Source organism: Mytilus edulis, chromosome 2, assembly GCF_963676685.1.
Source record: "Mytilus edulis chromosome 2, xbMytEdul2.2, whole genome shotgun sequence".
In the NCBI taxonomy this organism is placed as follows: Eukaryota; Metazoa; Mollusca; class Bivalvia; order Mytilida; family Mytilidae; genus Mytilus; species Mytilus edulis.
Genome location: NC_092345.1, coordinates 65,532,955 through 65,593,902, shown reverse-complemented (window position 1 = coordinate 65,593,902; position 60,948 = coordinate 65,532,955). Strand labels below are relative to the sequence as shown.

The following is a 60,948-nucleotide window of genomic DNA, read 5'->3' as shown; positions in this document are numbered from 1 at the left end:
TTAGAATCGGCATATCAAAGAACCCCAATTATTCAATTTTTGATGAAATCAAACAAAGTTTAATTTTGGACCCTTTGGACCCCTTATTCCTAAACTATTAGGACCAAAACTCCCCAAATCAATCCTAACCTTCCTTTTATGGTCATAAACCTTGTGTTTAAATTTCATAGATTTCTGTTTACTTATACCATGGAAGTAATATTGGAAGGAATAACATCGTCGTCACTTCAAAGGTTTCATCTGCGTTACCGCCCATCTTTCAATAACTCGTTAATTGGTTCAATATCTGGCATGGAAGTTTATTCTCCGCATGTGATCGATCAAATCACTGACACTTATCGGTCATTTTCGTGTTCACGGAGAACTACGAACAGACAAGTTTTTGTCGAATATACATGTGAAGTAACCCGAATAGTCCATTCGTTAAATTCCGTTGATGTACGCTGCCGAAAAGAGTCATTCGTTCAATCTTTATTTTAGTCCAATTTTTCCCTATTTTTGGTTAGTTTGAACTTAATAGTTAAAACCGACAGCTATCACATACGAAATTGGAGAACAAAGTTGTGTCATTTCAATTTTAAAATTTACAGACAATTAAAAAACCATTTCCGTATAAAGTTAAGAAGATGACTGTACAAAAAAATACGTTTGGACACCCTTTATTAAATACGAAAAATCTAAATCACTCGTGTATTTATAGTCAATTAAATTATTAACAATTCTAAACGGTTCTATCCTTCAATTTAAGTTCTTGATACATAAACTAATTTGTGTAAAAATGAATTTACCGTAAGACAGATAGATGCAAGCCCATTTCGTCGGTTTGTTATATTTTTTGCTGTATAGCTTATTATATTAATACAAGCATTCCACAATAAACACTTTTTAAATATATATTTACGAAAATATTATCCCCGTTTTAGTTGTCCAGTTTCAATAATGCAATCAATGACATTTATGACATATACATAAATTTAGAATACTTGAAAGTAAATATTATTTCATTCAATCTCGATAAACTTTGCACATTTCAACAGTAAAAAAATCTATGCCTACATTTGCCTACATTATTTTGTTAAACATCATGTGAAACCTGATCGATTCATCGGTATTTAACTGTTTAACTCGGGATCCGCTTTTAACCGGAAAATACTTTTAGAACAGTTTAAAACAAACGGTAAAAAGCAAAAATATGCTAAATTAAATACAATTTTCCATGTTAAACTGCTGTAGTTTGAACAATTCTCGTCCGTTTTTCAAGTTTTTTTCACCATTCGATTTCTTTCTAAAGGTAGATATTCTATGTGATACAGCGCTACCTTGTTATTAATAAACTAGGGATTTCCCACAGGTGCGCTATAATTACCGGACTCGATAAAACCACGTGACTGATAAGAAATTCCAGATGCCTTTTACAACCGCGGTAACGCAGATAGTAACCAAAGGCGTCTTACCGCTGAGACTATAATTGGATGAAATCGTATGACTTTAGTACAGAGCTCAGCATGCTATAAATACATGCTAATTAGTCGTTGTTATTCCTTCTAAATATTACTTCCATCCTTACACTAAAGGTATGGTGTGAAAACCAAGAAAAATGCTTATTTGGGCCCCTTTTTGGCCCCTAATTTCTTAACTGTTGGAACCAAAACTTCCAAAATCAATCCCAACCTTCCTTTTGTTGTCATAAACCTTGTCTCAAAATTTCATAGATTTCTATTCACTTAAAGGCGCACTAGCTGTCAAATTCATGGTCACCGATTTGACTCAAGTTCTCATATTTGATTTATAACAATGTAAAACATTTATCCAAACTATCAAAAGTGTAAAATAAACAGTTTACAGAGCATGGGGTAGATAATGTATAGGTTCGTTTCGTGTGTATTTTAGTCCAGACGCCATCTAATTACCTACCGATTTGACCTCAGATGACCATATAAGCGATGTAAACATAAATAAAGATATGAATAGATTAAACCAACACGTGCAATTGGATTTTTATAGGTCTGTTTGATTTTATTTTAAAGATTAGAAATAGATGTTTCTCATTGTTTTTAACCGTATACGAATGATTTTATGTGTATCGAATTAGTAATCGAATGATTTATCGTAGTTTCACTTTCATTGTTGACATTCTTTTTCTTTAAATAACCAGTACACGTACAATGCGTGCGTTGTCAAACTCAAGTTAGGGGTTAAATTGAAGTTCACATGAATACGAATTTAAAGAGGTCGACTCATTCACTTGCAAGTGAATTACTAATTATCAATGTTTCTTAGCGTAAATTGACAAAATTGAACCTTTTTAGCTGCAAAAAGCGAATTGTTATTTCACTATTTCACTTTCATTATTGATTGAACAGAAAAAAAATCAAACTTTATATTTTTGATATATCTCGTAGCTAGTGCCCCTTTAAACTAAAGTTATAGTGGGAAAACCAAGAAAATGCTTATTTGGGCCCTTTTCGGCCCCTAATTCCTAAAATGTTGGGACCAAAACTCCCAAAATCAATCCCAACCTTCCTTTTGTGGTCATAAACCTTGATTTAAAATTTCAAAGGTTTCTATTTACTTTTACTGAAGTTAGAGTGCGAAAACTAAAAGTATTCGGACGACGACGCCAATGTGATACCAATATACGACCAAAAAATTTTCAATTTGCGGTCGTATAAAAAAGGTACACAGAAACCTTGTCAGTAAATAATAGCTGCTATGGCACTGACTTTATTAGGGTCATCCAAACCACATGGGACAGTCACAAAAAGCATGGTAAAATTTTGACATTTATGATTCAAAAGATAACATCAAGAAACAAAACTTTGCCCAAATTTCAGTCTCATCTATATAGTTACTACGGCCTTGACCTTCAACCCTAAAATAGATGGGGCATTGTCAAGCTTATTCCTTATGGGTTAAGGTTTTGTCAGGAAATTGATGAAAAGTTGCTGTTTGTACCAGGACAACAATTCATCAAATGATCATATCTATAATAAATAAACTTCAAGGTAACATAAACAACACCTGCATACAGAGTATATATCTCCTAGTTGATGCAACATTCAAGGGCTTGTATTTCCTTGATAGAGGGTTGCTGCTCACATGGTGAAGTTGAAATCATTCTTGATAAATTTTACTGATGCCATCACAAGTTCATTGACCCATTGTTTCACAGATGATGACTCAAATGTTCTAATAGTTGTTTCTACAATATCATCCTTTTCCAGAATATGACCTTCTGAATTAAACTAATCACCAGGTTTGTACTGGCATGAGCAACACAATGGTGCTATATCATGTATATGTGCAGCATGATCGGGTTACCCTTTTGGAGCATCTGAGATCAATCCCAAAAATGTTGTTGGGGTATGTGTTGCTCATTCTTTAGTTTTCTATGTTGTGTTTTGTATACTGTTGTTTGTCTGGTTTTTTTCTTTTTAGCCAACACTTTGTAGGTTATTTTTTACTTTGTCTCGTAGGTATCTTTTACGTATCTTTTTAAATGAATATAACAAAATATCTGTCCACATGCAGATCTTCAGTACATGTATTTGTCAATTAGATTGCATTCCCTTGACCATATCAAAGCTAAACAGACTATTTGCAAGAAAATTGTTTAAATAGTGAGGTGTATGATAAAAGTAAAAAACATATATTGAAAAGAAAACATATCAATATCAAAATATAGTTTTAAATGAAATGAATTGTATTTTTATTCATCACAATATAAATGTTCAATTCCTAAGATGATAACAGCACTTTTAAATAATAAACTGACAGAAATGTTATTATGTTTCCATTGGTTCAGCTCGTACAGTTGTTCTAACAACATCAAAATCCAGTTTCTTCTGTGTTGTTTTCAATACGGCAGTTGTACCTTTCTTGTATCTATATACTCCTTGTCTGAAAAAAAAAGGAAAAACAATGAGATACATGTACTGGTACTTGTAGAATCAAAATATAGTGCTTGTAAAAGATATATATAAAGATGTCATGAAAATATATGGAAAAAATCTAAATAAAAAATTAGAATCATTCACAATGCAAGGTCTATTGAAGCATTTCTATCGAATTTCAATTTGAGTGGAGTACAAATAAAATTGAAGTTAAAAACAACAAAATATCTGGAACCCTGTATTCTTTATTGATGCCAAAATAAAACTCTATATTATCAATACCACAAACAAGGAGAAAAACAGTCAATGCAATTTGACTGCACAAAAAGCACAGTTTTTCTCTCTTATAGTTCTTTTTCTCTTATGTGTAAATCCAAATCATTTAAGGATGTTTCATGGTCATATCAGCTATATTGTATTTACCTCTTGCTTTTTTTAAGAATCTTATTATTTCTTAATAATTAGTGACAAGCATTTGATAACTGAAAGCAGTCTTTCATGTGGTATTTTTTTGTCTAGTTTTTCTTGAATCTATCTTTCCATATTGCTATCACAGTTTTAAAGGTGCTTTTTTTTCAGAACTGATGTGCAGGGTATATTATTGTCTTTACCTTTTTTTGTTATTCCAGTGATGGAGAATTAAAAGAAAACTACTGGGAGCTTAAAAAAATACATTATATGTTTATTTGCCTGCTAAAAAAGTGTCAAACTGGCATATTAATGATTTCTTGTGTAATGTTAAAAGTTGAATCCATATAGTTTTAATATGTATAAGGTAGGTATAGGTGTAAGCTTTAATTACCTCTTTCCTTTGAGATTAGCTTCGTCATAAGGTCGTAAGTATTCTACTTTGTCTTTAGTGATCACACATAAGTCAATATTGCTACCAGATCCTAAATCATTAAAGATACCCCCAGCAATAGCATTTCTTACTAACTTCATGGCATCTTCTTTCTGTAAAATATAAAATTTCAAAATGTAGATAAATCATGTGTTATTAAAGTATGAAAGACGACAGTTTTAATCAAACAATTGATTTAATGTATTGCCAAAATTTGTATGGTTAAATTATCATTTGTAAAAATATGGATAAAGCCTTGTAAATTAAAATGTATCTAATTGAGTAAATACTCATATCTGAATATTGTTTCTTTTCAAACAAATCTTGTATATTGGTACTTCTACATTTTTATTGCACATATTCTCAGTACATGTACTTATAATTGTAATATTTATTCAGTATTTGATTAAAATCACTTTATTTTCAAAATTAAATCTAAATACCTGTCCAATGTATATATAGTTATAATATTAATTGAGTATTAGATAAAACTGCTTGATTTAAATTTACATAATGTGGATTCATTAATTTTTATTAGTACCACTGTACATTAAGTAAAACTTGCATGTTTGTGAATTTCAATTTCATGTTTCAAAGTCTACGTACAAGTCTATAAACATTTTGTCATTCATATGTCATATGAAATCAACGGAAAATTAGTCTCCAACCAATAATAATGAATCCACAGTATAAAAGGTTATACAAATACTAATATTCATCAGGCAGATGAGATCTAGGGTGTTATATTTTTTACTTTTAACCTAATTAATTCTATCCACTGGAGTAAAATAACAAGAGGCTCTTCATGAGTCTGATATAGTTTACATTTTTTATTTGGCTATACTTTTTGGACCTTTTGGATTATTGCTCTTCATCTTTTATATAAGCTTTGGATTCAAATATTTTGGCCATGAGCATCACTGAAGAGACATGTATTGTTGAAATGCGCATCTGGTGCAGGAAAATTGGTACTGTTAATGTTATTACATGCAATTTCAGTTTCAGGCATTTGACTTATTTGTTGAACAATTTTGTCATTTACACTTAAGTGTTTCTATAATAAAATTAAAGACCAGATGCTCCGAAGGGCGCAGCTTTATATGACTGCAGAGTGCAGAGGTCGAATCCTGAACACTTGGGGCAAGTATAGACACAACATTCAAGCTTGATACAGCTCTGAATTTGGATTGTGATTAAATAGTTGACACAACATAGGTTTCTTACACAGAATAAATGTGGTCTAAGAACTTAAACTTAAAAACTTAAAAAATTTATAAATTGGACATTTACCTATTATGGTCCAATATATCCAAAATCTAAATACATGGTTAGATTCAGCATATCATAGAACCCCAAGAATGCAAATTTTGATGAAATCAAATAATGTTCAATTCTAGACCCTTTAGACCTCAATGTGGACCAATTTGATAACTGGGCCCAAATATTAACAAGAGGCTGTCACAACGACAGCAAACCGGATTTATTAATATTTATTTGTGTCCTGGCAATATCACAAGAACCATTACTGAGGAATGGTGAAAGTGAAAATTGTCAATATCAAATTTGACCTCCATTTTGTCTTCAGTATCAACATATTAAAATTTGAAAAGCTTAGATTGAATGGTTCATGAGTTAATGCAACAACGTGAATGGAAACGCCATTTTACAATCTTTCAAGAACCATAACGCCTGAACGGTAAAAGTCAAAATCGTCATTATTGAACTTGACCTCTAGTATGTCATCAGTAACAACATATAAAAATTTCAAAAGCTTTGGTTGAATGGTTCATGAAAAAATGCACATACACGACTGGAAACACCATTTTTCAATCTTTCAAGAACCATAACTCCTGAACGGTGAAAGTCAAAATCGTCAATATTTAACTTGACCTCTATTTTGTCATCAGTCACAACATATTAAAATTTGGGAAGCTTTGGTAGAACAGTAAATGCGTAAATGCACGGACACAACTGGAAACTCCATTTTTCAATCTTTCAAGAACCATAACTCCTGAACGGTAAAGGTCAAAATCGTCATTATTGAACTTGACCTCCATTTTGTCATCAGTAACAACATATTAAAATTTGGGAAGCTTTGGTAGAACAGTTCATGCGTGAATGCACGGACACGACTGAAAACTCCATTTTTCAATCTTTCAAGAACCATAACTCCTGAACGGTAAAAGTCAAAAATCGTCATTATTGAACTTGACCTTCATTTAGTTATCAGTAACAACATATTAAAATTTTAAAAGGTTTGGCTGAACGGTTCATGAATTAATGCACGGACAACATTTGATTGCCGCCCGCCCGGCCGCCCGCCGTACATCCCCAAATCAATAACCGACATTTTTGTCACAAAAATCCGGTTAAAAATCTAAATACATGGTTAAATTCAGCATATTGAAGAACCCCATATATATATATATTCAATTTTTGTTGAAATCAAACAAAGTTTAATTTTAGACCCCGATTGGGACCAACTTGAAAACTGGGCACATAATCAACAAGAGGCTGTCACAACGACAGCAAACCGGATTTATTAATATTTATTTGTGTCCTGGCAATATCACAAGAACCATTGCTGATGAATGGTGAAAGTGAAAATCGTCAATATCAAATTTGACCTCCATTTTGTCATCAGTATCAACATATTAAAATTTGAAAAGCTTAGATTGAATGGTTCATGAGTAAATGCAACAACTTGAATGGAAATGCCATTTTACAATCTTTCAAGAACCATAACTCCTGAACGGTAAAAGTCAAAATCGTCATTATTGAACTTGACCTCTATTTTGCCATCAGTAACAACATATAAAAATTTCAAAAGCTTTGGTTGAATGGTTCATGAGAAAATGCACGGACACGACTGGAAACACCATTTTTCAATCTTTCAAGAACCATAACTCCTGAACGGTAAAAGTCAAAATCGTCTTTATTGAAGTTGACCTCTATTTTGTCATCAGTAACAACATATTAAAATTTGGGAAGCTTTGGTAGAACAGTTCATGCGTAAATGCACGGGCACGACTGGAAACTCCATTTTTCAATCTTTCAAGAACCATAACTCCTGAACGGTAAAAGTCAAAATCGTCATTATTAAACTTGACCTCCATTTTGTCATCAGTAACAACATATTAAAATTTGGGAAGCTTTGGTAGAACAGTTCATGCGTAAATGCACGGACACGACTGGAAACTTCATTTTTCAATCTTTCAAGAACCATAACTCCTGAACGGTTAAAGTCAAAATCGCCATTATTGAACTTGACCTTCATTTAGTTGTCAGTAACAACATATTAAAATTTTAAAAGCTTTGGTTGAACGGTTCATGAGTTAATGCACGGACAACATTTGATTGCCGCCTGCCCGCCCGCCCGACTGCCCGACCGCCCACCGTACATCCCCAAATCACTAACCGACATTTTTGTCACAAAAATCCGGTTAAAAATCTAAGTATATGTTTAGATTCAGCATATCAAAGAACCCCAAGAATTAATTTTTGTTAAAATCAAACTATGTTTAATTTTGGACCCTTTGGACCTTAATGTAGACCAATTTAAAAACAGGACCAAAAATTAAGAATCTAAATACACGGTTAGATTTGGCATATCAAAAAACCTCAATAATTAATTTTTTGATGAAATCAAACAAAGTTTAATTTTGGACCCTTTTGGTTCCCAATTCCTAAACTGTTGGGACCAAAACTCCCAATCCCAACCTTCCTTTTGTGGTCATAAACTTTGTGTTAAAATTTCATAGATTTCTATTTACTTATACTAAAATTATTGTGCAAAAACCAAGAAAAATGCTTATTTGGGACCTTTTTCTGGCCCCTAATTCCTAAACTGTTGGGTCCAAAACTCCCAAAATCAATCCCAACCTTATGGTCATAAACCTTGTGTTTAAATTTCTAAGATTTCTATTTACTTTTACTAAAGTTATAGTGCAAAAACCAAATGTCCTTGGATGACGACGATGACGACGCCAACGTCATACCAATATACGACTAAAAAATTTTCAATTTTTGCGGTCTTATAATAATACATAACCCAAAAAGTAAAATTTCCTAAAAAATTAACTATGTCTTGACAGTTACCCAAGTTGTCTGAAGAAACCTATTTAACACTTTCAACTATGTCAGTTTTGCACTTACTGCTTTAGTTTTTGAGATGAACGCCAAAATTTTTGTCTGACCTCAATGTTCTATTTTTAGAAACTGCCCAAATGTTTTTAAATGGATCAAATCCAAGAATACAATCTTTACACAAGATACCTTATTGAACATTCATAAAAGTTGTTAAGTATTTGGCCAAGTAGTTTCAGAGGAGAAAATTCTTGAAATAGTTTATGACGACAACAGACGACGATGGAGACAAGCGATTATGGAAGCCAAATGGTGGCATAAGATCACATAGGACCTTTTTGGTCAGTGAGCAAAAAAATAACAAAGATTTTAACTCTACAAAGAAATAAATTGCTACCTCCATATTTGGTTTGAAACCATCTTCAAATACAGCCATAGCAGCAAGGGATCCAGAACCTAGAAAAAGATAATAAAATACAGATGGTGTATTAATTAAAATATTGTAATTAAACTATAAATTATATGTTTCTATGTTAACATTGTTTTGTAGTAACTATAAATATGATTATGTATTTGCCAATAGTTACACATGTAAAGGAGTAAGTTCGGTAAGTGCCATATTTGGCCCCAATTATAAAGTTCATGGTTACAAGACAATAATTGTTTTAAGTTGCCTTAAAGACATGTGAAAAAGTTAAACAGAGCTGTTTTTGTCAAAGTTTAATTCTAAAACAACGATTTTTACATTCCAAAACGGTCAAGATAAGGGATTTTGGTGAAATATGACAAAATCAGCGGGATTTGAACCAAATAAAGGACCAGGAAACATAGAGTGCAGGCGTCGACAAGCTTAATATTCAAATAAGACATGTTAAATGTCTTCACAAACATTATTTTAAAAGATCTTTGTTGTCGACGTATGCGCTCTATGTTTCCTGTCAAATAATCCTTGGAAATTTACCCATTTTCATTGATTTTTTCGTGAAAAATCAATATGAGTACAACTTGTGACGTCATAATGAAACGCAGAAACGTAAAATTTTAAACAAAATGGCTTATATCCTATCTAGTCAATGTATTAGCTATAATTTATCGTGATATTGGTCAATAAATCCGAATTTGAAATTTACACTAAAAAAGTGGGCCATTTTAGGACCTTATCGAACATACTCCTTTGTCTGAGTGTTACAAATCTCAAGGTAATTAGTTTAAGCCAATATTTAACAGTATCATCAAGTCTTTTTATACAGCTGAAGTGAAGTGAATTTTAAAACTGGACACTAAACTACTGTACTTTGTATTAAGGTTAATACATTAAAATGTAGGAGGATAGTTTTTTTTTATTTTTGGACATGGGTTGTGGGTGATTTATGGTCATACCACATCTTCTTATATCTATATATGTCCATTTAATGTATATAAAACTAAACATAGTATGCTGGTTATGAGTGATTTTGGCTGTCCCGTCCTTCCCAATATCATCAATTTAAATGGATTAGCCATAGTGGTGGACATTTTCAAATTATTGAGATTGTGTAAAATAGCAAGAAGACAAACATTTTAATAGATATTCCAAACACAACGGAAAAAATATATTTCATTTGTAACCACAACATTTTTTCAAAATAAACTGGTAATTACACCTACCCATTGTAACATAGGGTAACTTGTCTGTAGATCCATGCGGGTATACACTGTATAAGTGTGGTCCAGTACTGTCAACCCCTCCCAGTACAAGGGCAGCACTGATGTGACCATGGTACCTGCACATAGAAAACATTAAAGTTGTACATGTAATATCTGTATATCAATCTTCAGCAACATGTACATTGTGTAGTTAATATTTTGCTATCATCAAAATTATAATAAAGTAATAGGTCACATAGCTTGTATTTTCTAGCCACACTGATTTTACCATAGTGCTTGATTTGTAAAGAGTATTTTGTTTATAATGTATTTTTTGACATATGAGGGTAAAATAATCGCACTTTTTTCAATGACATTTACATGTAAAATTGCCCTTTTTCTGACTAGCACCCTGCCTTTTAAAATTTTGACTAGAACACTGCACAGGTTGAGAAAAAATGGCACATTTTATAGGATTTTACAGGGGAAAAGGCTGTATTTTAGAAAATAAAACAAAATTTAATAAATTTAAACATGAGAAGGTCACTCTGAAAAATCATTTTAGAAAAAAAGATATTTCTAATGGGAGTAACTGTTATCTCCCCTTAAAGGCGAATTTTTAAAAATTAAATCATTAATTTGGTGGTTTGTTTCAATCAAATCTTTGTATATATAGTATAAAAACTGTTACTCTTCCTTCCCACTGATGGTGTCAATCTTAATTACAATGTTTCAGCAAACAACCATCTCTTGTGGAGAGTTGTCTCATTGAAAATCATGTATATACCACAGCTTTTTTATAACCAACTTTTGTTCAACGTTGCTCCAAAATCGTGGATATTTCTGTACATCAAATTTTGTTACTATTACCTAAACAGCATCTGTTTGAGGAGACGATTTGCTGTACATACACGAGGCATTCTGTTAGTATTAAGACGATGAAGTTCAAGCTGAGAGGAAATCATATTAGTGGTCATTTCTGTATCAGCTGCAGTTCCAGCTCCACAACAACTGTAAAATACATAAACAAATGTATACTGAGGATTCATTTATATTAGTGAGTGACCATTTCGTGGATTAAGGAAAACATATTCGTGGATATTTAATTTTGTGGTTTTGCCAGTCTGTGTACAACAATCCTAAGCGAAACTTGTCATTTGTTGAACATTCAATTTCGTGGTTTACCTATAAATACCCACAAATCCACGAAAATTGGTATCCAACTAATACATGTAATAATCATGAATCGACAGTATGGTATATTCTGTGGATTAACCCACTCCTCCATAATGACGCCTTTTGACGCCACCTCCTTTACTGCATAATGACGCCTTTTGACGCCTGTGTAGTACCTCAGTTGAAATGCTTTGACTACAAAACGTTTGCATCAGACTTAAAAAAAATTGTATCCAATATGAAAAGGATATTCATGATAATTATCTGACTTGAATTTCATTGATGAAATATTGGTTTTCATAATGCATTAACACTTTAAAACTGATGTTTTTTAACTGAAAAAAATCCTATATGCAAATCAGGTATATATGAAAGAAAAAAAAATCCATGGAGGAAAGGGTTAACCACTAGATATTTTTTTTTGTAGGCATTGTAATTTAATAGGTATACAGATCTACTCATAGTTAAACCACCTGCTTCTCCAATCTGTTTACACATTATTGCAAAGGCTGTTCCAAAATAGGTTGTAATGGTGACCAAATTAATTGTGGTGGTTGCATTTTCATTCTAATTTTTGGACAATTATATAACTAAATTGAAAATTTTATACTGTGGGTAGTTAGTGTCTAACAAAGTGGCTCCCCCATATTATTTTTATTCATAACAAATACATATTTACATTAAATTTCATTATATTAAATTTTTTTAATAATTTGGCATAAAAACTAATCTGAGGTAGGAAAATATTTTCAAAACACAAAATGGCAAGTTTGCAAAATCTGTGATATATTGCAATTTTTTGTATATTTTCATTAAAACAAAGACATCACTAAAATATTAATCTTTTAAAAAAACACTATTCTTTCATCATACTTCGTGTACTTGAAAATAAAGGAAATGAACCTACTATATATTTGGTGATATGTAATGGATTTTACTGCAGTTTTTGTCAGCTACAATAGTATCTTCTGTGGCTCTGGTATCAGCTCCTAGTACTACACCATCCTACAATTATACAGTAAGGAAATATCTAATGGATCAAAATATCAAATCTACAGAAAAATATGTTTTTGTTATCAGCATCATAAATCCCATTTTATGACCATATTCTTTTGCATTTTAGCTTATTATCTCAACTCTTACAACTTTTCATCTTGCTCACAAATCTGGGGAATTTTCTGTCCAAAATAGGAAAATATCAACCCTTTTCAATTTTTCCAAGTGCAGATAGAATAAAAATCTACTATAACTATCAGTCAGGGGTACATTTTTTATGCCTCATTAATGGGAATTATGTTTTCTGGTCTGTGCATCCATCCATTCGTCAGTCCATCTGTCTGTCCGGCTTCAGTTTAAAGTTTTTGGTCTAGGTAGTTTTTGATAAAGTTGAAGTCCAATCAACTTGAAACTTAGTACATGTACACATGTTCCCTATGATATAATCTTTCTAATTTTAATGCCAAATTAGAGATTTACCCCCAATTTCACGGTCCACTGAACATAAAAAATGATAGTGCGGATGGGGCATCTGTGTACTGGGGACACATTCTTGTTGTACCTGCACAAGTTATATTTTTTTTTAATTGAAGAAGTTAATAATAATATACTTGAATCAGTAAATTGTTTGACATTTTTATATTTTGTATCATATTCATATTTTCTTGTAAGGTTTTGAATAATCTCCCCTTAATATTCTCAAAAAATTTACTTGTACAATTTTTTGTTTGTTTTATAAACCCTTAAAATTTTCCAATTTTGAGATGTAAATATGCCATAAATTTTATTTCTCTGGTTAGCTCATACTTAAACATATTGTAAGTAGTGTTTATATTTGACGAATTATTGTTAGCTGTATGTCTGTTGGCAATTTTAGACTGCGAATTATATACATAATTATACAAAAGTGAAGTTATAGCAAACATGGTGAGTTTAACACCTTGATAGACCATGTGTTTTGCAGCTCTATCATGGCTATGAACATGAACCCTTAAATTCTTACCTTGTAAATAACACCGCAGATTGTTGTTCCTGTCTTATAAGCAGTTGGTTGTTTAAGACCTTTTTGTTCAAGTAACAAATTTCTGAAAAAGCCAGAAGAAATCAATTAAGTTCAACAGTTATCATACACATATATTATTCATGGCCATTTTTATGGCTTTCAATACATATACAAGCATATTACTTAATTCTAATTTTGGAATAAAAGACAATAAAGAATCAAAGAGCTGATAGCTCTGAAGTGGAAGAAGGTGAATAAAAGGTAACTTGAATTACCATAAAAGCAGCCCCACTTACCCAGGCTGCTTTGTTCCATTATCGTTAAAATGTATTTTTTTCTTCAAACAAGAAAAGGTCATAAGTACATGGATTTCCCATCCGTACAATCATTTTCTATGTTCAGTTGACTATGAAAATTAGGTAAAATCTTTAATTTGGCAGTAATTAAGAAGATCATATCAAGAGGAACACATGTGTACTAAGTTTCAAGTTGATTGGATTTCAACTTCATCAAAAACTACCTCGACCATAAACTTTATAACCAGAAGCAGGACGGACGGACAGACTAGAAAACATATTGCCCATAAATGGAGCATAAAAATAGTAAGACTTGTTACATACCTGCCAACTTTTGAAAGTTCCCATATGGGTTTTTACTGCACAACAATTTTAAAGGTTACAATTTTTAGCGACGTATTTTGCAAGATCTGGATTGTCTAGAAAAAGTGTCATATTTGTATGATAAACTTACATGCCTTTTCCTTAAGTCTGTTTGCATGATTCTAGTCATATATTAAATCGGTAGAAAAAATATACATGAAGCTAGCAGACCAGGGTTTATTTTCCAGATTAAGAATATTAGATGCTTGTTGAAATTTCCAATTTTGAATTATGCACAAAGATGGACCTTTAACAGGTTGGGAACAACACTCCAAATGAGGGTAACCTAACTGGAAGATCATCACAACCCACTGTAAAAAATGAACACAAAATAGAATTTTTCAATAAAATGCTGAAAATAGGCTTTAAAGTATTAAAATGCATTGCAAAAAACAAATATTTCATTAAATAAATTTAAGTAGAATATTCCTATGATATTCCTTTTCATATTGGATACAAATTTTATTGAGTCTACTGCAGACACTTTGTAGTCAAAGTGTTTCAACTGAGGTACTACACAGGCGTCATTATGGAGTAAAGGGGGTGGCGTCAAAAAGCGTCATTATGGAGGAAAGGGTTAAGTACTGAATGGTCAAAACATCATGTTTTTTTATCGACATAAATTTTGTCATAAATGTAACCAAATGATGTAGAAATTGTGTTTTTTCTTCAAATTTCCATCAAATTGTAATGTTTATAGTTCCATTATTGCCTCTCTATTTGAATAAAATAAAATAATAAGAAGAATCTGTTTCTTGTTTTGTTTTGTTTTGGACAAATGATTGTTCACTGCTAGCAAATGAATCATTATATTTATATATCTTATCTGTATATATTTTTGTTCATGTCTTCATCTCCTTATCATTTGTAAATGTATAGACAAATAAGAAAGAAATAAGCTCCACATGTATATTTGCAACATCGTAAATTAATTAAAAACAACATTCTGTTGTAAACAAAATTATGATATAAACTTCAATTTAATCCTTGAAAGGAGGTCTAGATTGCTAAAATAATTTATAAATTTTAATTTTTTTATTTGTCCAAAATCATTTAAATTCATTTAATCAACATCCTTTTATGATTATTTGATTAAAATATTAATCATTTATAGTCTTTTTACAATTTACATTTTTAAAAGCAAAATAACTGAAAACAGGATAAAACAAAGGGAAGTAACAAAAAAGTATTTCAATATTCCCAATACACATCGTTTTGATAACACAACGGCAGTTAGCCGGAGGTAAACATCGTTGATTACCAGTATGTTTGACACCCAAGCTGTCAATTGAAGCCATATAATTATACATCTTCTTTGATGTTCAGGTAAAATTTAACACAGGTGTCAATTACACCCGTACAGTAGTAAGAAATGATCAAATATGGCGTCTGAAAAATTTCATACACGGGAGTTTTTTCTCCTAAACGGGAGGTTCACATGTATGTTACGAAGGGCATCTAATTCACATGACAAAGGAAAACCATGAATAAAGACAACACTTTATATATCCTTTTTATTTATATAAAAACAAAATCTTCTTGTCTGCAGGATTGCAAATTCGTAACTTCAAGGGCGAACTTGTAAACAGGGCGAGTTGTCCCGATACCAAATTCACGCATGCGTAATACAAATATCTACAGTTAAAACATCCTGTTACAAGTAAACAAATAACGTTCATGTGGATGAGATGAAATCTAATAATTTACATAAATAAAAGGGTCATATTTACGATAGTGATTGTTTTACAATCATAATTTACAAATTAAATGATTCAGATGCCTAATCATGTGTAAAAATCGGTGTCAGGAATCTAAGTTGTTTTGAAATTGTAATACACGAAATGAATGCGGCATACGGAGACTCAATGTCAATGGTCAGCCCCTTAAGTCTTCAGAAGACTTGACGTCTTCTTCCACTAAAAATTATCATTAATGAGTACCACTTGCAATGACTTGTACAGGTTATTTTTATTTACTTGAAGAAGTGAATATTTACATTGTATATACTTATACATTGTACAAGTAAATTTGTAAGATACTTACATGTATACATATGATACAAATGTAATCTATTTACTTGCATATGTATATTATCTTAATGGCTTATCTATGTCCCTTAATATTATACACATTCAGTTTTTTCTTCTAAAGTAAAATAGTTCTACTGTCCTTGGCTATATAAATAGCAAAACAGTCACTATAAATATATGATCACGATGAACGGATGGTTATTTAATGTCCAGTTATTGCTTTCTCCATGAGGGAATAAATAATAATCAGTCAGAGCTCAGACATAAACAAGTCTATTTCTGTTTTTGACTTAAAGAAGTTAAAACATGTATTCTTTATAAAAATGTGTTTTCAATTTTAGACTTATCTAAGTCACAAAATGACAGACTTGTTTAGGTCTATTTATGTTGATGAAAAAACTTAACTTGACTTGGTGGCCAAACTACACCACCTTTGACAGTAAAAACCTGTCTGAGAGTTCACAAGGACTTGATCTATCTATATTTAATTATCTAATTGAACATCCTTACTAAACACAGATGTTTTACCTCATTAAGTGTGGATCCAGGTGGTTGCATTGTAAGGTTAATTAACATGATCCCCGATTTTTCAGACTCTCATTCATATTTTTCTTTAGAAGATCTAGACAAGGCATTGGCTTTCAATGTTGTCATTATTTGATTTAGATGCATGACCTTTTTATAAGTATGCTTGGGTCTTGAAGTTGACCAATTTTGGTAACTTATCGACTTGTAGGAGTTGATATTTGCAACTGTTTGATTCTGGTCAATCATTTCTTGCTTAACAATATTTGACTTATTTAAGTCGTATTTTGTCTTGCATTAAAGGGAGACAAATCCTAAAACTTACAAATTTAGACATCTATAAGTCAAAAGCAGATTCAGACTTATTTATGTCTGAGCTCTGACTGATAATGGGTGACATTTCTCTATTAGTTAGAATGTGTCAGTTTTCAGATAATTTAATAAACTAAGTCTGAGGTGCTTTTTCTACCTCTTCTTTTTAGGCCAGAATTTTTTAATTTGTTGGTTTACGGATTCGCCGACTCGATTTTGCCGATTTCCAGAATAAAAATAAAATTCACTTTTCATGCTTTTTTATTCCCGCCAACCCTAACAAATGCATTATCCCTGAAAAATAATTAAAATATTCTTTTATTTATGAAATGAAATGCATTTATCACTATCAAAATTGATAACACTTTCTGTAGTGTAAAAAATAAAACTTCCAGTTTACGTTTCTAAAAATAGACAAATCAATTATAACATGTATAACTGACCTTGAAAAATCAGAAATGTCGTTTGCGCAAATAAGTTTGCGAAACGTAACCTTTAAAACCAATTACAAAATAAGTTGTTTCCCGTATTTGTCATCAGTCCGTAAGATGCATCATCTGATAGAAATAGACTTGTCCAAATGTGGACAGGTGGAAGACGTCAAGTTAAAGAACTGAATATTAAATAATCATTTGGAATTATCTTGTTTCATAAATCTATAATAAAAAATATCGTTCATTTGGATAAAAACCACAGTGTAGATACTATTCTGTACGCTATCCGGAAGTCGCGATTTTCGAAGCGATGATTTCCAACTGGCTAACAGGACGGTTTTGCCTATGGTAACTTTTCTCATCATTTGTTTACTCCTATATCTACAAAGTGCTTTGAACATCTACAAGGTGTATATAGCATCATAAATTTGAGTAACTGTAACAAAAACATACATTAGAATATAAAATATACGTGTGCATCACATCAACTTGGTAGAAAAAAGTGAAATCGATGGACAATTTTGCTCTCGTAGTACAAAGCAAATAATCTTTTATTGCAAATATTTGCATCAGTTTACAGTTTATATACTGTTTCAATATTCTTTTTGTATTTAAGTAGAATATTCGTATTTCCCATAAAAAAATAGTTTTCCTTGAGGATCCTAAAATAAATTACTGTACGATCAGTCTATAACTGACTGTATTCTAGAAGCGATTTCAGATTTTTTGACTGTATGACCAGTCGTGATTTTGAAGAAAAAACAACAGCAATTTGAAGGTATATACGTGTATATATGTGATATTATGAACTATCCCGGGAACTATAACATAAGTAATACATGATTCGCTTGTGGACTTTGTAATAGTGTATCGTTGCAGTTATCTGTTTAGCTATTATATTTTTAAAGATTATTTACACCGTCCGCCGTTGAACAATTGATGATAACATAAATCAAGATTGTCTCTTTTAAAATAACAAAAAATGGATAAAGACAGCTTTGCGTAGGGGGATAATTCATGTGATATAATTTTGGTAAGTTTACAGAAATAGAAGGTCCATAATGCATTAATCGAGTAAAAATGGAGCAATTTCAGAAAAGTTTAATGATTGGTTTAGGAGGTGTTGGAAATACCTGATGGGTGTCCCCATATAATGCAATGTTCAAGTCCGTATCTTATATAAAGTAACCCCATACAAGATTTTTACTAAAATTTGAAATAGACGGTTCACAATACAGTCATTATCATTTATGATAACATAAATGGAATCCCCTTTTCTCCTGGATTGGATCCCCTCTCCATTTAAAAATGGCCGGAACCCCCAATGTATATTAAGTTATTTATGAGAAGATGCGCTTACCAAACTGGCGAAACATATTGTACCGGTCCAACGGACGAACGGAAAGACGGAATTCTTTATCACTATAACCCCCCGCTTGACAAAGTGGTGGACAATTGAGTGTCAAAGAGACAGCTCTACATCTGTGATCAATTATTGGCTACAGTACGGCCTCGAATGTGTGTAAATACATGCATTTTTATATAACAACTAAATCTGTGTGTTTGTACAATTTTAAGAATAACGGAGGACATTTCTGAAACTTATATACTAGTATACATCAAACCTTTCTCTTATTTTAGCAACATTTAAACATCCTTATTCTTAATGTAGTAAGTCGAGTACACCCTATAAAGCTAAAACATGTTTCATAAGTTTTCAGGATGTGAATTCATTGAAATATATTTGTGTTATTTAGAAAAATGCCACCTTCTAATGTATCGTAAATAACTTTGAAATCACCACTAGAATACAGTGACATAAAGACTGATCATACAGTTTTAAATATACAAGCGAGACTGATCGTACAGTGAGAAATTCAAACAAGTGTAATTTTCTTATTTCTGGCTTCAAAGATCTGGTTGAAACTTTTACCACCACTTGAAATATACTTCATTTAGTTAATTAAGTCAGGTTTTTATGTTGATTTGTACACTAAGAGGGTAAAAAGATTGTGTTTAGGTTCGCCGACTGATTTTTCTTAGTGATGCACTTGAAAATCTCTTGATTAAGGCAAAGATACGAATAATGATTGTGCGGAATTTAATTCTTAACCATTTGAAAATATCGATGCCAGCTGAATTAATCATTAAGCAATGTACAGATGATCAACTTACCGTTTAATTCAGTATACCTATCAAATTTAAAATGTGATCCAAAAAGTTCTCGCTTCGAAAATCGCGACTTCCGGATAGCGTACAGAATAGTATCTACACTGTGAAAACAGTAATGCATGACACAGATTAACCCGATATCCTCGTTTTTTCCAGTGGACGAGTCTATTACGTTTGTTGACACGTGTGTTGAAACTTACTTTCATACTCGTGACGTTTTTACATTTTTTTTTCTTTATCAGTTTTTGTGCTTGAAGATCATAATTCGCCAAGTTTTCTGAAATTAATTTTCTTTGTACGTGCACCCCCCCCCCCCCCCCCTTTTGTTTACGGGAAATTATTAGAATGTCATGCGATGTTTATGACAGCTGATTTCATCGAACTAAAATCTAAGAAATGATGATAAAATAGCATCACAAACATATTGTTAGAAAGATAAAATATATATTTGTTTTCCATATTTTTCTGTCTTGAAAGATATTTTTTTTTCTTTTTTTTCCGACCGACCGACTCGACTTTTTCATGGGTAAAATCCGTAAACCAACAAATTAAAAAACCCTGGCCTTAGTGTTATAAAAAGAAAATTTTTATGAAATAGTGCATTTTTGTTTTAAATAAAGAGCTACAAATTTTAGCAATGGACAAATGTTTAATGAATCAAACAAGGACTCAGTTACCCATGTTAGATCTGCCATTTGTAACTTCTCAACCCTTATCGCTTCATTTATATTTACATTAAAGTACATGTAATTGAGCAAAAATCTCCAGAGTAATTACAATGGTTTATTTAAAAGTGCTCTATTTTAAGAACAAAAAGTAGATTTCTTTAAAATACAAAAATAGAAATTTATAAATCACACAAAAATAATTCATCATTCAAGATAAATAACGAATGTAACAGCAACTTAAAGGGTTGTGAAATGCAGAATGCATAGTTTTAATAAATAACATGAATAATTGGGTTCTACTTTGAATGAATTGGGTTTTTAAACACTCAGTAAAATATTAATTGAATTGGGTTTTCTATTGTATTAATACACCTTATCGCTATTTGTCAGCCATTACTGGACATCACAAAGGTTCCTTTAAATATTGACGTCATAATACAAAACATCTGACGCCACAATGTAAAAGTGATAATCACAAAAAAGGTAGGACATTGAAACTATGTAAAAAATTCTTGTCAAAATTATGTCTCAAAGTTACCCCCAAAATTTGCTCTTAAAGTCCAGACGTGAAAAATGGCTTCAGCCTTATGAAGTCGTAGGACGGCATCACAGAAAAATAATAAAATAGCTTTGCCAGACATTAAAATTATAAATTATTTGGACAATAAAAAAAAAATAAGAGTCTATTGTCTGTAATTTTGAAGACCAACAGCTCCCACCACAAAATACATATACAATGCTGAAGAAATCATCACATTTGAAAACCCTCTGAGCTTTTTTCTTGTAGATCAAAATGAAAATTCGTTAAATTTGTCATTTTTGTATACAAATAAATATTTTTTTCACACAAAGTTGCATAGTCATTGCTTGTCGTTTTCAAATGAGAAGATAATCGTTTCCAGGGTACTGAAAGAAGGGAAATTTATATTTAAAGATAATGCTGAAAAGGCGTCATTTGAACATTCATCATTATTATATCTAAAAATAGTTAAACCTCTGGCAATTATCGAAATTAAAACCACCGGTTGGTAACTCTGTGAGGGCAGCCATCATTCAATATTGTATCTGGTACCTTGGAGAGTTGAGTCTCACGAATCATAGTAATCATTGACCGGCAACCAGATGAAATATTCGCTCGGAACTCTTCTTGCATTATTGATAACAACTACATTTTGCGGGAGATTTCTTATTTTTCTTTAACCAAGAACTTGAAGAAGAAAGAAGATCAAGAAAGTAATGCAGAATAATTATGCAACACTAAATAATTTGATTTTTTAATTTTGTTTGTACAAATATGCTTGTTTGTTTGGTGAACTCTTCCTGCATTAGCTATCAAAAACTACAGTTCCAGTGGAAATTATCTGCTGACTATGTCATGGTACAGTTTACATGTCATATATATATATAAATTACACGTGTCTTATGTCTATCTCTAGATTCGCCTTCTGTGAAAAGATAACACTACGACTATTGAAGTTATATTTTTATACAGCGGATTTGGTCGAGTGGTCTAGAGCACTGGACATGAGGCTAAGCAATTGGTGCTGTAGTGTATTAAAGGTGTAAGTTAAAATCCTGTTGAGGGACAGACAAAAATTTATCAGCAGAAAACCTAACTCTAACACTGTTTGGTGTTATTTTCAGACTATGTATTTTTCATTTCCGTTCTCTGACTTAAGTTTGCCTCAACCAAATGCAATCAAACTTACATATATAGAATAGAAAAGAATAGAATATTTTTATTTCCCAAATTACAGGGCCCATAAAGGGCATAAAATCAGATACAATTGATTTACATAATTGGTAACAACAACAATAGTGGCATATACATATATATTTGGAATATAAGCGTTGGTCAGAATCAAGCTAAAAACCACACACATTGTATATATTGTGAATAAAAGAATAATAAAATTACATTATACATGTATATGTATTAATTCTCAAATTATTTACTTGACTTAGTGTCAGTGTTCATACCTGATCTCCTTAATTCAAAACAGTCACAAATATAACAGCCCAGTTTTTCCATAAGAGTAACATTTTCTTGGGTCAAGAGCCATACAACATGTACAAATTTAGAAGATTGATTTAAATTTGTAAAATTACAACAATTGTTAGAAATGTCTTTAAAAAAATCGTCCCTTTGAATATCATAAAGAGGGCATTCTAATAAGAAATGAAGCTCATCTTCAACTTTACTAAGTATATATGTATACACAATGCTAATAAAACAACAAAATAAAGATCAAGTTTGAATTTGGGGGGGGGGCCTCACTTTAACCATTCTAGAGTAATGCTCCTTCACAAACATGACAAATGGAAAAATTGCTGAATTTTGTGTTTCCCTCAACCAAATGTTATGAAAATTTTACACTATGCTTCTTACCACAAAAGTTGTCACTAAAATTTTTAGAGTTATGCCCCTTTATGAATGGAAAAATTGCTGAATGTTTTGTATCTGTTCTCTTACATGTCTAAATTAAGTTTGCATAAACCAAATTTTATGAAACTTTTGCACAATTCTTACATGTCTTATTACCACAAAACTCAGATTAACATGATTTAGTTCAAATTTTGGTAGAGTCACTTTTTCTGTTCTTCAGCATGTTCAGTAATGTCCCTTTATAATGATATGCAAGCAGGGGCATCTTCTGGGTCCCATGAACACATTCCCCATTTATCATGTTTATAATTTTATGCTATAGAAAAGGTGTTGTATATATTTTCATTTATTTTCATTTTTATAACTTTGAAAAATAACTTTATGATTTTAACCATGTTTACAAGTTTTACTTTTAGCCATGATTATCAGGGGCGGATCCAGCCATTTTAAAAAGGGGGGGTTCCTAACCCAGGACAAAGGGGGGGGTTCCAACTATATGTCCCCATTCAAATGCATTGATCGTCCAAAAAAAAAGGGGGGGTTCCAACCCCCGGAACCCCCCTCTGGATCCGCGCCTGATTATGATCATGATGATAAAGTTTTTATCATGTTTATCAGACTTGTAAAATTTTAAGAGATGATTTATCAAACATGTATGTATTTCATCTTATTCCATTAATATTTGTTTCTTTAGTTTTCTTTTACATTAAAAAAAATAATGATAATGACTAATATTGATTTCTTCTTTTATTTTTGGGATGGGATTGCTTTTAAGCAATCTGTAGACTTATACCATTGACTCAGGCCCATGCCCTCACCGTTATGAAACTGATATTTGATATTGTACTTCCATAAAGAAATCATGGAAATGGAGGTCGTTTTATTAACATTTTATATATGTCCTTGCTACAAATCACAAGTCTAGTTTGTTTAGGTAATTATGCGCATGCATATAGTTTTCTTGACTTGAAAGGGTATCAGATTGAATGGTTGCTCTAGATTCCCAACTCACGAGATCCTTTCTATGTCTGTCTGCTATTGAGGGTTATTGTTGTTGCATAATTTTAAATCTTATGCATCATTGAAATTAAAAGAAATGTAGTCCACAACGTAAAGATGTTATAAGAACACACCTTCAGCCAAAATGGAGTCTTCCATATTATCGCTTCGTGTTGTCTCCCTCAACTAGTCTCCCTAGCTTCTGTAAGTATCTGTCAACGACAATACGTCAAGAAAAAAAATCTTTCTGTTGATAGACGTTGTATTATATTAAAACCAATCGCAATTTAAACAGAGGAATGCCCACTGACCCAAAGGAAATTAAATATTAAAAGAGTTAGGAATGGGGTTCAACCTAGAATTCACATAGGAAAATAGGTGATAAGTACTGCGATGTTGTGTCATGTGTATTATTGTTTGTCTGTTTGTCTTTTTCATTTTTAGCCATGGCGTTGTCAGTTTATTTTCCATTTATGAGTTTCTGGTATCTTTCGTCCCTCTTTTACACGTGCAGTTGAATTATTTTTGAAATAATAAATACATGTGTCAATGAAAACAATGACAATAGTATTCCTCAGAGCAATCTGCCCTTTGATTATCTTTTAAGATACAATTTTGTAAATTTATTAATCTGACCCTGGGATGTTACTTTTATACAATGCAAATTACAGATTCAGAAATAGTAAACCAGATGATCATGATCAAAGGAAAAGATAAACTAGAAATGATTTTTATGCAGTTAAGCTGCATTATGCGAGCACCCTAGATTTGTGTTCTACCCAATAAATGGTGAAATACTTTCCATTGTTATTATCTAGCTCGCTACTATGTTATATATAACTAATTGAACACTTTTTTAATACTTTTTATTCTGGATTACAAAAAATATGACCAGAAAAACCTTAAATGATCGTCGATTTATCCAAAAGTTTTGAAGTTACACGTAGGAAGTAGTGCTTATTAAGAATCCTTGTGTAGTTCATTATGACTTGTGCTTTTAGCTAAGATGTCAAAGAACAATTGTATGAAATATTTAATCGCCGAAAATCTCTTAAGACAAGTAGTTTAGATTTCCCAAATGGCAAAAGTCGTAGGGATATTGTTTGTCATCAATACGTAGTACAATTACGTCAGTAGTTGGCGGCAATTTCAAATTAGAAAAAGAAATTTTCGTAGCTTTTCAATTTGGAGGCAGGTGTGCAAATTAGCGGTGGTCCGAGGTCCGCGACCTTCCACTTTTGCAAGCGGAATTTCGACTAGGATAGTTGGTTTCTAGCATCGCCCGACGCTTACCTTCCACTTGAAAGAAAATAAGAAATTACTTTGCAAACCCTCCATGCAAGTCACCAAAGTCTCCAATTAAACGAGCTAAAAACTTATTTTTATCATTATTATTCATGACAGCGATGTTCATTTTGTTCAACCGCTAGCTTTATACAGAAATTCGCCGACAAATATTGTATAAATTCGAGTAAAATCGTATCTGATTGACAAAAACAACATTGTAAACACAACAATGGCGACCGTGAAGACAAAATTTTACAATATAGGATCCGATTCCGGAAGCGGATAAGGAAAATTCCGGGTTTGGCGATCATTCAAAGCAGGTGAAAAAATAAATCTATGCATGGTATTTAAATGAATATAGACACTAGAATTGTAAACCAAAAGATATATGTAAAAGAAAGAAAAAGCAGAAAAATATTTTATACAGAAACTCAAAATTACTTTTTGACAAATTTTAATTTAAAAATCCAATACAATGTGACAGCTGGGAACAGTATATCTAACAATATACATGTTCATGGTCACAGTCTAAAATTTTCTTTATCAGTGATAAATGATGATAATGCATGTGAGATGCTTTTAAAGTGTAAACATATTACTGCAATTTCGAAGGGTTATTTTTTTTTTCTCAATTTTGAAGGGTCAATTAAAGTAGCTGAAAGTTTCTTTATTTTCACAAATAATGCAACAATATTATATATACCTAAATGTAAGTGAATCATATGATATATAGGTGGAATTCTTTGGGCCACTCCACCCCCTCCTGTTTGATAACTTGGAAACGGTCGAGCTCCCCACCCCTAAACCATATGAGGGGCAGATCCAGCATTTTAGGTAAGGAGGGACACAAACTTAAATTTTCGCCGAGCAGAGCAGGAACATATATATTCATATAATATATTAGATATACTGTTCCCAGAGTAGAGCGAGGCTAAAAAAGGTAAAATTATCGGAATATTCTTTATTAAGCTGAGAACAACCCATGCTTTGCAAATTTAAGGGGGTGCAAGCTCGCAACACCCCCCACCCCCTGAATCCGCCCCTGCATATATTCAAGTATAGGACAATATAATAAATAAAATGAAATATAGGGGGAGTTCCTGGAATTACCCCACCCCTCCTGTTTGAGCACTTGGAAACGGTCAAGATCCACACCCCTTAACCATATATATTCATGTTTGTGACAATATGAAAAATCAAATGAAATATAGGAAGAGTCGCTGGGGGTCACCCCACCCTTCCTGTTTTAGAATTTAAAAATGTTCCAGATCCCCACCCCTAAACCATATATATTCATGTATGGGACAATATAACAAATCAGATGAAATATAGGGGGAGTCCCTTGGGTCACCCCACCCCTCCTGTTTGAGAATTTGAAACCCGTTGAGATCGACACCCTTTAACCATATATTCATGTACGGGACAATATAACAATTCAAATGAAAGATAGGGGAGTCCCTGAGGTCACTGTTCACCCTTCTGTTTGCGAACTTGGAAATGGTTAAGATCCTTACCCCTAAACCATATATACTCATGTATGGGACAATATAACAAATTAAATAAAATATAGGGGAAGTCCCTGTGGTCACCCCAACCCTCCTGTTTGAGAACTTGGAAACGGTTGAGATCCCCACACCAAAACAATATATATATTCATGTATGGGCCAATATAACTAATTAAATGAAATATAGATGGAGTCCCTGGGGTCACCCTACCCCTCCTGTTTGAGAACTTGGAAACCAATGAGATCCCCACCCCTGAACCATATATATTCATGTATGGGATAGTATAACAAATAAAATGAAATGTAGGGGAAGTCCCTAGGGTCACCCTACCCCCAGTGGCGGATCCAGAAATTTTCATAAGTGGGGGCCCGCTCCAGTCACGCTTTTTTCCCCCCAAAAAGGGGGGGCGGGGCCCCCTGCCCCCCTTAATCCTCTGCCTACCCCTACCTGTTTGAGAACTTGAAAACCGTTGAGATCTCCACCCCTAAATTATATATTTTCATATGTATGGGACAAAATAACAAATCATTTACATTTACTATGGGCAGGTCAGTCAGACCTCACCTTTGATCCCTGTTGGAGTGAACATTTGTCTGATTCGTGTCTCATAACTTTTGTACTATAGAACACAAACTCAGTTTTCTCTCCAGGGAAACCAGTCCATTCATACTATTACATGTTCATACTAAGTCAACTTGAACTTATAGCAGTCAAATAAAACCAAGGTTAACTACTCAGTAGAACAACTGCAATCATTGGGAACTTGTACCACTGCAGACTCACCATAAAAAAATATACATTGATATATGCATTGCTTTTGAAACCTTGATAACATATAAATTATTTGCCTTAATAAATAAATCATTAGATAAACATGAATGTACTATATATGAATGTTTAATGTTGAGGCAACATTGCCACAGTTTTCATAATTATGGTTGCCTTGGTTTTTGGTTAACTGCCTTCAGCGCTTACAGCGCTTTGATTTTTTTATAGCAACACAACTGATTTGGATAGGCATGCACTCAGTTCAATAGAACAGCAGTAAACTGAGTTGGACTGAATACCGCAGTACTAAAACGACCCTGCTTGAAATGTCTGATACTGTAAAACTAGTAGTCCTGCTAAATCATAAGTGAAATAACAGGTTTCTTTATAAAACAGTCTTTACAGCTGACAATAGATGGGACTATGTACATGTACTGTTACTTTTCATAATAGGTACATAATGTTAAACTTGGAGTTGAGATTGGTCAACTGACCACACTTTACCAAACTTTAGAAGTGTCATTCCCATGCAGTTGACAAAGAACGTGTGTTGAAGCTTTTCAATAGTACAGGTCACAGGAGAATCGGAAAGTTTTGGTTGACCAAAAAAAAATTAACTTTAATATTGAAACATGTTTTGTTGGAAAGATTAGAACTTGTTCTAAATCTTTACTAAGGCACTGGCCTCCCTAACAACAGGACAGGTTAGCTACTGTTACTAAATGTATTCACACTGGAATATAGGTCCCTATGGTTCTCATGTATGTGTACATAAATACATATATAAACTGAAAAAGGTATTATTGGAGCAGCTCATTCAAGAATGTATGTTAGTTAGGTGTGTTGATATGCAGGCTTTTTTTAAAAACATTTTGATTAGGTTATTGGGTATTGATACAATACTAGTATGATTGACTACTGTCATTATCACTAAACAATCAAAGACAAGGTAGACCTTTAATTACAATGCCCCACCTCGTAAACTGTCAATCAAATTGACCACATTACTTATCAACCTCAGTCTTACTCTTACATAATTATACAGACCCTGCAATATACATAGATCTTAATAATAAATAATATACAATTATTTGACCTCATAATTGAATTCACAAATGTATATATTCATTGATATTAGATGTTTGATATATATATAAGGATGATAGATTTATTTATTGCCAACAGAGACATATATACTTTTTGTCCACTGTGAGGCATTTTAAACCTATTTAAGGATGTTTGCTAAGCTGTTATGTTTTTGAATATTTGTCAGATTTTCGAAATCCACTGGTTTTATCTGTTTATCTATTTGAATGCCTTAAAAAAATTTGCCCATGAACCCCCATTTTTCTTTTTATAAATCTTTAACATGTATAATTATAAGCCATTTGTAAAAGTCTTATAAAATCTTATTTATTTTTTAATAGTTTTTGAGAACTTTAATTATATATATAACTGGTCAATGATTTTAAAGCTATGAAAAATCAAGAGAGATCATTTTCCGGCCAAAATTTCAATGGCTAATATCTCGAAAACAATCACACTGACCCCTATATTTTTTTTGCTTTTTTGATTCCTCAATTAATCCTCTATCAATATATATTAGTTTTATGGAAAGTTATTTATTTTGAAACTGAGCAACAAATATCCTTAGCATGTTTAACTGCATGTGAATAGAAAAATATGTTGGTCTCTTGCGCAGGGTTGTTTCATGGCAAACATCACCATGACCACAGCAACATGCACAGTAAAACTTTAAAGGAAGTTAAAAAAAAAGTCCAAGTCGAATGTACATGATGTAAGAATAGGTAACAAGTAAATGACAATGATCACAATAAATTAACAGTATTTTTGTTTTTGCCATATACATTTAGTAAAATATTGAAACTTCATTGTATGCATCAATAATGAGTTTCCTTTCTAAATATTCTACAGGTAGACAGGTTGACCTCTGTAGTATAAAAAAATGTCCATCCTTGGTGAACATCCACAGAAAATTACGGAGAAAAGTTTGAGTTACCTGTTAAGCCTTACACGGCTGGACATAGAAGGTTCATCGATGACCAGACTAGCAGCGTTATCAGTCATCCATCAGTTAATAACAATAGATCCAACTGGTGATGTCAGAACTCTTTTCTTAACCAATGGGATTTTAGAACAGGTTTTAATGGAATTTGATTTTGGTTTCGAATCTGAAGAGAATTCCACTTTTCTTGAAGTGTCGTTAAATATTTTATGGAATTTATCGAAACTTGCTATTTGTCCGGTGCAGCCCCTTATTTCTGAAGTGGTATTTCGTAGACTTATGTTACTCTTTGATTCAACGTCTTCATTTTACACATTCTCATCACAGTTTACCTCAACAGTGAAAAGCCTTTGTGAAAATAAACATTTAGTTGGACATGTTTCGCCCTGTACAATATCAGTTAGAGTAAAGGAAGATATTACAAAGGCTACACGTGGCATGCTTAGAACTGTTAGTAACTTTCCAACTGAAGTGCATGTCTGTACTTTGTACGACACAAATGATCCTGACAATGAAATTGATTTGACAGCTCATCTTGTTTCAAACAAATTAGCATGGCCGTTAGATACAAAAAGTAAACCTAATCAACAGAAAGAAGATGAATCTGAAAATGCTTGGAAGGATGTCATAGTGACAGAAGTTATAAGTGGGCCATATTTTTGGGCTCATATTGGAATTGAAACAATTGAAAACATGAGGAAAATTCAAAATCTACTGCTTCTGGAATATTCTTCAGGCAGACTTCATCAAATGTCTTGTGTGAAAGGTGATTTGATAGTTGTTGCAAAGGAAAGAGATGGTGAAGTATTCCTTTTCAGGGCCGAGGTGTTGTCAAGAAAACCACAGGAAGTAAGGGTATGGGCCCTTGACTATGGATTTGTTGTTGATGTAGCAGCAGACAATGTCATGAATGTGTATGGTACACCTAACAATTTAAATCTACCTCCACAGATAAAGCTCTGTTCAATTCAAGGTATGTTGCATGATTTTATAAAAAAAAAAATGTTTGATAGCGCCATGCACAAACGCACAAAGTAAACAGTATATATAGCACAAAGCATATATAATGTGGTATAATTAAAAGAAAAAATATATATATGTCGTTTCATTTTTTGTTGAGCCTGCAGCTTTATATTTCAGAAGGTGAAAGACCTGGATGCTTCATACTTTGTATATATAGATGCCTCATGTTACGAACTTTCTGTGAATCAAATGTCCAATGTCCTTGACCTCATTTTCTTGGTTCAGTGACTACTTGAAAAAAAGTTTTAGATTTTTTGTAATGTTAAATTCTCTCTTATTGTAAGTAATATAGGATAACTATTTGGTTTGTGCGTACCTTGCAAGGTCCTCATGCCCGTCAGACAGTTTTCACTTGACCTCGACCTCATTTCATGGATTAGTGAACAAGGTTAAGTTTTGGTGGTCAAGTCCATACATTTGTATATCTCAGATACTATAAGCACTAGGTCTTGTTTTTTTGGCGTATGGAAGAACTGTAAGGTGAACATTTTGAACATGTCCAACTGGCAGGTGTCATCTGATGTTGACTTCATTTTCATGGATCAGTGGTTATAGTTAAGTTTTTGTGTTTTGGTCTGTTTTTCTTATGCTATATCATGTACATAAAATGTATATGCAGTAGGTCTACTATTTTTGGTGTATGAAATGATTGTAAGGTGTACATGTCTAGCTGACCGGTGTCATCTGACCTTGACCTCATTTTCATGGTTCAGTGGTCAAAGTTAAGTTTTTTGAGTTTTGGTCTATTTTTCTAATACTACATGCAATAGGTCAACTATATTTGGAAGTATTTTATGATCTTAATGTCAGGCGTGCAGAATTTATTTGACCTTGACCTCATTTTCACAGTTCTTTGCTCAGTGTTAAGTATTTGTGTTTTGGTCTCTTTTTCTTGATTTATAAGCAATTGGTCAACTATATTTCTTGTATGGACAAATTGTTAGCTGTACATGTCTGTTGGGCATGGTTCATTTGACTTTGACCTCATTGTCAGGGTTCATTGATCAACATTTAGTTTTCTTGGTTAATGTTGAGTTTATGTGACAATAAATATTTATATTTTGGACTATCAACATAATATCAATAATTAGTAAAGAAGGCAAGACATTTCAGCGTGTGCACTCTTGTTTTCTGTTTTTCTGATTTTTTTAAAAATGAAAAAAACAGCATTTGATCATCAATTGTAATGTAATGCACATAAGATACTTTAAGTGGAGAATTAAAATATCTATAAAATTTTACATTTTTAGCTCACCTGACCTGAAAGGTCAAGTGAGCTTTTCTCATCACTTGGCGTCCGTCTTCCAGCGTCCTAGTTTAAAAAATGTGTGGCGTGACCCTGCCAACCAACCAAGATGGCCACGTACCATGGCTAAAAATAGAACATAGGGGTAAAATGTAAATTTTGGCTTATAGCTCTGAAACCGAATCATTTAGAGCAAATCTGACATGGGGCTGAATTGTTATTTAGGTCAAGATCTATCTGCCCTGAAATTTTCAGACAAACAAACAAACCGTTGTTGGGTTGCTGCCCCAGAATTAGTAATTTTAAGGAAATTTTACTGTTTTTGGTTATTATCTTGAATATTATTATAGATAGAGATAAACTGTAAACAGCAATAATGTTCAGCTTAATAAGATCTATAGCTACAAATAAGTCAACGTGACCAAAATTGTCAATTAACCCCTTAAGGAGTTATTGCCCTTCATATTCATTTTTGTCGAGCCTGCAACTTTTGTTGCAGAAAGCTCGACATAGGGATAGTGATCCGGCTACGGCGGCGGCGGCGGTGTTAGCTTACTTCTTAAAAGCTTTATATTTTAGAAGCTGGAAGACCTGGATGCTTCATACTTTGTATATAGATGCCTCATGTTACGAAGTTTCCGTCAGTCACATGTCCAATGTCCGTGACCTCATTTTGATGGTTCAGTGACCACTTGAAAAAAAAGTTCAGAATTCTCTCTTATTATAAGTAATAGGATAACTATATTTGATATGTGCGTACCTTGAAAGGTTCTCATGTCTGTCAGACAGTTTTCACTTGACCTCATTTCATGGATCAGTGAACAAGGTTAAGTTTTGGTGGTCAAGTCCATATCTCAGATACTACAAGCAATAGGGCTAGTATATTCGGTGTATGGAAGGACTGTAAGGTGTACATGTCCAACTGGCAGGTGTCATCTGACCTTGACTTCATTTTCATGGTTCAGTGGTTATAGTTAAGTTTTTGTGTTTTGGTCTGTTTTTCTCATACTTTATGCAATAGGTTTACTATATTTGTTGTATGGAATGATTGTAAGGTGTACATGTCTAGCAGGCAGATGTCATCTGACCTTGACCTCATTTTCATGGTTCAGTGGTCAAAGTTAAGTTTTTGAGTTTTGGTCTTTTTATCTAATACTATATGTCATAGGTCAACTATATTTGGTGTATGGAAATGTTTTATGATCTATATGTCAGTCGTGCAGGTTTTATTTCACCTTGACCTTGTTTTCATGGTTCATTGCTCTGAGTGTTAAGTTTTTGTGTTTTGGTCTATTTTCTTAAACTCTAAGCAATAGGTCAACTATATTTGTTGTATGGAAGCATTGTTAGCTGTACATGTCTGCCTGGCATATGGTTCAACTGGCCTTGACCTCATTTTCATGGTTCATGTTAAGTTTATGTGACATTCGTAATAAAGCTTTATATTTAGGAGTATCAACATAATATCAATGATTAGTAAAGAAGGCGAGACATTTCAGTGTGTTCACTCTTGTCTTCAAATTATGTGCTTGTATTACAGGTGGTATAGTGTAATTTTACAAAAATAAACATATTTTATTTGGATGATAAATTGACTCATCATGCTCATGACAGATATACATGAGTGAAATAACTTGCATTTGGGCTAGGCTTTTGCCCTGTATGATTATTTGTTTCAATCGAACAAAAGTCACTATATATACATGTATATTAGCTAATAATATACTGGATACATGCTTATGAATTTACAACTTGTAATCATGATGTTTATAGACATATTAAATAATGATTTATTGAATGAAAATGTTTTATGTAGGTGTACAGGCACAGCCTAGGGACTCATTGATGGTAAAATTGTCTGGAGCCATTTTATGTAATCTGACACAGAAAAGCATACCAGCAGGTAAAAAAACTGAAAGAACTTTGAAATCAAATACTATAAGAATTGCACATAAACAGAAGGACCTGTCAATTCTGATATAAAGATTCTATAATCATGATAATACAAGGATATAATTCATTAAGTTGGGTAAACACAATTTATTTTTTCTTGGATGACAGGTTTGCAAAACTTATATTCTGTTCCCATTGTCTTACATGGTTACCTATTTTTAAAGCTAGTCTGGCAGTGTTTGTCTTATAAAGCACTATTGTCATAAGGTTGTAAAACCCAGTAAACTCAAAATTTTGAAACTTTTAGTTTTCTATCAATTTTAAAATCATGGGCCACTTAAAAGATCAAAATAAGTAAAGCGACAAAAATACTGAATTTCAAGGAAAATTCAAAAAGAAAAGTCTTTTAAATTGTCAAATGGGATATCAAAAGCTCAAACACATCGAAGAAATGAAAACAACTGTCATATTCCTTACTTGGTACAGGCATTGCCTTAGGTAGAATATGGTGATTACACTAAACCAGGTTTTATAATTAGCTTAACCTCTCACTTGTATTAAAATTCCATTATCATGATAATATTCACAACAATGTGTGAACAAAACAAACAAAGTAAGCTAAAAAGGTAAAAAAATTGGGGAACAACAGGCAACATTGTGTAAAAATTTTGATCACTATAAACAGATAAAAACAATTCAGTACAATTTATATGCCAGCAAAAAACAAAACAAATGGCATATAGACAAAGCACATTTATAAGCAAAAATGGAAGAAACAATACAAAAATGATGAAAGAACAATTTCACAATGGCACATGACATGTATAAGTGCCGAAACCATGCCAAAAGAGAGTTACCATTGGACTTCACAAAAATCTGATGAAAAATTGTATTAAAACAATAAAAGAATTAGAGGAGACGGGTTTTAAAAAGTATATAAATATATGTACTTGTATATGTAACATAAAAATTTGGGAGACGCTTATATGAAGATTATTCAAACAAAGAGATTAAATTGATTTTGAGAACCTTGAGAAGGTACCTTTTTCAATACCATGCCAGTGTAAGCAATCATTTATAGCATACATGTAGTATCACTTTAATGTTTATATAAATAAAATTATTGACTACTGATAGGTGGTATGAATGTAATTGTTATTTTGGTTACAGGTGATGTTATATTGAAACTTGATGGTTTTGAGACATTACAGAAGTTTATAGAAATAAGCCCAGATCAGGACACCAATACAGAGGTTCTCAAATTGATCACAAATCTGTCATATGGTGAAAGAAAGAGGAGGAAATGGCTAGAAACTGATATGATACCAGTATTACTTGGCAAGTTATTTATCATCTTTATATTGTAACAGATGAAAATTACTATTAAAGTATTTCTATATTGGTAAATATGTATTTTGATATGAAATAGAAGATGTGCTATGATTGCCAATGAGATCACTATTTAAAGGAGACCAAATGACACAGATTACTGTAAACCCATTTATTTTCACCAATACTTCTACTTTGGCAACCAAGACACATTACTGATACATTCTTCAACTTTTTATAACCAAGTCTGCCAACTAAAGACAAATCAATTGGCACTTGCGTCAACTCTCAACTACAAAGTTTAGAAACCAATACACAACAACTAAAATGTAAATCACATTTCTACAGACAAGTTGGCAACAGAGACATGTATACCAACTAGAACATTATAAACTTCAACAACTGAGTATAAAAAACAGAGTCCTACCAATTATCATATTTTCTCAAGTTTCAATAATCAAGTCTGCCAATATAACAGTAACTATGCCATCTTGTGCAATAATTAGTAAAATGAATTAGAACACACATTTTTTGGCTGTTCACAACAATGCCTTGTTACGTATCAAGACTTATTATCAACAAATGTATATATTTGGCATCAATATTAAACAAAGTTGAATATTTTTAACCAAAGAAGACTTAATATATAAAAAGAATGAAGACATTTCCAAAGGTTATATACATATTTCAAGTTGAAGACATTTCCAAAGGTTATATACATATTTCAAGTTGAAGACATTTTCAAAGGTTATATACATATTTCAAGTTGAAGACATTTCCAAAGGTTATATACATATTTCAAGTTGAAGACATTTCCAAAGGTTATATACATATTTCAAGTTGAAGACATTTCCAAAGGTTATATACATATTTCAAGTTGAAGACATTTCCAAAGGTTATATACATATTTCAAGTTGAAGACATTTCCAAAGGTTATATACATATTTCAAGTTGTAAGTGTTCTTTCAAATAGGCTGTACCCAATAATGTATATTTTTACTCTTTAAGTATTTATTTTACTTCATTACTTTAGGAAAGACAATGGACCAAACTAATAAGCTGACTTTGCAGAATATTTTATACTGTCTTACCAACTTAATCATCCGATGTGATGAGGCAAGGGCCAAGTTTTATCACAGCCAAGGTATGTTATCAAATAGTCATAAGATAACCATATTGTTCCTTATATCTATCTAAAGTGTTCCTTTAATAATTGCCACAAATGTTTGAAACTGCAACCTTGGGTTAAAGTTACTGTTATTATTTGATCATGTTTATTACTTATCATTTATGATTGTAAATGTAAAAAGTTTTAAATTATTTTTTTGTCTTGCCTGAGATTTTTATGTTTTGGAAGCAAGACAATGCATTCCAATATTCTGTCATTGTTTGCAACATTTAGGTACAGTCTATTAGACATCAAAAGCTTGGTCAAGCCAATTCTTCTTTGAATTTTTTAAATTTGGACAGAAACGTTTTTATGACCAACAGACAGTAAAAGTTTAATATGGCATTGTCACCCCTTAGATATTGATAACCCTATTAGAATTGATTGTTATTTGATGTTTTACTAATTTTCTTAGTAATATTACTTTGATTTAAAAGCCGTTCTCATGTACTCAGGTAATCAAACCATACCTGGGGGGGGGGGGGGCTAGAGGGGGTCTCATCCCAATTTCCCGGTTTTAATATCAGAAAATCCCGAAATCCCGGACATATTTTGTTAAAAATCCCGATCCCAATAAATTTGTTCCAAAATTTAAAAGTTTAAAGTTTCAATGCTTACGATTTAAACGTCTCGGATATGATTGATGTTCAAAGTCTTTCAGCAGTAACCAATCCGAATATGTATTATCAATATTACTGTGGCGTCAAGCTGCATATAAGCATTTTTGTTCGCATAAATCTTCAGTAGCCAGTCAGAAAATTGGCCAAAGTCCAGTTCAAGTCAATACAAGAATTTGGCTTGATAAGAAACTGGATGCACACGTTTAGGGGAAAAAAAGGTGGGTAAGGTTTTGTATATATACAACTTTTATAAAAAATCAAACGATATTTTCAAGTTGATTGAATGAATACTTATTAGTACTATAACAGAGAGAGATAATTTTCTACATGCACCTATCAAATTTGATCTTTCAGTTTGAAGGAATGTTTTCTCGTGATCCCATTGATGCTGTGTATAAATGGAAAAGTTTATTACTTTTCCCTTGTCATCTTTGTATTGCCGTCCTATCTTTGTATTAACATTTCTCCCCATCCCTTTTTCACAGGCCGATTCATTAATTCCCAAATAATTGATAACACATTATTTAAATTTGTTTAAAGTCAGTGACCGAAGCTTTCACTTTCCTTTAGCACAATGTTTGTTTTTTCCTTAAGGAAAGGCAAAGAATGTTCGTCTTTGTGGAACAACAAAAGGGTTCTAATTGATATAACTTGAGAATCTTCTGCAAAATGCATCGTCTGCTACAGGAAGTTTATATATGTAATTAAATCAAAATCGTTTAGTAAACGGTATAATTAAAGACCTGATCCGAGCTCAAAGCTTATCTCTAAACTTACTGTTACATGTACTCTTATTGATTTGATTGATTGTTGGTTGCTTAACGTCCAGTGGCAAATACTTCATGCATATTCAGGACGAGAACAAGTTCACAATAAATACAATATGTAGGTCTTGTCATAATAGAGGCTCTTTCAGGGAATGATGGTCGGAGATATTTGGACTGCCACTGGAAAATGAGGGTAGATTGGATAGGGACAGAAATTTTGCCTTGCAACAGGCCTCAAAGAGTTGTTGCAAGGGTTCTTAACGTGCAAAGAGCATGGCACTCTCTTAACACGAGGCATCCGATTTAAGTCCCCATTCTGACCGACGTGACTGCGAACATGATACATCCCGCACAGCCAAACCGACGCCCAACTTCAGCAAGCGTGTTACTGCCGGTCAGGAGAAGACCAAGTCAACTCAGTCACCCTTGGGGTTTACATGTACTCTGATCTGGATCTACTCTGTTTCTAGATGCGATTCTAATTGAAGTATAATGAAAATGGCACTTTTATCTGTCCAAGGTACAGTTGTTTGTCAATCCCGTTATATTTCAACATAATAATCCCAATTTCCCGTGGCTAAAAACTTGGCTTTCCCGTATCCCAATGTTTTTCAATCCCGAATTCCCGATCTTTAAACAAGGCAATCCCGATTTCCCGTTGCTAAAATCGGCCAATCCCGGCGTCCCGAAAATGGTCTAGCTCCCCCTCATACCTTGTAATTAAGGAAAAGTTGGTGTCTTTTTCTAAGCATAGTTTCTGGTCAAGTTGCAAAAATACTTTTTTGGTTTAAAAATATTTTGCAAAGTATTATTCAATATATATACAACAGAAACATCTAAAACTTGAAATTTAAGGATCAAACTGTAAAAGAAAATAAAAGTGTTAAGTGTTTATAAAGATTTCAGAAAAATTTCAGAAAAATTTCTTTTAAAATAAATGCAGATAATTATACTGAAAACAGATTATTTTATTAATTTAGAGTTTATTAAGAATTCTAGAAAGAAGATCGATATTCATTTTCAATTTCAACTGAGATTGTGTCATGCAAAACATAAATACCACTATTTTAATTTGTTATTTCACAAGTATTTATGAAATGCTATTCTTTCATTGAATTTATCAAAAAAATCTATCATTTAATGTTTATCATTGAAGAAAAAATAAGTTTCCCCAATATAACCCTTACAAAAAAAAGTAATTTCGTTTATTTCAATATATTTTATTGAAAAAACAAATCCTTTGATCCCCAGGTTTCCTATTAAAATTGGAAAGTACATTGACTTAGTAGTATTTTTAAGAATTTCAAGAAAAATCTGTCAGTGAATATTTAGACACCTGTACCACAACTAGGTTTATAATTAAGAACCCTTTATTTTTATCAATCAGAATATTTTAAGTAATATGTGTAATGCCAAATTTTTGTAAATTTTAGAATTTGCCTGCAAGGCTCTATAAAACATTTGGTTTTCTTTTAAGTGTATTTCCTTTGATTGCTATTTATAGCATAACATTATTCAAGAATGAATACACTATTTTTAACTTCTCATACATATATAATAACAAATAGGTTAAACCAAATATATTTATTTTCTAGGTATAGATACTATTTTAACAGTCCTCATCACTTCTCAGAGAAATTCATCTGTATCTCGAGCTGCTATACATCTTTTAAAAGTCTTTATCCAAAGATTAAATCAAACGTCTACAGAATGTTTACCAATGAACGTGTCTCTTCGATCAGGAAAAAATTCAAACCATAGGAAATCGTAAGTTCATCATTATATTGAATTAAGAAGATTTCATTTTTGTTATTCCTAAATTCTTAACTTAAGCTTGCATATAAACACTTTAAAAAAAAAGGTCAAGAAGGTTATTTCAGCCAATCATAAAAAAACCATAAAAAAACTTGTTTTGATATTAGAGATGAAAGTTTTTTGCTTTCCTCCATTTTTTGCATAGTAGATCACCCTTTATAACTAGTTCAAGACAGGCATGTCCTGCTCTCACAATTACTTACTTATTTATCCTAATTAGCGTCCAATTACATCACAATGCGCTGACAATGAAAATTAAAATTTGAAGAAAATACTGTAAATTCAAATATTATTGCAATTTTTTAAGAATAGACAAAAATGTGAGATTAATAATTAAAATGTCAGGAAAATCTGCATACAGATAAATGTGTCAGATATCAGAATGTGAGGTTCTATTATTTTAATACCTATCCTGTTGCATTATTCACATTGATAAAATACTTCACAGTGATATCTGAATTTACAGTTTATTTGAATATCATACCATAATGTAAGTCTTGCAATAGCTAAAGGCATTCAAATCTTTAACTTCATACAATACCTACTGTGGATTCATTAATATTTGTTGATACTAATTTTCAGTACAGGGGAACCAGGAATTTAAATGTTCAACGAAATGCAAATTTTCTAAAGGAAAGTATGCAGACTTTTCCAAAACCACAAAATAAAATATCTATGAATATGCAAGTTTTTTTCAATCCACGAAAAATTGGTACCTACGAAAATAAATAAATCAACAGTATAAGGAAATATCTCTTTTCTCAAAAGTAGACTGTTTGAATTTTAGAATATTGTAAATGCACAAACACACACAAAGACATATTCAATACTTGTAATAGGGAATAATTCTAGACCTAATAACTTAAAGTAACATTTTGTACATTTATACACAATGATTTTGTCAATAGATTGAATTTTCTAAGAATCTGAGTTTAAATTATTTGATTAATTGACAGAGAGATGGACAAACTACTTCAAGAAATGTCTGATGTAAGATTGAAGAGAGGAGAAATACAATATGCCATTCCAGAAGACAGACTTAGTCATGTTAGTATATAAATCATACATTTATATAAGCATACGCTTTGTTTCATTGGTAAATATATATCACTATAAGGATGATTTTGAGTGTGAAACAATTTAAACGAGATAATCTATGGCCGAAATTATAGCATGATAAACAAAAAACAAATATGACAGACAACATTCAAGGACTGTAACTGAATTACTGGCACCTAATTTAGGCTGAATTACTGGCACCTAATTTTTGGGAATTAAGAATGTTGCTCGGTTAAACATGTTTGTGAGAGCTATTGTGATGCTAATTTCATTTCAAATTAGTCATGAACTATGTCTTTGTTGTATGCATTATACTCTTTCTAGATGCAGGAGTAAGTCATGTAATGTCACACTTATTCAATTCCAATCCAGAATATAGGCTTAGTTACATTTTATGTCACCCACTAGTGCAATATCATTTTTTTATGTTAAATGCTTGTACAATGTAAGAACTTGTTAATTAATGTCTCATTAAAGTCACCTTTGACCCTTAGTTTATATACTACCTGATAGATAAATAGATTTAAAGAAAGTGAGAAGACACAGGTATAATCTGATAATTGTTAATTAAGCTTCAGTGTGAATTTTCTTATAATTTGGAAAGTCTACAGTTGATTCTACACAATGTGGATCTTAATAGATATATAAGAAGATGTGGTGTGGATGCCATTGAGACAACTCTCAATCCAAGTACACATTGGTTGTACTATAATATATTTCTACATTTTAGGCACTCTACTCATTTCTCATTGGTTTTGATGGAGATGCAATATCATTTGTCCTACTACTTGTTTCATATTTTTAGGAAAATTGCAATTATTATTTTTTTAAGAATTTTTCACATGATAGTCGAGAAGCAATTCCACCTGAATTAGCTGATATTGGACAACACCCTCCAACTAAGCAACAGTTACTTGATATGATAGAAGGTAGACAAAGTTCAGGTTAGTGCCATTTGTTTTACCATCTTCCATAATGAAAAATTGCAATATCTCTAGTCTTACCAGTTTAACCTGACAAAAATGATGCATTGTCAATGGTCAAACTGGTTAGTTCAAATTGAAGCAAATTATTAGAGTTTCATCATTTTCCAGTGTCAAAAGCTATATACAGTTATAGCTTAAAACTTTGCAGATAAAATGTACAGTAGACATGGATTACTTTGGTTACCTTCATGGAATGTAAGAAACTTGATTAGTAGGTTCCTCATGATCCAGAAATATTGTATGAAGAAAAAAGTTTGAACTTTTATTTTTGGATTTTAGTGATAAAACTAGTTAGTTTTTTGACAGTCAACATCACACTTGAACACTTACAGCAGCAATCACTAGCCTAGCGGAGACCCAAGATTCCATGAACCATTTACAATTTTTTTCATTCAGCACCACTAGTAAAGTTCAGAATTGTTTTTGTAAGTACTAATAGAATAACAGAATTTTTGTTTTTGGTACTGACTTTATCAGCAATAATATCCAGATGGAAATGCCGATAAAACAGTTTCATAGAAGTAAATTTACCAGAGAAGAATGTTTTTATCAGGCTATTATTTGAACTTTGAATTATTTTAAATTATGGAATTTGCTTGATTTCTTGTTATTGAAATTTTTTAATAAATTCCATGTTTATTCTGGACTGAAATGTTCTATGCTGCGCACAACACTTTCTATTACAAAGAAAATAGTATATTTTCAATAGAATGTACTGAGCCGTGCACAACACTATCTAACCAAAATACATTGTATGGAAAGTGTTATTAACCGCTCAAAAGATTATGATACCAAATAAACATGGAATTTATTAAAAATTTTAAACACAAGAAATTATGCAAATTCCACAATTGAAAATAATTCCAAGTTCAAATAATAGCCTGTTTTTTGTTCTGTTTTAGATTTAGATCCTGTACCAATCAATGCTTGTGCAAAGACCTTTGACAACAAGAAATATTTTATAAAAGGTAAACATTAGTATCATCAACCATTAAATATTTGCATTATGAAAATCTGAATTTAACCCTGACAGTACTGTTAAGATTAAACAGGTTTTTTATGCTACTTCTGTAGGCAACAAGGGCATTAAAGACCAAACAGCCTATTCATTTCTATCAGTGACTTTTCCTTAAAATTTTGTGTGAAGGTGTTGCATGATTTGAGGAACAAAATATGATGAAAAAAATTGGCGGTCACTGACTTAGTTTTGTCACTATAGCAACCACAGTTTCGTGTTTTCCCGATTACTAACATAATATTTGCTTGTTATCTAAACTCTCAAAAAAATGTTATATCAAGCCTACAAGCATAATTCTTGTTTTACGTTAAACAGTAGATTTGTATCTTTCAAATACAGGTTCAAGAGTTTAAGGCTCATATTGATTTGATCTTTAAAAATATGATTTATTTCATTCCCGCCAAAAATTAAACATAAAATTGAAAAACGTTTCCAGTATTAAAAAATATCTACCAGTGATTTCTTCATAAAAATTTAAAAAAGGAAAGTGCCATATGTACTCTTCAAAATAAAGCAAAAAAATGTGTATGTCACCGACCTTTCAAAAAAGTTATGAGTAATTTTCATGTTTTTTTCTCGTTCGTTTTGAAGAAAAGAGTTGTCTTTCTTCAGAACATTGCATCTGACGTCATAGTACAAACTTTCCTTGCTGGCGCACTATTTGAAAAAAGAAATCGCGAATTGGACGTTTGAAACCCACATTTAAATTTCCAAGAATAACAACTATATTCACCTACTTTATTATCCGGTAATACTAGAGATTAAGTATGTATCAGTTTCAGATGTTGTTGCCGCACAATATAAACCTTCAGAAACTAAAGACTAAGACGAACGTTTAGAAATTATTGCATCGAGTTTGTGAATTCATTATTTTAGAATATTTAAGATATAAGGAAATTAAAATTATAGGTATAATATATGAATGAAAGTTTTGATTCTAAAACGTTATACATCTATCTTAAAATGCAATCCTTTTATTACTACCTCATGTTGTTTTCAATAAACGAGACAGCAAATATAAAATACAAAAAGTTTTTGATTCAAAAATTAATTTAGAAATAATTTTCTGTTGAAAACTACAAAGTAAGATTTCTCCAACAGGATAAAATATAATAAATCTAAATTGCTCATTTTGGAAATTAAAACAAAGAAAAGGTTGTTGCCGGCATTGAAAATCGAAATTTGTTTTCAATCTTTCCGGTCACAGTTGTAGTTAAATGAAAGGGAGTGATTTTATGTAAGATATTATTCTTGGAGCAATTTTTTTTTGTCATAAGTTAAATTTACAACAATTTAGTTTTAAACACCGAAAATTTTGATTTTAATTCACATTCGCTGAGTATTAGTTTTATTAATATTTTTTGCCTTACAGCTAATTTCCTAATGCATGTAGGGTAAAACTTTGGTTGGCTTCCTTGCTTTGTTTGTATAAATGTTTACTCAAGCTCTGTAATTAAGATTGACATCTTTATATATAGGTATATGCTATTTAATTGAATTGGACGTTATCAAAATATAATTATACAAAATATACAAACAAAGCAAGCAGGCAAACCAAAGTGTTTATCTACATACATTAGGAAATTAGCTGTGAGCTTCAGTGAGATTAGACAATATGTTTATCATTTCTCCTTAAGACAATTTGAAATGAAACAAATGACAAACAAAAATGACCATTTGTTATCATTTTATTTTTACTTTTAAGATTTTGTCAAATAAGCAGTATAAATAGATTTTAACTTCATTGCAAGATTGGACATTATTTTACGAGAATCATCCAGACATCAGTTTTTTTTAAATTGACACTAAAATTAGAAGGATCATTGCATAAGGAACATGTTTACTAAGTTTTAAGTTGATAGGAATTCAACTTCGTCAAAAACTACCTTGACCAAAAACTGTAACCAAAAACTTTAACCTGAAGACGAAGAAAGGACGCACAGACCAGAAAACATAATGCCCATAAATCGGGCATACAAAACTTTCACCTAACCTGTACACAATCGCCGCAAACGAAAGACAAAATCTATGCAAGCGAAGAAGAAAAAAATTGAAATGCAGATCTATGCAAATATAAGACAAAATCTACGCATGTGAAAGAATAAAAAAAAAAATGAAATGCAGAACGGCGCAAATGCAAAAAGTCGAGATCAAAATTTATATTTTATTATTTTATTAGAACGAAGGTTAAATATAGTGTAGTATCTTATGTGTCCATTTGTGTTAAATTTCCACAGGATATTAAAGTAGCGTGACGCATAATAGTTCCTCTTTTCTTGGGAGACGTAGCGTACCTACATAGCGTACACCATGTTGGAATCCGTGAAAAACGTGAAATAGAACGTTATAATTTGACGTTTTTTCATTGCTAAAAACAACGTCATAGAGCTTTTATGTCACTACCAAGTTGCGTTAGCTGATGCGCATAAACAATAGGCTGTTTGGTCTTTAAGAGTGTTACTGTTGACCCTCTTTCCTTCTGTCAGTCTTATAGTCTCTCCATCCAATTATGTTTCCTCACTCTACCATCAGTTTTAATCATCTAAATTTTATAAGACATCTAGAGTTATGCCCCTTTATAACTTTAAATTGTGAATTTTTTCGTTTCTGCACTTTCACTTCAGTTTATCTCTTCCAAATTTTATTATAATCTTACACCGTGTTAAGAACAAAAACTATCAGACAGGTCGAATTTGGGCAGGGAGTCACACACTGCTCTAGAGTTATGCACCTTTTTAACTTTATAGAAAATTGCATCCATGAGTGATTCATGTCCTCAGACACATTCTTCTTTCCCTTTGTATCTCACCTGACCTTTGGTCATTTTTCAGTTTTCTGGGTTAATGTTAATTTCTGTCACAGTTGTAATTATTTTTATTACAGCATTATATTTAAAACTATCAACATATTATCCATGATTAGTTAAAAAGGTGAGACATTTTAGCTAGTGCACTCTTGTTGGTTATTATCTTGAATATTGTTATAGATAGAGATAAACTGTAAACAGCAATAATGTACTGCAAAGTAAGACCTAAAAAAAAGTCAACATGACTAAAACGGTCAATTGACACCTTAAGGAGTTATTGCCCTTTATAGTCAATTTTTAACATTTCATAAATTTTTACAAAATATTTTCCTCTGTAACAACTGGGTCAATTTCATTATAGATAGAGATAATTGTAAGCAGCAAGAATGTTAAGTAAAGTAAAATCTACAAACACATCTCCATCACCAAAAGACAATTTTGTCCTGAATCCATTTGTGTCCTTTGTTAATATGCACACAGACCAAGGTGAGCGACACAGGCTCTTTAGAGCCTCTAGTTTATATATAGGACTTATAGCAAAAATTGGCTGGCTCAGAGTCTGAAAATATGTTAAAAAGATACAGCTTCCTACAGACAATTGTCTAATGAACTAGTAGATCTAAAATATGACTCATCCTTTCTGTATAGTGCAGAGTTAGGCTGTTACTATTCTAAATTAAAATGTTTCCACATTTTTAGCTCACCTGGCCCGAAGGGCCAAGTGAGCTATTCCCATCACTTTGCGTCCGGCGTCCGTCGTCGTCGTCCGTCGTCCGTCGTCGTTAACTTTTACAAAAATCTTCTCCTCTGAAACTACTGGGCCAAATTTAACCAAACTTGACCAAAATCATCATTGGGGTATTTAGTTTAAAAAATGTGTGGCGTGACCCGGTCAACCAACCAAGATGGCCGCCACGGCTAAAAATAGAACATAGGGGTAAAATGCAGTTTTTGGCTTATAACTCAAAAACCAAAGCATTTAGAGCAAATCTGACATAAATATGTTTATCAGGTCAAAATCTATCTGCCCTGAAATTTTCAGATGAATCGGTCAACCCGTTGTTGGGTTGCTGCCCCTGAATTGGTCATTTTGAGGAAATTTTGCTGTTTTTGGTTATTATCTTGAATATTATTATAGATAGAGATAAGCTGTAAACAGCAATAATGTTTGGCAAAGTTAGATTTACAAGTAAGTCAACATGACCGAAATGGTCAGTTGACCCCTTTAGGAGTTATTGCCCTTTATAGTCAATTTTTAACCATTTTTCATAAATCTAAGTAATCTTTTACAAAAATCTTCTCCTCTGAAACTACTGGGCCAAATTAATCCAAACTTGGCCACAATCATCTTTGGGGTATCTAGTTTAAAAAATGTGTGGCGTGACCCGGTCAACCAACCAAGATGGCCGCCACCGCTAAAAATAGAACATAGGGGTAAAATGCAGTTTTTGGCTTATAACTCAAAAACCAAAGCATTTAGAGCAAATCTGATTTGGGGTAAAAATGTTTATCAGGTCAAGATCTATCTGCCCTGAAATTTTCAGATGAATCAGTCAACCTGTTGTTGGGTTGCTGCCCCTGAATTGGTAATTTTGAGGAAATTTTGCCGTTTTTGGTTATTATCTTGAATATTATTATAGATAGAGATAAACTGTAAACAGCAATAATGTTCAGCAAAGTAAGATTTACAAATAAGTCAACATGACGGAAATGGTCAGTTGACCCCTTTAGGAGTTATTGCCCTTTATAGTCAATTTTTAACCATTTTTCGTAAATCTTAGTTATCTTTTACAAAAATCTTCTCCTCTGAAACTACTGGGCCAAATTAATTCAAACTTGGCCACAATCATCTTTGAGGTACCTTGTTTGAAAAATGTGTCCGATGACCTGGCCATCCAACCAAGATGGCCACCACGGCTAAAAATAGAACAGGGGTAAAATGTAGTTTTTTGCTTACAACTCTGAAACCAAATCATTTAGAGGAAATCTGACAAGGAGTTTAATTGTTAATCAAGTCAATATATATCTGCCCTGAAATATTCAAATGAATTGGACAACCTGTTGTTGGGTTGCTGCCCTCCAATTGGTAATTTTTAAAGAAATTTTGCTGTTTTTGGTTATTATCTTGAATACTATTATAGATAGCGATAAACTGTAAACAGCGATAATGTTCATCAAAGTAAGATCTACAAATAAGTCCACATGACCTAAATGGTCAATTGACCCCTTGAGGAGTTATTGCCCTTTATAGTCAATTTTTAACAATTTTCATTAATTTGGTAAATTTATGTAAATTTTTACCAAATATTTTTCTCTGTTACTAATGGGCAAAGTTCATTATAGATATAATTGTAAGAAGCAAGAATGTTCAGTAAAGTAAGAACTTCAAACACATCACCATCACCAAAATACAATTTTGTCATGAATCCATTTGTGTCCTTTGTTAAATATGCACATAGACCAAGGTGAGCGACACAGGCTCTTTAGAGCCTCTAGTTCATATCAGGGCCTTTTATCGCTGTCTACACAGTATTGGTTTTCCTCATTGTTGAAGGCCATAAAATTGCATAGAATTGCTCATATTTACTTCATTTGAACTGAAGTGGGTAGTTGTTTCATAAGCAATTATACCACATCTACTTATAAATTATAAAAAAAAATTGTTCTAGATATGCATGAAATATTTATTGCTGGATTTTAAGCATCTATTAATCTATTATAATCTTTCTTTTTACAGACCAAATAGTGGACATTCAGACAGATTCACTGCATGAATTGAGACCAAATAAGACTTTGTCGACTGTATCTGCCTCATTAATATCCACTCATGTCTGTGGAATGCTTAACAATCGTAAGTTCATTTTATAAGTCCAAGTAATACAGCAAAGACAAAATATTGTATGCCTGGTAGAATATTTAAACTAATTCTATCCTTTCTTTAAGCTTGTCATACATGTTATTCTGTTACCATAAGTTGAAATGTTTTTTGGTATTTTATAGTTTAAAGTCCATGTTAAATTTGGGAGTAAATATACTCATCTTTTTGAATAAATAATCTCTTTCAACAATGAGAATATTAAGAAATAGTTAATGCAAGCTATACTTTATTGTAGTTTTAACATGGGTAGGCATTTTATTCGTGACTATTTTTGCCCAAGCGACAATGAGGGCTAAAATAACAGGAATATAATGCCTATACATGTTAAAACTAAAATAAAGTTTAGCTTGCATCAATTATTTCGATTCGGATTAGGACAATTAAGGTTATTTCTATGTCCAATGTGTATAAGTGTAAAGCAATTGTGTAGGCTCTTCCATGAACTTCCCTTTTTTTTTTGTAAAGAAGCAAACGGCTGGCACTGTGATTTTTCAGAGGGAGGCGTTTTTGAACATCCAGCATGAATGGTTGTTGATCTAGGTCAAAGATGTCAATTTCGGAATGCAACACATTACAGTCATAATAAATGAATTAGTAACAACATGTGCATCATTTAAGAGTTTGCAAGTGTTTTAATTTAAAGAAATATATTTAATGTATGCCAATGTGATAAAATTCATTATTCTGCAGTAGTCAATATACGCATGTGCAAAAAAAAAAATTGTATTTAGAGCATGGGTGAAAGAAGCACGTCATATTAGAATTTTGCACTACTGTTAATAATTTACAAGGATATAGACAAAAGTCTTTTTCCTAAATACCTTGTAGGTCAACAAAATATGTCAAGTGTATTTGTAAGAAGTATGCATCAGTCATATATGACATATATCTTTGTGTCCTAAATATCTATAGCTATACAAGTGAAACTTTGCTATTTTCTGTGGTTGTGTTGTTGAGAAATATTTTGGTAAAATACCAAAAATAATTCTTTAGGATTGTCACTCCTGAAATTATCTGTTGAAAATCATCTGTTTCAATACACAATGTGTTGTGATTACACACATGTTTTTCTTACAAGTCAGGTATTTCAAGTATTATAGTATTATTGATATTTTTTTCTTGTTTATTAATATTAAACTGCTACCTAAACATAGAAATTAAAAAAAAAAAAAAGGAAAAAGAAGATCACTACAATAAAAAATTATAAAAAATTATTAGTGACTTAAGCTGTTCCACCTGTCAGAAATGAAGATTGACTATGGTGATTTTCCTAATATTTCAGGCAAAGGTGGGGAGATTATTTTTGGATTATCCACAACATCAAAGGCAGAGGGATTAAAGGCATCTAGGGATGATCGAGATGAGTTTAGACTTGGTGTAGATAGAATGATGACAGATAAGTTGTCTCCCCCTGCCCTGCATTCTTTATTTGATATGGAGTACCATCAGGTTGTAGAAGATAATGAAGATTCAAAACGATTAATACCAATACCAGATTTGTATATTATTGGTAAGTAAAGCTGCAGTATTGAACAAATATAAAGTAAAATAAGCATTACTAAAATGTTCTTTTGTCTCAACTAATTAATTTAAAACAACTGTGAAAATAAAGGTACTGTAAACTCAGAAATTAAAGCGTGCCCAGGGATCTCCATGGCCTGTTTAACGATGGCGGCCCGCCATCGTTTAAATGTCTTGCGCCATCGTCAAAGACTCGCGCCATCGTTAAATTGTCTTGTGCCATCGTTAAATTGTCTTCCGCCATCGTTCAAAACTTCATCGTTTTTTGTAGCCCAACGCCATTTTTTTATCAATTATAATCAAATGCATGTAATTGCATAACCCTTAGGCTTTTTATGTTATAATCCAATACAGTTCTAACGCCTGAGGGATATCTGGATTAAGATCGCTAATTAATCACTTGTACCTGCATGAGCTTGTACAGGTAGATCAACAAACCAGACAGGAGAATACTATCTGAGGATAGACGATCCATTTGTCGAATTAATCAACTAAGTTTCAGCAAATGATTATGATAATTTAGATTAAATAAATAAATTAATAATCCAGTTACAAAGAAAACAGTTTAACAAGTCGAACACCTGCTTTATTTTGACTTACGCAATCAGCATCCCCCTTTTTTAAGAAGTACAAAATAAGACGCAAAACAGTAAATATTATTTCATCGCAAATAACTCGAGTACTGCTGTAACGATAATTTAGAATTACTTTAAAAGTTTAAAAACTTAAATATTTCCTGTAAAGAAATATCGTATTGTAATTCCGAATTCATTTCGTATATTACAATCAAATTGATACATCCGCGTTTCCGGTTTCTATTCAGACTCGAAAGATGCATGTTGCACAGTATCAATTTGCCAGATAAAGTCATTAAAAACCTTTTCATTTGTCAACGTTTGCTTTACAAATCTCTTTAACCTTTTACATAACCTGTACGAATCGTTTTGTTGTTGCTGCAAATCAGCCATACCTGAATTTGACAGTGTCCATGAAAAATAAGCTCCACATCATATGATTTTTAACCCCCATAACAATTACCAAAAATACAAGAAATCTACATGGGGACCTTCATGACAGCTTTTGGTCATTCTCGACTAAGGGGTGACCATGAAGACTTGCCATTTGAATGGTTAAAAACGGCAATAAATGAAAATATTGATACTTCTAATTCTATAATGAAAATTCAAATAAATATAATTTAAATAAGCAATGAATTAGCATGTTCACCATTCCTTGTATGGAGGGATAAAATACTTCCGATCGCACTACACTGTACAGCGTAGACACGGTTTGTAATGGTGAAAGTTCCTCCATCGTTCAATTTTCATCCATGGAGATCCCTGGTGCCTCTATTATTAAGATATTTTGAGAATGGACAAAAAAGTGAGATTAATTCTTGCAATATTTGTAAAATCTGCATACAGGTATATGTAACATATATCAGAACAGGAGTTCTTAATACATGTAATAGTTTGGCAAAAGTCATCCAGCTGCATTATTCACATTTTAAACTATCCCAATAATTTCCAGATTAACCATATTTATTTCATCCCATACATAAACAGATTTGTGGCTTCAAACGAATTTAGAACTCATAAAAGAATACCAAAATTATGCATAGTTGGACAAATCTGAAAATTGCGTTTTTCTAAACGCCTGCAGATATTGGGCTGATTATTGGTATGTAAGTTAACCATGATGAGTTACAGATTAAGTTTAAGTTTTGTTACGCTCTGCTAGTTTTTGCTGAAAAAACGGGCTTTGGACTTTGATAAATTGTTGAAAATCACAGTTATACAGATTTGTTTTCTAAACCATTTCAGATATAGGGCTGAATTTTAGTATGTGAGTTGACCATGATGATTTACTGATCAAGTTTAAGTTTCGTTCTACTCGTCTTATTTTTGCCGAAATAACGGGCTTTGGACTTTGATAAATGGTTGAAAATCACAGTTATATAGACCTTTTTTAGCTCACCTGGCCTAATAGGCCATGTGAGCTTTTCTCATCACTTTGCGTGCGGGGTCCGTTGTCGTCCGTCGTCGTTAACTTTTACAAAAATCTTCTCTGAAACTACTGGGCCAAATAAAACCAAACTTGGCCACAATCATTATTAGGGTATCTTGTTTAAAAAATGTGTCCGGTGACCCGGCCCACCAACCAAGATGGCCACCATGGCTAAAAATAGAACATAGGGGTAAAATGCAGTTTTGGCTTATAACTCAAAAACCAAAGCATTTAGAACAAATCTGACAGTGGTAAAAATATTTATAAGGTCAAGATCTATCTGCCCTGAAATTTTCAGATGAATCGGACAACCCATTGTTGGGTTGCTGCCCCTGAATTTGTAATTTTAAGGAAATTTTGCTGTTTTTGGTTATTATCTTGAATATTATTATAGATAGAGATATACTGCAAACAGCAATAATGTTCAGCAAAGTAAGATTTACAAATAAGTCAACATGACTGAAATGGTCAGTTGACCCCTTTAGGAGTTATTACCCTTAATAGTCAATTTTTAACAATTTTTCATTAATCTTAGTTAACTTTTACAAAAATCTTCTCCTCTGAAACCACTGGGCCAAATTAAACCAAACTTGGCCACAATCATTATTAGGGTATCTAGTTTAAAAAATGTGTCGGGTGACCCAGCCAACCAACCAAGATGGCCACCATGTCTAAAAATAGAACATAGGGGTAAAATGCAGTTTTGGGCTAATAACTCAAAAATCAAAGCATTTAGAGCAAATCTGACATGGTGAAATTATTTATCTGGTGAAAATCTATCTGCCCTGAAATTTTCAGATGAATCGGACAACCCGTTGTTGGGTTGCTGCCCCTGAATTGGTAATTTTAAGGAAATTTTGCTGTTTTTGGTTATTATCTTGAATATTATTATAGATAGAGATAAACTGTAAAGAACAATAATGTTCAGTAAAATAATATCTACAAATAAGTCAACATGACCAAAATTGTCAATTGACCCCTTAAGGAGTTATTGCCCTTTATAGTACATTTTTGTAAATTTTTAGAAAATATTTTCCACTGTAATTACTGGACCAAGTTCATTATAGATAGAGATAATTGTAGCAACAAGAATATTCAGTAAAGTAAGATCTACATACACATCACCATCACCAAAACACTATTTTGTCATGAATTTATCTGTATCCATTGTTTAATATGCACATAGACCAAGGTGAGCGACACAGGCTCTTGAGAGCCTCTAGTTTCTAAGCCCTTTCAGATATTGGGACAATTTTTGGCATGTTAGTTAACCAAGATGAGTTACAGATCAAGTTTAAGTTTTGTTCCGATCTTCTAACTTTTGCTGAAATTACGGGCTATGGACTTTGATAAATCACAGTTATACAGACTTTTTTTCTTAACTCTTTTAGATATTGGGCTGTTTTTTGGTATGTGAGTTACTCATAATAACTTACAGATTAAGTTTAAATTTTGTTCCGTTCCGCTAATTTTTGCCAAAATAAAAAATTTACAATTTTGAATATTGTTGAAAATCACAGTTATACAGACTTTATTTCTATACACCTCCAGATTTTCACCTGATTTTTTATATGTGAGACTACCATCATGACCATCTTGTTTGTGTCCACATGTGTTATTGAAATTGCAGATTTTTCACCTTTTTGAGACGGGGCCATTCGTGTCACTTTGACACATCTAGTTTACTTCCTGAAATATTTTGTTAGATAACACATTTAGTTGCACCAGCATATATCAATCTGTTAATTTTGGCTTGTCCATTTTTGTCACAGAATATGAAGTCATAAAACATGTAAAACTTTGCTCAGTGCATAAAAGTTATGCTTGAAACATGAAATTCAGTAATTTGATTGGTTGATTTTGGTGTTATGAGTACAAAAAACTGACTGGAAAGTTTTTTTACTTCAAGGCATGGCAGCAGGTGGAATTTTTAAGTCTTTTTTTTTAATCATTAAATAATTTTTGTTTCAGTTATCAGGATAAAGCCATCAAAAGGTAGTTTATATACAATGAAGAGAGACAATACTAGTTATATCAGATTTGGATCTACTACAGCTCTATTATCTATGCAGGTAAGTGAAAACACCACTCAGAATTGGTTATTGCCAACTTATCATCTTTATATTGTCCCTAAATTAGTTTTTGCTTGTCTGTGAAGAATTTCTGGGTAAAGATTTGTTTTCTTTCTCTGCATTATGCTGTATGTAACCAAGTCCACAATGCATTATGTTTAGTTTTCTAAATAGGATCAGCACATACAATTATGAAAGACTAGATGTTTTGTTTTTGATAAACTTGTCTTTTGTAAATTGTAGTACTAGAAATTATATAAGACTCTGTCTCCTCAGAGTTTAATGATATAGTAATGATATATATAGAGAGCAAGATCAAAATAAGCAGTTATATATTCTTTTAACAATGGTAACTAGCTTTGACTAAGTTTTAGTGAGAATTGTTAAAATATTCCTTTCTATCTCGCTCAAAAATTTTTTAAAATATTGGGCGTAGAATTTACAGATTTTTGTATATCTTTTTGCATGCAAAGTTTGAAAAGCACAGTGCTGTTCTTAAACATCTATAAAAGATTTGATAGGCTGTTGTGGTCATAACTATGAATATATTAAAAAATCTTTTCTTTTCTTGTTTCAAGAAATTTTTGACCTATGATAAAGTTGTATTTTAATTCTTTATACAGGATTTAAGAAATTTGGTTATATTGGAAGAAGAAGACAGATACAGATCACAGATCATAGAGCTACGACATAAATTGCAGTAACTTTCACCATAGCTGTATTCGAGAGCTACGACATAAATTACAAGAACATCAACAATAGCTGTATTTGAGAGCTCAGTTTTAATGACAGTGTTATAATTAGTACACTGGTAGGACTTCTGAAAAACTGAATGTTCCTAGGCTGACCAGTAAAACCCCATTTTAAGTACCTGTGGGATTTTGTCAATGCCAACAACTCTAGTGTTGGACCTCACTAGGAGAATGAGAAAAAGAAAACATGGTTCTGTTTGTTAATATTGAATTGAAAAGAAACTGTAGTCATTAGATAGATATTTGGAACAAAAGTCAAAATACAATTATGTTTGCATAGCAATTCCACCTACATAAAAAGGAATATGTTTATCCAAATACAAATACGCTTACATTTTTTACATATGTGCAAGAAGACAATTCCTGTTATACTAATTATGTGCCTGAGGAATTTTTTTTTAAAAGTTTTTATTTTTAATTATTGCCCTTGGGCATATAAAGTATGTGGGTCATTGGGTCAATCATAAAGTTTTTTTTAACTATGTTTTGAAAAGTTTTTTTCAGTTTTTATTAAACTTTTAAATTAGTTTGCTCATTTGAATTGAACATGAATATAAGTCAGTTGTGTGCATACCTATTAATGCTAGGGGTGTAATATATACTCTGAGACTTGACTGTTCACTTACAATGCTTATCCTAAAGTTTTTGCCTTTTCACAATACCAATTCCAAAAATATTTTACCAAAATTGCAGTTTGAATTGGTGTCTACTATTTGATCAACTAGTATAAAAACAGTTTAGCTCATAGCTAAAGAAAATTTGTTAGTCAATGTAATTAACAAGTTATACTTACAATCATAAAGATTTATATTGTAAATTGCTATGCATTTGATCTCAGGCCTTAATTTCTCTAAGATATTAATACAAAAATTTAAAGAATCAAAAAAAGTATTTTAAATATTTAATTATTGCCCTTGGACAGATCAAGTGTGTTGGACAATAGAACTTTATTCTTTTAAAGAATCAGAAGTTGTATAATCCTTGGTGTATCGGAGGTAACTTTTGATATTTATCTCATTATATAGATTTAGGAAAACATTTCTGTAGAATCTACTGTACAGCTATAGGTTAATGGTTAGGTATAGATTGAAACAATCGATTTAATCATCACTACGAAAATAGCAATGAAAACTATTATCAAGAGGGGAGAAATATATCAAAGGAATATTGAAACTCATAAGTTGAAAAACAAACTGACAATGACAAGACAACAACACAAATTGATCAGGTAAACAACATCATACACAACTGTAGTTAGAAAACTTCAGACTGAACAACATATGTTCATATGATGAAATCATAATCTTTCAGTCAGTTTAATTGAAGTCTGGAGCTGGCATGTCAGTTAACTGCTAGTAGTCTGTTGTTATTTATGTATTATTGTCATTTTGTTTATTTTCTTTGGTTACATCTTCTAACATCAGACTCGGACTTCTCTTGAACTGAATTTTAATGTACATATTGTTTATGCGTGTACTTTTCTACATTGGCTAGAGGTATAGGGGGAGGGTTGAGATCTCACAAACATGTTTAACCCCGCCGCATTTTTGTGCCTGTCCCAAGTCAGGAGCCTCTGGCCTTTGTTAGTCTTGTATTATTTTAATTTTAGTTTCTTGTGTGCAGTTTGGAAATTGGTATGGCGTTCATTATCACTGAACTAGTATATATTTGTTTAGGGGCCAGTTGAAGGACGCCTCCGGGTGCGGGAATTTCTCGCTACATTGAAGACCTGTTGGTGACCTTCTGCTGTTGTTTTTTTCTATGGTCGGGTTGTTGTCTCTTTGGCACATTCCCCATTTCCATTCTCAATTTTAACATTAACCCCACCAAATACCAGGGGTGATCTCAGAAGCTCCGTAAATGTAAGCAGCTAATGAAAATTGCAAACGTAACTGATTCGAGTACAGGTATTATAAATATCATGTTAACTTCGTTTTAGTTCACTTAGCCCAAAGGGCCAATAGTTATTAAAGGTACCAGGCTTATAATTTAATATGCGTTTCATCTACATAAGACTCATCAGTGACTCTCAGATCAAAATAGTTATAAAGCCAAACAAGTACAAAGTTGTAGAGCATTGAGGACCCAAAATTCAAAAAATTAAGCCAAATAAGGCTATGGTTATCTATGCCTGGAATAAGAAAATCCTTAGTATTTCGAAAAACTCATACTTTTTTAAACAGGAAATTTATAGAAATAGATAAAGGCAGATGTGGTGTGAGTGCCAATGAGACAACTCTCCATCCAAATAACAATTTAAAAAAGTAAACCATTATAGGTTAAAGTACGGCCTTCAACACGGAGCCTTGGCTCACACCGAACAACAAGCTATAAAGGGCCCCAAAATTACTAGTATAAAACCATTCAAACGGGAAAACCAACGGTCTAATCTATATAAACAAAACGAGAAACGAGAAACACGTATATATTACATAAACAAACGACAACTACTGTACATCAGATTCCTGACTTAGGACAGGTGCAAACATTTGCAGCGGGATTAAACGTTTTAATGGATCCAAACCTTCTCCCTTTTTCCGAAACAATAGCATAACATCACAACATAGAAAAACATACGATAAAATATCAATTGGCAGACTTAACTCAATCAAAAAACGTATGATTACACAATGAACGAATAAATTTGATCTGCGATATCTGAATACAAATGCACAGTTAAATAAATATTAGAGACAAACATTCATGACCAAAAAGCTGACAAACAAATTCAAACACACTGAGAAATATTTAACCAATCAATATTCACTATAGAAAAAAACCGGTTTTTTATAATCTTGAAATTTATACAAATGTGTAAGAATAAGTGAAAAATTGAGGATATTACAAATAATCAAAGCTGGTGTACAGACAAGATCCATATAAATAAAAAATAACAAAAAAGCATTATAAACAGTATCAACAGGTCGAATTAACAAGAAAATACGATTTGAGAGTACTCGCAGTTACTGACAGCTAGTTAAAAGCCAAAACCAATTAATAGTAAAAAATCATGCATCAGATACTAAAATCGACTAAAACACATCACAGGGATTTAGTATTTTAACGTCATTAATAGTCAAAGAAGACATGACTTGTAAAATGGCCATATAATTGATATTCACGTCAACACTGAAGTGTTGACTACTGGGCTGGTGATACCCTCGGAGACAAAACGTCCACCAACAGTGGCTTCGACACAGTGATGTAAATAGTTATCAAAGGTACCAAGCTTATAATTTAATATGCCAGAGAGCTTTTTCATTGCTTGCCAATCGTCATCATTCTATTCAGTTCAATATTTACAAAATTCACTCTGAAATTGTTGGGCACATTCATCCTTGGGGTATCTAGTAAAACAATTGTGTCTGATGACTCCACTTGTCAACACACATGGCTGACATGGCGAAAATAGAACAAATGCTAGGATAAAGATCGAGTTTTATGATGTTGAGATGTACCCAAGAAAATGTCTATTACAACAAAACTGTCAGTCCACATCTGTAGGAGTTTTTGCCCTTGAATGACAAGTTTTACAATTTTTAATAGCGCTTTTCCTTATTATCTTGAAAACTTTATGCTAGATACTTAGATAGAAACTTTATACATAAAAATGATTAACAAGAAGAGAACTACAAAAAAGTAAACATGTCACAAATTGTCAGTCCACAACTTGTTGGAGTTATTGACCTTAATTTAAATGACGATGTTATAAAATTTTTGCATTTGTCTATTATCTCAAAAACTATAATAGATGGATAGAAACCTTTATTATTAACATTGATCAGCAAGACCAGATCTACTAAAACGTTACATGGACAGAATCGTAAGTCGACTCCTTATTGGAGTAATAGTGCACTTAAATGTGACCAATTACACGATTTTAGCTTTATCTTTATATATAAACTTTAAAACTAGAATTGATGCAGACATTTTTTTTAATAGAACAAGTTATCGGCAGGACAAAAAATATTGAATTATGATAATCAACTGTCAATCATTAAGAGGACAAAAGGACATCTTCAAAACAGCTATCGGAAAAATAGAACAGCACACCATTATAGGTGCTGAATCTGGATCAAAACATCAATTAACTAGAGGCTCTAAAGAGTCTGTGTCGCTCACCTTGGTCTAAGTGCATATTAAACAAAGGACACAGATGGATTCATGTCAAAATTGGTAATGGTAATGTGTTTGTAGATCTTACTTTTACTGAACATTCTTGCTACTTACAATTTTCTCTATCTATATAGACTTGGACCTTTAGATACAGAGGAAAATATTTTGTAAAAATTTACAAAAATTTACCAAATTAAAGAAAATTGTTAAAAATTGACTATAAAGGGCAATTACTCCTTAAGGTGTCAACTGATCATTGTGGTCATGATGACTTATTATTAGATCTTACTTTGCTGAACATTATTGCTGTTTACAGTTTGTCTCTATAATAGTATTGAAGATAATAACCAAAAACCGAAAATTTCTACAAAAATAACCAATCGGGGCAGCAACCCAACAGCCAGTTGTCCAATTCATCTGAAAATTTCATAGCAGATAGAAATAGACTTGATAAACAAATTAGCCCCTGTTTGATTTGCTCTAAATGGTTTGGTTTCAGAGTTATAAGCCAAAATCTATATTTTACCTCTTTGATCTATTTTTAGCCATGGTGGCCATCTTGATTGATTGGCTGGGTCACCGCACACATTTTTTAAACTAGATACCCTTTTTATGATTGCGGATGAATTTGGTTAAATTTGAATTAGTAGTTTCAGGGATGATTTTGGTAAAAGATTACAAAAATTTACGAAAAATTGGTAAAAAATAACTATAAAGGGCAATAACTCCTTAAGGGGCCAACTGACCATTGTGGTCATGTTGACTTATTATTAGATCTTACTTTGCTGAACATTATTGCTGTTTACAGTTTGTCTCTATCTATAATATTATTCAAGATAATAACCGAAAACGGCAAAATGTCTTCAAAAATTACCAATAAGGGGGCAGCAACCCAACAACCTGTTGTTCGATTCATCTTAAAATTTCATAGCAGATAGAAATAGACTTGATAAACAAATTAATATCTGTCTGATTTGCTCTAAATGGTTTGGTTTCAGAGTTATAAGCCAAAAACTACATTTTACCCCTATGTTCTATTTTTAGCCATGGTGGCCATCTTAATTGGTTGGCTTGGTCACCGCACACAATTTTAAACCAGATACCCTAATAATGATTGCGGATAAACTTGGATAAATTTGACCCAGTAGTTTCAGAGGTAAGATTTGTGTGAAATATAACAAACATTTACAAAAAATTGGTAAAAAATGTCTTTAAAGGGCAATAACTCCTTAAGGGGTAAACTGACCATTTTGGTTATGTTGACTTATTTGTAGATCTTATTTGGCTGAACATTATTGCTGTTTACAGTTTATCTCTATCTATAATAATACTCAAGATAATAACCAAAAACGGCAAAATTTACTTAAAATTACCAATTCAGGGGCAGCAACCCAACAACCGGTGTTCGATTCATCTGAAAAATTCAGGGCAGATAGATCTTGACCTGATAAACAATTTTACCCTGTCAATTTTGCTCTTAATGCTTTGGTTTCAGAGTTATAAGCCAAAATTGACATTTTACCCCAATGTTTTATTTTTAGCCATGGCGACCATCTTGGTTGGTTGGCCGGGTCAATGGACACATTTTAAAAAAAAAGATACCCCAATGATGATTGTGGCCAAGTTTGGTTAAATTTGGCCCAGTAGAGAAGATTTTTGTAAAAGTTAACGACGACGACGGACGCTAAGTGATGAGAAAAGCTCACTTGGACCTGTGGGCCAGGTGAGCTAAACACGGAGACCAATTCCCTGAAAAATCAAAGGGGTGTATACAGAAAATCAGATAAATATGACGGGAGTGTCTGTATCCACCTGAAACACTTTTGTAAATGAATAAGCAGAAGAGCATAAGAGTAAGACAGATGGGCAAAACAGAAATTTACCTCAGGTAGTAAACTATAAACACTACTACAATACGGCATTTATTAAACGCAATGAAGGAAATGAAACAGAATCTAGAGAATGGAGCTAGTTTTTAAAACAAGACAGTTTGGGTCAGAGGGGATTACACTTGCAAGACAAAGAGTGGAGGGACTTATCAAACGGCCAAGTGAAAGAAAATGGTAAAACACCGAAATACACCTTGAAGCAATAGATCTCAAAACAGATAGAAACCTGGATGGTACAACAAATATATTCAAGCAACAAGAGGAAAACACTTTCAACAATACAACTGAAGTATGCCAAGGGATTTCTGATCATGATATTGTTTGTGACAAATCAACAACTACAACAGTTTAACAAAATCAGACACCAAGAAAAGTACCAATATAATAAAACAAATTTAGAGAAAATGAAAGCTGAAGCAAAAAATCTTGGAGACGACTTTAGTAAAAGTAGAAGGAATCTAAAAAAATACCACAGATGACTATTAAATAGTTATCAAAGGTACTAAGTTTATGATTTAATACGCAAGACGCGCGTTTCGTCTACATAAGACTCATCAGTGTTGCTTAGATCAAAATAGTTAAAAAGCCAA

General features: G+C 32.2%; 2 protein-coding genes across 2 annotated transcripts; one reads left to right on the top strand and one right to left on the bottom strand.

Moving 5' to 3' along the window:
- Positions 1–3,685: 3,685 nt before the first annotated feature.
- Positions 3,686–21,525, bottom strand: LOC139512679 (proteasome subunit beta type-7-like). Its single transcript, XM_071300471.1, has 8 exons — positions 21,416–21,525; positions 13,622–13,703; positions 12,530–12,627; positions 11,317–11,457; positions 10,468–10,583; positions 9,218–9,276; positions 4,696–4,847; positions 3,686–3,900 (listed from the first exon to the last, which is right to left on the bottom strand). Exons 1-8 carry the CDS (start codon positions 21,472–21,474, stop codon positions 3,786–3,788), a joined length of 822 nt encoding a protein of 273 aa, XP_071156572.1. The 5' UTR covers positions 21,475–21,525; the 3' UTR covers positions 3,686–3,785.
- An 18-nt stretch (positions 21,526–21,543) lies between these two features.
- LOC139512678 (uncharacterized) lies at positions 21,544–55,170 on the top strand. The gene is made up of 13 exons (XM_071300470.1): positions 21,544–21,654; positions 29,303–30,366; positions 33,479–33,565; positions 34,726–34,893; positions 35,918–36,028; positions 39,035–39,206; positions 40,211–40,301; positions 41,146–41,257; positions 42,202–42,267; positions 47,861–47,974; positions 49,284–49,511; positions 53,501–53,601; positions 54,225–55,170. The coding sequence occupies exons 2-13, from the start codon at positions 29,334–29,336 to the stop codon at positions 54,303–54,305; spliced, it is 2,364 nt and encodes a 787-aa protein (XP_071156571.1). The 5' UTR covers positions 21,544–21,654; positions 29,303–29,333; the 3' UTR covers positions 54,306–55,170.
- Positions 55,171–60,948: the final 5,778 nt, after the last annotated feature.

Excerpts from the sequence above, each read along its gene's own strand:
- LOC139512679 (XM_071300471.1), bottom strand. The coding sequence starts at position 21,474 with ATGATGGCTGCCCTCACAGAGTTACCAACCGGTGGTTTTAATTTCGAT. Across the intron at positions 12,628-13,621 it reads TCTGCGGTGTTATTTACAAG|GATGGTGTAGTACTAGGAGC; the intron begins GTAAGAATTTAA and ends GTATAATTGTAG. Across the intron at positions 11,458-12,529 it reads TACATATCACCAAATATATA|TTGTTGTGGAGCTGGAACTG; the intron begins GTAGGTTCATTT and ends TGTATTTTACAG.
- LOC139512678 (XM_071300470.1), top strand. The coding sequence starts at position 29,334 with ATGTCCATCCTTGGTGAACATCCACAGAAAATTACGGAGAAAAGTTTG. Across the intron at positions 33,566-34,725 it reads ACAGAAAAGCATACCAGCAG|GTGATGTTATATTGAAACTT; the intron begins GTAAAAAAACTG and ends TTTTGGTTACAG. Across the intron at positions 34,894-35,917 it reads TATGATACCAGTATTACTTG|GAAAGACAATGGACCAAACT; the intron begins GCAAGTTATTTA and ends TCATTACTTTAG.